Source organism: Triticum urartu, chromosome 5A, assembly GCF_056163025.1.
Source record: "Triticum urartu cultivar PI428250 chromosome 5A, HENAU_Tu73, whole genome shotgun sequence".
Taxonomy (NCBI): Eukaryota; Viridiplantae; Streptophyta; class Magnoliopsida; order Poales; family Poaceae; genus Triticum; species Triticum urartu.
The window spans coordinates 303,761,907-303,833,388 of NC_141877.1; the positions used below are offsets into that span (position 1 = coordinate 303,761,907).

Below are 71,482 nucleotides of genomic sequence, written 5' to 3' on the forward strand. Positions count from 1 at the left end.
TTCAAAGTTTTGGTCAAACGGTCAAAGGGCATTCAAGGGATCACGACGGAAAAAGTAAGGGCGAAACTAAGCAAGCCCGAAAAGTAAGGGCAAAACCCGTGGGTAGGAACCAACTAGGGGTAAAAATGCAATTGTCCCTTACAAGAAAGTGAGTGGGAGCTCTGTAGCATTTCTAATATTATATGTGGATGACATATTGTTGATTGGAAATAATATAGAATTTCTGGATAGCATAAAAGGATACTTGAATAAGAGTTTTTCAATGAAAGACCTCGGTGAAGCTTCTTATATATTGGGCATCAAGATCTATAGAGATAGATCAAGACGCTTAATTGGGCTTTCACAAAGCACATACCTTGATAAAGTTTTGAAGAAATTCAAAATGGATCAAGCTAAGAAAGGGTTCTTGCCTGTGTTACAAGGTGTGAAGTTGAGTAAGACTCAATGCCCGACCACTGTAGAAGATAGAGAGAAAATGAAAAGTGTTCCCTATGCTTCAGCCATAGGCTCTATCATGTATGCAATGCTGTGTACCAGACCTAATGTGTGCCTTGCTATTAGTCTAGCAGGGAGGTACCAAAGTAATCTAGGAGTGGATCACTTGACAGCGGTCAAGAACATCCTAAAGTACCTGAAAAGGACCAAGGATATGTTTCTCATTTATGCAGGTGACAAAGAGCTCATAGTAAATGGTTACGCTGATGCAATCTTTGACACTGATCCGGACGATTCTAAATCGCAAACCGGATACGTGTTTATATTGAACGGTGGAGCTGTCAGTTGGAGCAGTTCTAAACAGAGCGTCGTGGCGGGATCTACATGTGAAGCGGAGTACATTGTTGCTTCGTAATCAGCGAATGAAGGAGTCTAGATGAAGGAGTTCATATCCAATCTAGGTGTCATACCTAGTGCATTGGGTCCAATGAAAATCTTTTGTGACAATACTGGTGCAATTGCCTTGGCAAAGGAATCCAGATTTCACAAGAGAACCAAGCACATTAAGAGACGCTTCAACTCCATCCGGGATCAAGTCCAGGTGGGAGACATAGAGATTTGCAAGATACATACGGATTTGAATGTTGCAGACCCGTTGACTAAGCCTCTTCCACGAGCAAAACATGATCAACACCAAGGCTCCATGGGTGCAAGAATCATTACTGTGTAATCTAGATTGTTCACTCTAGTGCAAGTGGGAGACCGAAGGAAATATGCCCTAGAGGCAATAATAAAGTTATTATTTATTTCCTTATTTCATGATAAATGTTTATTATTCATGCTAGAATTGTATTAACCGGAAACATAATACATGTGTGAATACATAGACACACATAGTGTCACTAGTATGCCTCTACTTGACTAGCTCATTGATCAAAGATGGTTAAGTTTCCTAACCATAGACATGAGTTGTCATTTGATCAATGGGATCACATCATTAGGAGAATGATGTGATTGACTTGACCCATTCTGTTAGCTTAGCACTTGATCGTTTTTGTTTACTGCTATTGCTTTCTTCATGACTTATACATGTTCATATGACTATGAGATTATGCAACTCCCAAATAACGGAGGAACACTTTGTGTGCTACCAAATGTCACAACATAACTGGGTGATTATAAAGGTGCTCTACAGGTGTCTCTGATGGTACTTGTTGAGTTGGCATAGATCAAGATTAGGATTTGTCACTCCGATTGTCGGAGAGGTATCTCTGGGCCCTCTCGGTAATGTACATCACTATAAGCCTTGCAAGCAATGCAACTAATGAGTTAGTTGCGGGATAGTGCATTATGAAACAAGTAAAGAGACTTGCCGGTAATGAGATTTAACTAGGTATTGGGATACCGATGATCGAATCTCGGGCAAGTAACATACCGATGATAAAGAGAACAATGTATAGTGTTATCCGGTTTGACCGGTAAAGATCTTCGTAGAATATGTAGGAACCAATATGAGCATCTAGGTTCCGCTATTGGTTATTGATCGGAGACATGTCTCGGTCATGTCTACATAGTTCTCGAACCCCTAGGGTCCGCACGCTTAAAGTTCTGTGACGATCGGTTTTATGAGTTTATATGTTTTGGTGTACCGAAGGTAGTTCGGAGTCCCGGATATGATCACGGACATGACGAGGAGTCTCGAAGTGGTTGAGACATAAATATTGATATATTGGAAGCCTACATTTGGACATCAGAAGAGTTCCGGGTAAAATCAGGATTTTACCGGAGTACCGGAGGGGTTACCGGAACCCCCCGGGGGCTAATGGGCCTTGTTGGGCCATAAGGGAAAGAGAGAGGGTCCGGCCTAGGGCAGGCAGCGCGCCCCTCCCCTCTGGTCCGAATTGGACTAGGAGCGGGGGGGCCTTTCCTTCTCTTTCTCTCCCTTCCTTTCCCCTCCTAGTTCAGAGTCCCGGATATGATCACAGACATGACGAGGAGTCTCGAAATGGTCGAGACATAGAGATTGATATATTGGAAGCCTACATTTGGACATTGGAAGAGTTCCGGGTAATATCGGGATTTTACCGGAGTACCGGAGGGGTTACCAGAACCCCCCGGGGGCTAATGGGCCTTGTTGGGCCATAAGGGAAAGAGAGAGGGGCCAGCCTAGGGCAGGAAGCGCGCCCCTCCCCTCTGGTCCGAATTGGACTAGGAGAGGGGGGCGGCGCCCCCCTTTCCTTCTCTTTCTCTCCCTTCCTTTCCCCCTCCTAGTAGGAGTAGGAAAGAGGGGAATCCTACTCCTACTAGGAGGAGGATTCCTCCTCCTGGCGCACCAAGAAGGGCCGGCCGGCCTCCCCCTTGCTCCTTTATATACAGGGGCAGGGGCACCTCTAGACACACAAGTTGATCACAAAGATCTCTCCTAGTCGTGTGCGGTGCCCCCCTCCATGATAATCCACCTCGATCATACTGTAGCGGTGCTTAGGCAAAGCCCTGCCACGGTAGCTTCATCAACATCGTCATCACGCCATCATGCTGATGAAAATCTTCCCCGAGCTCTACTGGATCGTGAGTTCGCAGGACGTCACCGAGCTGAACGTGTGCTGAACGCAGAGGTGCCATACATTCGGTACTGAGGATCGGTCGATCATGAAGACGTACGACTACATGGCGTTGTCATAACGCTTTCGCTTAATGGTCTACGAGGGTACGTGGACGACACTCTTCCCTCTCGTTGCTATGCATCACCATGATCCTGCGTGTGAGTAGAATTTTTTTTGAAATTACTACGTTCCCCAACAACTTTGTTGAACACCTTGACATCTTTCCGAATAACCGAACAACGGGTAGCCCAGCCGAAAGCCCAACTCGTAGCCAACCAGCAGCAAGCCCAAGTAACCCGGGAGGAAACCCAGAAGATGACCTCGCAACTTCCGCAAGAGCAAGAGGCGAGTCAGGCAGCCCGGGACGCGGCCACCCTCCTCCAGAAAGACCTCAGCCAACGCCAAGAACAAACATGATAAGCTCCAGGTTCAGAAGAGCACCTTGGCCAAGGACCTAAAGAAGGTCTAAAAGGGTAGGAAGGAGGCCAAGTTGCACGTGCAGAATGCCGAGGAGGGTGAGGGAGTCCTGGACTAAGGGGTCCTCGAGCATCCGGCCTGTTATCCATGGGCCGGACTAATGGGCTGTGAAGACATGAAGGCCGAAGACTGCACCGTGTCCGGATTGGACTCTACTTGACGTGGAAGGCAAGCTTGGCGACCGAAGATTCCTTCTTATGTAACCGACTCCATGTAAACCCTACATCCCCTCGGTGTCTACATAAACCGAAGGGGATAGTCCGGAAAGGACAACACATATACTCATTACCATATTCACATAGGCTAGACTTCTAGGGTTTAGCCATTACGATCCCGTGGTAGATCAACTCTTGTAATACTCATATTCATCAAGATCAATCAAGCAGGAAGTAGGGTATTACCTCCATAGAGAGGGCCCGAACCTGGGTAAACATCGAGTCCCCCGTCTCCTGTTACCATCGATCCTAGACGTACAGTTCGGGACCCCCTACCCGAGATCCGCCGGTTTTGACACCGACATTGGTGCTTTCATTGAGAGTTCCACTGTGCCATCAACAAAAGGTTCGATGGCCCCTTCAATCGTCAATAATGACGCTGTCCATGGGGAACCTTCCTCCCCGGACTGATCTTCGTATTCAGCGGCTTCGTACTGCGGGCCAACTCGCTTGGCCATCTGGAGCAGATCGACACCTACGCCCCTGGCCATCAGGTCAGATTCGGAAGTTTCAAATACGTCATGGATATCTGTGGAGACTTGATCTTCGAGGGATTTGAGCCCGTGGCAATCGCTCCCCCTCATCCCGATGAACGTGACTTAAATCTGTCATCGGATCACACCCAGGAGATGGTTCCTTCGGTGGAAACGACCTTAGAGTCGAAGTAGATCGAGCCATCCGAGGCCGCGAAGTCCGCGGCATTGGAGCCGCACATGGACTCAACACCCTGCAATATTCGCTTTAGTGGAACTTCGGACTCGTCTTCGGCTATAAGTTCCGGACTGTGTACACCCGCGGACACCGAGCTAGATCGGTTATAGATCTTCGAGTTCAGCGCCGCTGACGTTTTCCAGCACTCGCCTTTCGGTGACGTGCTAAAATCTTTAAAGAATTTGTCCTTGGAGAAGGACTCACAGCCGAACTATATTCGGTTCGAGCTAGAGGCAAACGATGAGGAATTTTGCTTCCCACCCGCCACCCACTTCATAGCCATCGTCGATGACTTAACCGACGTGCTTGACTACAGCTCCGAAGACATCGACGATATGGACGGCGATGCCAACAAGGAACAGGGCCAAGACCTGCCATTTACTGGACGCTGTACGGCCACCTCTTCATATGACATGTACATGGTTGATACACTTAAAGGATCTGGCGACGACAAAGAAGAGCCAGACGCGAATAAAACATCTGAGATGCAGTCCCAGCGCCGGCACCCCAAACGCCGCTCTAAGCCTCGACGCTCAAAAGATGGCAACACCGGCACCACTCCGGGCGGCGCCGAAAACAACGAAGACCCTATCGGAGCTACATCTGAACAGGAGGAACAAGACAAAGGGCAAGATAACCCTGATGAACAGGCCACAGAAGATGACCCGGAGGACGATAGTTACCGTCCACCCTCCGAGGAGGAGACAAGCCTCGGCAACAACGATTTCATCGTGCCTGAGGATCCTCTGGAGCAGGAGCACTTCAAGCTACAGCTCATAGCCACTACAAGGAGCCTGAAAATGAAACAACAGCAGCTTCAAGCCGACAAGATCCGCTCGTTGACAGATGGATTGACGTCCTGATAGCTGAAGAATATGGCCTCAAGCGCCCAGCCAAGAGCTACCCAAAATGCAGACTGCTACCTCAGTTCAATGAGGAGGCACCAAATCCCATACCTCCCTCACGCAATGCGGACCGACCACCACCTGGTCGGGATAGAGCGGCGGACCGGCCACCCCGCAGCCGGGATAAAACAAGAACCCAAGCCGAACAGTAGCCCGCCCCACCGCCTCGCAAAAACAGGGACAGACCAGCTCGGGACCATATGTACAACCTTCGGCGGACCCTGGACAGTAGAGCAGGACATACAAGATCGATCTACAGATCGCGAGGACGTGCCTCAAGGCACGACGACGACTACCTATTCGGACGTGACAAACCCAACCACGCCCGGGCCGAATACCATAGGCAGACTCCATCAGAGCTACGCCGCGATGCGGCCCGGTACAAAGGTGCCGCACACCCTCTCTGCTTCACAGATGAAGTACTGGATCACGAATTCCCCGAGGGGTTCAAGCCTGTCAATATCGAATCATACGACGGCACAACCGATCCCGCAGTATGGATCGAGGATTTTATTCTTCAGATACACATGGCCCGAGGAGATGACCTCCATGCCATCAAATACCTCCCATTAAAGCTCAAAGGACCAGCTCGACACTGGCTAAATAGTCTGCCTGAGAATTCCATCGGCAGCTGGGAGGACTTGGAAGAGGCCTTCCTCGACAACTTCCAAGGTACATATGTCCGGCCACCCGACGCCGATGACTTAAGCCACATAGTTCAACAATCTGGAGAATCAACCAGAAAATTCTAGACTAGGTTCCTAACCAAAAAGAACCAGATCGTCGACTGTCCGGACGCTGAAGCCCTAGCGTCCTTTAAGCATATCATCCGGGACGAATGGCTTGCCCGCCACCTCGGCCAGGAAAAGCCGAGATCTATGGCATTCCTCACGGCACTTATGACCCGCTTTTGCATGGGAGAGGATAGTTGGCTGGCTCGCAGTACAAACACAGCCAACGAAAGAGGCCCCTCCGAGGCCAAAAACAGCACCAGCAAGCTCCGGCGCAACAGACACATACGCCGAAGCAATGGAGATAACGCCGATGACACTACAGTTCACGCCGGATTCAGTGGCTCCAAGTCCGGCCAGCGAAAGAAGCCCTATAAAAGGAGCAGCGGAGGACCATCCAGCTTGGACCGCATACTCGATCGTCCTTGCTAGATACATGCACTAGTAGAAAACAGGGCTTTGGTCACGGGGCAATATTCACATTAGTCCCGGTTCAGTCATGAACCGGGACTAATGTGAGCATTGGTCCCGGTTCGTGTGGCTAAGGCATTAGTCCCGGTTCACCTGAGCCTTTTAGTCCCGGTTTGAGACACGAACCGAGACTAAAGGGTGCGATGCCCTTTAGTCCCGGTTTGTGTCTCAAACCGGGACTAAAGATTAGACCTTTAGTCCCGGTTTGAGACACGAACCAGGACTAAAGGGTGCGATGCCCTTTAGTCCCGGTTTGTGTCTCAAACCGGGACTAAAGGTCCCATTTTCAAACTCTACCCCCACACCCTGTGGATTGCCTTTTTTGTTTTGAAAAAAATCAAAAGAAAATGATAAAAACTTCAAAAAATAAAATCCTTCGAGAGGTAGTTATATTACTACATCTACTAGTTAGGAAAATTTAAAAACTTAAATTTGGACATGTTTAAGAAAAAATGTAGGGAAGATGTAAAATGGCTATAACTTTTGCATGCGATGTCAGAAAAAACGTATAACATATCAAAATGTTCAGCATGAAAATCTGCATCCAATTTTGACAGCTTACGGCCTGTTTGCAAATTTTTAGAATCCTCAAATTCTAAAAGGAAAAAAGTTATGCTCAAATTTCATTTTTTTTTGAATTTTTGTTAAATCTGGTCAAACTATGGTCAAACTACTTATTCAAGAAGTATTAGTGTTACTAAATAATTATTCAAGAATATTAGTGTTACTAAATAATTATTTCAGTTTTTTTGAATTTTGGTCAAATCTGGTCAAACTATGGTCAAACTATGGTCAAACAATGGTCAAACTACTTACTCAAGAAATATTAGTGTTACTAAATAATTATTTCAGTTTTTTTGTATTTTGGTCAAATCTGGTCAAACTATGGTCAAACTGTGGTCAAACTATGGTCAAACTACTTATTCAAGAAATATTAGTGTTACTAAATAATTATTGTTTTTTAGAACAATAGTTTCAAACTCAAACAGTGAAATGTGTGACTTCATGCTCAAGCTAAATTCCTCAGGGTTAATAGGATTGACATCTTACTATTGTCAGGAAAACAACAAGTGCAGACTTGGAAACGAGGGAGAATAGAACCGGAAGTTAAGCGTGCTCAGGCTGGAGTAGTGAGAGGATGGGTGACCGTCCGGGAAGTTAGATGATTTGGAATGATGAGGGGTGATTAGAGATTAGAGGTTAAATTGAGTAGTGATGAGGGGTATTAGAGATTAGAGGTTAAAATAATTTAGAAATTTGAAAATAAAAAAATTCAAAAAAAATTCAAAAAAATCATAAAATTTCCTTTAGTACCGGTTGGTGTTACCAACCGGGACTCAAGGTGTACCTCCAGGCAGCGGCCACGTGGAGGGCCTTTAGTCCCGGTTCGTACAAGAACCGGGACTAAAGGGGGAGGCTTTAGTACCGACCCTTTAGTCCCGGTTCCAGAACCGGGACTAAAGGCCCTTATGAACCGGGACTAAAGGCCCCTTTTCTACTAGTGATGGCACCCCAGACAAACCGGCCAACCATACTAACAGAGATTGTCGGGTCTTTAAACAAGCCAGCAAGGTCAACAACAGAAACAAGGAAGGAGAATCACAGAGCGAGGACGATGATGAGGAGCCCCGGCAGCCGAACACTAGGGAGCAAAAGAAATTTCCCCCTCAAGTCAAGATGGTGAACATGATATACGCCACACACATCCCCAAAAGGGAGCACAAGCACGCACTTAGGGACGTCTATGCATTAGAGCCAGTCGCCCCGAAATTCAATATGTGGTTGTCACTTCCGATCACCTTTGACCGCCGAGACCATCCAACCAGCATCCGCCACGACGGTTCAGCCACACTGGACCTCGACCCAATCATCGACGGATTTCACCTGACACGAGTCCTAATGGATGGTGGTAGCAGCCTCAACCTGCTCTATCAGGATATAGTACGTAAAATGAGCATCGACCCCTCACGGGTCAAGCCCATGAAGACTGCCTTTAAAGGAGCCATACCAGGCGTAGAGGCCCGTTGTACGGGCTCAGTAACGCTGGAGGTAGTATTCGGTTCCCCAGATAACTTCCGAAGCGAAGAACTAATCTTCGATATCGTCCCATTTCGCAGCGGCTATCATGCCCTGCTCGGACGAACCGCATTCGCTAGATTCAATGCGGTGCCACATTACGCTTATCTCAAGCTCAAGATGCCCGGTCCACGTGGCATCATTACAGTAAATGGAAACACGGAACGCTCCCTCCGTACAGAGGAGCACACTGCCGCCCTAGCAGCAGAAGTACAGAGCGGCCTTCTAAAGCATCATTATAATCCGGCTACCGAGCCCCTGGACATCATCAAGAGGGTCCGGACCACACTGCAGCAGGACAGCTCAGCTCGTCAAGAGCCGAATTAGCAATTTGACCTCTGTCCCAGCCCCGATGAGGCAATGTCACTAATACCGCGCGCACATAAACTACGCACTCAAAACCCCATGGGAATTGACGGAGGCATAACTCGTTCGCGATCCACTGTGCAGCTCGACCGACCCTGGGATTCGCACGCTTTTACTTTTCCTTTTTACGGGTTTTCTTCTCTTTTGGAGGTCTATAAGGACAACCCGCCGGCAGAACACACCAAGGAGGCAAGGAGCTCTGGCTTACAAGGGAATCCCTAGGTGGTCTCTACTAAACGATTGCCATACTTGCTTTTCATACCCGCACGTAGCTCGCCCTTGGTTGCGGCATGTTAAATAGCCCTACTTGCTTATCGCATTACTTGTACAAAGTACGCCTTGACGTACTAGTTACATCACAATGGTGAATACACGGTAGCGTCAGCTTATTATTTCATTTTTTCCGTTTACTCACCTCGGTATTAATTACTCACTGCACACGTACATCATGGTACATATTACTACGCCAGGGGCTTCATTACACCCAACACTACGGCAATAAAAAGTCCGAACACTTTTATAGTACAGTTCGGCGCCCTGAACTTATAGCATTATATGCATCGGCTCCGAATCATGTCTTTGGTCAATAGTTGGGTTGCCCGGCTCCTGTGCTTGCTACCTTACGTTCCGCTATATCGGCTAGGGTAGTAAAGGGAGAACTATTACGATTGTGTCCCGGTTCTTCCAGACGAGCACCTCAGTAGAGAAAGCCGAAAACTGACTGTCATGATGCGGCGAGAGCCGGTCTGCTGTTCGAGAGGTTCCGAATCGTTAGAGATTCTCTTCCACTTCTTGCGAAGAATCGGTTCCCCCGATTAGGCGTGCATAGCGCCCCTAGTTCGGTCTTCCGAATACCAGGGGCTTCGCCAGCTTTCTTAATTGTCAAACTCCTATGGCTAAGTGAGGGCGGTAAAGGCCGCATAGTCTGATTGCCTTGTTCGTTGCGCTAAACACCTCCTTTAAGGACCAGAATGTGGAGTAAAGAGTGTTTAGATTTATCCCGAACACCCCCGTACTATCTACGTGGGGGCAGAAGCCGACGACTGGTCAACCCTCAGAGTTAATAAACGGTCGCACAGGAGGTAAATTTAAATCATAAGCATTATACTACATAACATCATTATTCCACATTACAGGACAGGATAATACAAATGTTCTCATGGGAATATAACATCCTTCGAACATTGCTCCGCCACAAGGCGGGACCCCTCCAGGACACCATCAAAATAGAGCTCGGGTCGACGATGCTCCTTGCCCTCCGGCGGCCCCTTGGTCATCAGCTTCTTGGCATCCAACTTTGCACAATGCGTCTTGACGCGGGCAAATGCCATACGTGCACCTTCAATACAGACCGACCGCTTCACGGTTTCAAGCCGCGGATAGGCACTTACAAGCCGTTGAACAAGTCTGAAGTAGCTGCTAGGTATAGGCTCGGATGGCCAAAGTCGGACTATCAGGTCCTTCATGGCTAGATCTGCCGACCTATGCAGCTCGACCAACTTCTTCAGCTGGTTGCTGAAGGGCACCGGATGTTCAGGTCCAAGATATTGGGACCAGAATAGCTTCTCCGTAGACATCCCTTCTTCGGCTCTATAATACTCGGCAGCATCTGATATACTGCGCGGCAGATCCGTAAACGCCCCTGGAAAACCCAAATTCGGATAAGTACAAGGTACGTTTCTTTTACATACTTGCTTTGCATGGAGAAAGACTTACCCGCCGCAATGTTCTTGGCCGCCTGAATTTCCTGGAGGGCGTTCTGGGCTTCGGCTCGTGCGTCCTGTGCGTTCTGGCGGGCCTTCTCCAGTTCAGACTCTTGCGCCTTACAATCGCGCTCCAAGGACTCAAATCTCTCAATCACGCCCTGGAGCTGTTACTGCGCCTCGTCAACCTAGGCCTCGTTCTTCTCGCACGCGGTGCGTTCCTTGGCCGCTTTGTCCTCGGCCTCGGCTAACGCCTTCTTGAGGGCGGCCACCTCGGTCGTGGCCCCTAATAAAGTTTATGACACTTTAGTCCGGACGGACTATTCATTTTTTCTTAAAATATACCTGCAGGTTATGGCATACCTTGGCTATCCTCCAGCTGCTTTTTCACGAGGCCGAGTTCCTCCTCGACCCGCTCCAATTTCTGCTTCAGTCGGGAAACCTCCGTAGCATGAGCGGTGGCAGCCTGTAGCGATACCTGCTTATTCACATAGACAACTTATGTTAGACTCCTGTGATATTTCTTCTCGATCCTCTGTTCAGCTTTTTCTTCCCGAACACCAAATAGAGCATCAGGGGCTACTGTCTATACTGTGATATTCTTCCTACAATTGCATTACTTACCTCAAAGCCTGATAGAAGGCTAGTGCAGACTTCGATCAGTCTGTTCTTGATGAACTGAGCCTTCTCTATTACCATGCCCATAAGGGCATGAAAGGATCGAGAAGAGTTGTCTAGAGGGGGGGTGATTAGACACTAAGTGCCAAAAGTTGCACTTTTTAATATTCTTAAGTTTAAGTGGAGTTTAAGCACAAGTTTAACAAACACAATACATATCAAGCAAGCATGCAATGAGTATATGAGCAGCGGAAGGTAAAGCATGCAACTTGCAAGAATGTAGAGAGAAGGGTTTGGAGTATTCAAACGCAATTGGATACACGGATGTTTTTGTCGTGGTTCCGATAGGTGGTGCTATCGTACATCCACGTTGATGAAGACTTCAACCCACGGAGGGTAACGGTTGCGCGAGTCCACGGAGGGCTCCACCCACGAAGGATCCACAAAGAAGCAACCTTGTTTATTCCATCACGGCCGTCGCCCACGAAGGACTTGCCTCACTAGCGGTAGATCTTCACGAAGTAGGCGATCTCCTTGCCCTTACAAACTCCTTGGTTCAACTCCACAATCTTGTTGGAGGCTCCCAAGTGACACCTAGCCAATCTAGGAGACACCACTCTCCAAGAAGTAACAAATGGTGTGTTGATGATGAACTCCTTGCTCTTGTGCTTCAAATGATAGTCTCCCCAACACTCAACTCTCTCTCACAGGATTTGGATTTGGTGGAAAGAAGATTTGAGTGGAAAGCAACTTGGAAAAGGCTAGAGATCAAGATTCATATGGTTGGAATGGAATATCTTGACCTCAACACAAGTGTAGGTGGTTCTCTCTCAGAAAATGTGTATTGGAAGTGTAGGTATGTTCTGATGGCTCTCTTCACGAATGAAGAGTGGGTGGAGGGGTATATATAGCCTCCACACAAAATCTAACCGTTACACACAATTTGCCAAACTCGGTGGGACCGAATGGTTAAACTCGGTCGGACCGATTCAGCAAACCTAGTGACCGTTAGGATTTTCGGTGGGACTGAGATGCAACTCGGTAGGACCGATATGGTTAGGGTTAGGGCATAACTAATCTCGGTGTGACCGATTACACAAACTCGGTGGGACCGATTTTGGTAATAAGCTAACTAGAGAGTTGGTCAGGCAAACTCGGTGAGACTGATTACACAAACTTGGTGGGTCCGATTTTGGTAATAAGCTAACCAGAGGGTTTGCATTGTAATCTCGGTAGTACCGATTGCTCAAACTCGGTGAGACCGATTTTGGTAATGGACATACACAGAGAGATTACAATCCCATCTCGGTGAGACAGAGATCCCTATCGGTGAAACCGATTTGCTAGGGTTTGTGGCAGTGGCTATGACATCTGAAACTCGGTGGCGCCGGATAGATAGAATCGGTGGGGCCGAGTTTGACTTTTGGTTTAGGTCATATGTGGATGTGGGAAGGTAGTTGAGGGTTTTGGAGCATATCACTAAGCACTTTGAGCAAGCAAGCCATTAAGCAACACCTCATCCCCTCTTGATAGTATTGGCTTTTCCTATAGACTCAATGTGATCTTGGATCACTAAAATAGAAAATGTAGAGTCTTATCTTGAAGCTTGAGCCAATCCTTTGTCCTTAGCATCTTGAAGGGGTTCCACATCCTCTAGTCCATGCCACTCCATTGTTGAACTTATCTGAAACATACTAGGTAAAAGTGTTAGTCCAACAAGAGATATGTTGAAATTAATTACCAAAACCACCCAGTGAGCACTTGTGCTTTCAGGGCACGGTTTTCATTCACGATAGAGGCGCCTCGTAGCGCCTCCAGTAGATTGTCCGATGCCTCTGGTTGGGCAGAGGTCACTGGCGGAACAGGCACGTTACCTCCTTGGGGGAATGCCGATCACTGGACCTCGGAGCTGTGTAAATCTCCGGAGTAGTATCCGGCCGAGGCCCGAAGGGAACTCGGGCCCCATCACCAGTCCCTGGGGGAACTTCCTCCCCCATGTGTTCGGCGGCCGAGGAGTCATCCTGGGACGTCACCCCGATGATCTCCGGAATCCCCCCCCCCCCCCCGCCTGGGAAAGTTTTTGGACGCCACCTCGTCATCGCCCTTGGGTGAGACGGGATGAGCAAGTGGCAGAGACATGCTAGCCATCTCCTCCATGGCCAGCGAATCCTCTGTCGAGGATCGCGGGGACCCATCGCGCGCCGAAATGAAATGACAAGGTTTAAAATATGTCAATATTATAAATCAGGAAGGCCAGACGTTTGCAGATCATAGTACTTACGAAGCGGCCCGAGGCTTGGTTCGACGAGGTCGCTCCAGGCTACTATCAACATCCCACGTGGAGTTATCCGCGAGGGAGCCTCTCCCCCTCTTGGGCGCCTCCGCCTCCAAACTCGTGGAGGGCCCCCTTTTCTTCCTTCCTCCCGCAGGAGGGGAGTCACCTCCCTCCTCGTCGCCATCATCGGCGGCTGAGGGGTCTGACTCATCATCACACGAGATGACCAAGGTGCTCCTTCGGCGAAGCCCACTCCTGGTGCCCTTGGCCGTGGTTTTGACCTTCTTCTTCGGCACGTCATAAGGCGTCGGAAATAGCACCTCCGTAAGGAGCGGGTTTCCTTCGTCTTCGGGCAGTAGAGCCGGACTATTAATCCGTCCCGCTAGGTCGACCCAGGCCTGAAAAAGAAATTGATAAGAAGGCTTAGTATCCTTCCTTAAAGTGTGTCCTTAAAGACTATACCTTGATGTCTTACCGAATTGGCCTGCCGCTTAAAGTTGAGCCCGCGATCTTTGGTCGAGGGTGGCAGTGTCTCGCTGCCCTTGAAAAGCACCTTCCAGATATCTTCGTGCGTCGTGCCGAAAAGCCTTAGCAGCGTCTGGTGCTTGGCCGAATCAAACTCCCACAAATAATAGGTCCGGCGCTGACATGGAAGGATCCGGCGTACAAGCATGACCTGGATCACATCAAAGAGCCTGATCTTCCGGGTTATCATATTCTGGAGGCACATTTGGAGCCCCGTGATCTCTTCCAAAGATCCCCAGGTCAGGCCCTTCTCTTGCCAGGAGGTAAGCCGCATCGGGACTCCGGGTCGAAATTCGGGAGCCGCCGCCCAGTTGGCGTCGCGCGGCTCGGTGATGTAGAACCACACCGATTGCCATCCCTTCATCGACTCTACAAAGGAGCCTTCGAGCCAGGTGATATTGGGCATCTTGCCCACCATGGCACCTCCGCACTTGGCCTGTTGGCCGCGCACCACCTTCGGCTTTACATTAAAAGTCTTCAGCCATAGGCCAAAGTGAGGTGGGCTGCGGAGAAGGGCTTCGCACACAAGTATGAATGCAGAGATATTAAGGACGAAGTTGGGGGCGAGGTCATGGAAGTCCAATCCATAGTAAAACATCAGTCCACGAACAAATGGTGGAGAGGGAATCCTAACCCACGGACAAAATGCGCAAGGAACACCACCCTCTCTTGAGGTTTGGGAGTAGGCACGATCTGTCCCTTGGCAGGGAGTCGGTGAACGATCCCCTCGGCCAGGTATCCGGCCTCTCGGAGCTCCTTGATATCTTTCAACTCCACGGAGGAAGTCATCCACTTGCCCCCAGCTCCGGATCCGGACATCTTGGGAGTGCTTTCTCGGATGAGGGAAGGGCTAAAGCTTGGGCACTGGAGCTCAGGGACGGAAGGGCTGAGGAGGAACCGAGGTGTGGGTGAGGAAAGGGAATCCTTATCCCCCTATGAAGGCTATGAATATCAAGCGCCTCCCCACTCGCCTTAAACTCGCCTATTCCCAAGGACCGTGAAAACGGCATGGTTGGGTCACCCACACCCGTATTTATGAAAATCCTGCAATAAGGGGACACGATCTCTGCTTCGACAAGACGTGCCAATGGCAACCGCGTCTTGAAACATGGAGCGGCAGACGAAAAATGGTTCGAAATTATGACCGGACAGACGTGATGTCACGTTGTAAAAAGCTGTCAGCGGATGGAACTCGTGCAAAAATATGTTATCTCTGCGGTTGTGTATGGTGTGTGTGACAGATCCGGATACTATCATCGCATCCGAAGACTACCTTGAAGTTTGGATAGAAGGGAACCCGCCTTGCAATGCCGAAGACAAATCTGCGCGCAGGACTCCTCGTTATTGAGGCCAGGTCCAGGGGCTACTGAGGAAGTCCTAGACTAAGGGGTCCTCGGGCGTCCGGCCTATTATCCATGGGCCGGACTAATGGGCTATGAAGACATGAAGGCCGAAGACTGCACCGTGTCTGGATTGGACTCTACTTGATGTGGAAGGCAAGCTTGGCGACCGAAGATTCCTTCTTATGTAACCGACTCCATGTAAACCCTACATCCCCTCGATGTCTATATAAACCGAAGGGGATAGTCCGGAAAGGACAACACATATACTTATTACCATATTCACATAGGCTAGACTTCTAGGGTTTAGCCATCGTGGTAGATCAACTCTTGTAATACTCATATTCATCAAGATCAATCAAGCAGGAAGTAGGGTATTACCTCCATAGAGAGGGCCCGAACCTGGGTAAACATCATGTCCCCCGTCTCCTGTTACCATCGATCCTAGACGTAAAGTCCGGGACCCCCTACCCGAGATCCGCCGGTTTTGACACCGACAGAGGGATCATAGCCGGCAAGGTTACGTTGAGCTGACCCAACTTTGGTGTAAATCAGAGTTCTTCGATCTCCCCCATAATGCGGTCCACGCCCATTAGTTCTTCCAAGGAGAGCATGATACTGAACACGGGTGAGACTAAGCCTTCCAAGAACAATTTCAGAACATCACCCATCCTATATCCCGGGAGACCAGATGAAGTGGATCAACGAGCTACATGAGCTTGCTCGGCCTGCTACCAAGGCCGTCTGTGCGAAGTTATGGCTTCAAGTAGTTGTCCCTGACAACTTCTTCTACCTTGTCATTCGTCTTCAGGAGTCAGCTCGGCGGACCACGGAGTGGAAATCATCGCAACTTGGAAAGGAGCTCGACAAGCTTGGGCAATAGTGAAGGCCCACTACCCCAACCTCAACCTTGCGACGACCAACCTGAAGGGGCCAGACGGGGACGATGTTCTGCCGGACACCTTCTTTGACGCGGTGATGGAGTTCACCAGGCTCACCGGGCAGGACTGCACCCTGGAATTTTTTAGAGTAACTTACCAGATTCTACTCAGTATGTTGAGGAAGTTATGTAAAAACTTTCAGTCTCAACTATGCTAAGTACTTTGGGTGCCAAAACTAGTTGCCCTTAAAAATACTTATTTTTGTGCTTTCGTCGTGCCTTAAAATTTTCTGCACCCGACTTCATGTATTGTGTCGACTAGCTTTCGACTTTAACCCCCTCGACAACCAATAGGCGAACTAAGGCTGCAACAAAGCAGCGCTTGCATTGCCAATGTAGCCGATATAGCGGAACTAAGGACACGTGGTGAAGCAAGGCAACCCTGCTTGGCCAAAGATACAAGTCAAAAATCATGACAGAAAAAACCAACAAAATGACTAAATAAGAAAATTGACTAGGCGAGTTAGCAGCGCAAATTCAAATAAAGGCTGTAACATCCCTCAAGTCCGGCCTGGATGGACAAAATCAAACAACAAGGCAAACCGGATAGGGCGAATTATCAAGCACGGTCAAATTAAATAAAGGCATAAAAGCATATAAGATACCCTGACTTGGGGGTAAACAAACTTCATTTAATTCACACAACAATGTCTGGATCAAGCTAAACAATAATCTGAACTAAGATAAATGAAAGGAGCTAAGCATAAAAGTGACATGGCAGGGCAATGCTCCAGGGACACGGCTCGAGGAAGCCCTTATCCGCGTGTCGAATCCGATATGCTCCACCAGAGAGCACTTTGTCAATGATGTAAGGACCATCCTGTGGTGGCGACAACTTGTGCTTCCCCTTCTTGTCCTAAAACCAACGTTAAAACGAGATTTTCGACGTTGAATGCCCAACCTCGTATGCCGTGGGCTTAATAGCGGCGAAGCTGCTGGTGGTAGATAGCTGACCTGGCTACGACGATGTCCCAGGCTTCATCTAGGGAGAGGAACTCTTTATCGGAGTCGTGCTTGAATGCGGTAATGGCCTCTGCGTCCTTGCAGTCCACGATCTCGTCCTTCTTTTTGAGGAGTCGGGTCCAATAGTTACGTATTGACTCATTCTTCCCCTGCTTCATGATACACAGGTCGCTGACATCAGCATATTGGACGTAAGTACCTCGGAAATTTGCCCTTAACTCGATTTGAAGGTCCTCGCAACTTCTGATCGATCCAGAGTGTGAAGCAGATCCTTCCATACAACGAAGTCTGCATTTTCTGTGATCAAGTTGTCGAGACCATGCAACACTTTCTTCTCCATTGCCCATTCTCGAGGCATGTCTGATATGACATCCTCTCCTGGTACAAAATCCATGCTACTTTGCCCTCAGACGACGATGATTTTCTGCAGTGATGGGCATCCATGACGTCCGCTACATCTGCTGGCATGCAAAAGGACGTGACTTATATCATTCTGCTAACGACATGGCTATTTGAAGGCATCAAAACAGTTGCATTTTCAACAACACACAACCCTCTATCTCGCTCGCGCAAACCATCAAGGATGAGGCTTTCTCCTGGGCTAAGGCCGGTGCCAAGGGTGTTAACACGTTAATTTCAGAATAATTTTGTACTTTACATGTCTCTAAAAATAAGATGTTTTGACAGTTCAAATTGCTAAAACGTCTTATATTTAGGAATGGAAGGAGTAGTTGTGTTTGGGGTTGAGCAACATTGTCGTCTTTTGTTTATGTGATGTTTCCTACGCCCGGTTTGTGTATGTAGAATGTTGTAACTCTCTACCCCGTTGTTCCTTCTATGATTATATAATGACTAGAGCATGATGCGCGCTTTGCTGCGCCTATTCTTCAGTCGTGGGTTAAGTCCCCTATGTTTATTTCGTGTGTGGTCTATTTCAATTGGTTGGCTCGTTGTGTGTAATTGTCATTTAGTTGTGCTATTTTTCAGGAAAAAAGGATTGCAATATAGAAGTGACAATCATGTTTAAGCATTTTTATAAAAGTATCCAGTGAAAAGGATTGCATATTGCTGAATTATAGTAGTGACAATTGGTTGGCTCGGGACGGGGGCTTGGTGACGGGCGGCGTGGGGCGGGGGCTTGCTGGCGGGCGGCGGTGAGGTGGGGGCTCTGGGCTAGGGCTTTGCGGTGGCAAATCAGGCGGCGGCGGTGGGGTGGGGGCTTGGGGTGGCGGCTTGGTGTCAGGCGACGGTGGGTTGGGGGCTTGGGGCGGGGGCTTCGCGGTGGCGAATCGACAGAGGCGGTGGGGTGGGGGCTCGGGGCGGGGGCTTGGTGGCGGGCGGCGATAGGGTGAGGGCTCGGGGCGGGGGCTTGGCGGTGGCGAATCAGATGTCGGTGCTGGAGAATCGAGCGGCGACGATGGTGGCGAATCGAGCCCGATTCGAGGCGGGCTGTGGCGACGGAGTCACGGAAACGACAGCGGGATTGGTTGGCGGCCGAATCTAGCACGGGACGACGGTGGCGTGGTGAGTGGGTGGGCGGGCGATGGTCGGAGGAAGAAGACGCACAATGGGGAGAAAAGAAATAAACAACAGTTGGCGTGCGACCAACCGTTTTACATCACCTGCAGGTGGAGATGCAAATTTGCATCTCCAGGTGTTGTATTTTACATCATTTGGCCAGGTGATATTTTTTTTTACATCTACATCATTTATTAGAGGTGGCTTTTTGATCTCAAAGATGCAAAAATTAGTTAGTTAGTTTTTCACCGAGAGGGCACCTCTTGCATCCATGGGCATATGCACCCACTTTTCAAAAAAATGCACTTTAAACACATTTTAAGAAGTCAAAAAATTCAAAAGAAAATTTCACGTATACATGTTCGCAAATGTGTGTGCAGCACAAAAATATTTTTTTTGTTTTGTCTCTGTAAAAAAGACAAATTTCAGTGCTTCTAAATAGTGTTTCACGACATAATTTTTTGTCTTTTGTGCACATGCCATAAAAAAAGTTATTTTTCTGGGAAAATTTATGCACACACATAGAACATGGAGACATATCCGTGCAACCATTTTCAGATTTTTTTTTAGCATTTAGAAATATGTTTTCTGAAGTGGGTTCATATGTACCCAGGTTTATTCATGCACTTCCTGTTTTTCACTTACATTTTCTATTGGAGATGCTCTAAAGGCAGAAGGCACGATCTTACTGGTATAATATGCAGGCAAGCAGAGCACTTTTGTTTGCTGAAGCACCCTTTCTGACCGATTTATAAATTGGCTCATAAGTATAAGACAATCTGTTGTTTATTTATTTAAGCATTAATAAAAACATTAACCGTAGCATGCAGTAAATTAAGCGGGGTTTTTTTTGCGAGAGCAGTAAATTGATTGGTTAATTATTGACTGTGCAGCATATAGTGTAGTGGCAAAGGATGTTACAAAAATGGTGCACGTCGTGCTGTTAGTGTCAAGTGAAAAAAAAAGCATAAATGGGCCAAAAAAAGCCCTCCACAACCCCCAAACCACGAGAGGCCAAAAAATCATGGGAGCTTAATAACTATAGTAACTACTCCCATGTTTTTTCACCAGCCACGCAACACGCTTATGAGAAAACTAATCATGTAAACATTTCTCTGGAGTAGGTAGATACGAGCGTATTCATGAGAAATGTTTTTTCACCAGCCACGACCCATTAGTCAAGTAAGAGCAATTTTAATAGGGTGGCTCATTTCGTCCGTGGTCATTTGTTTGGATCGACATGGATAGAAGACGGTGCAACGCGTTGATCTAAACGGATACGCGTTCGTTTTTTGTCCGTGAGCGACCCATTTCCGACACATTTTTAAGCCTGATTTGTATCGGTGTGGACACGCGATGGACGCGCGCGCGCTCGCCTACTCTTGTCCTCGGGCCCGCTGGTCTATGGCACATTGGCCTCCTCTCTCACCTTCCGGCCATCAAGCAACTCTCGCCCCGCCTCCTCCGTCATCGACGTCGCCGTCCATTTTTGCCGACGACTCTTCCAGCTGTCGCCGCCTCCACATCCGCCTAGCAACGCCGCCCCTACCCCTAGTCGCCCGCCGTCGCCGTTTTGTCGCCGGAGAGCAAGCTGGTTCCCGTCGCCGCTTCCCCTACCGCACAACCGCCCGCGACTAAGAAGACGCCCGCTAGCTGGTCTGTGGGCGCCGCGTCTCCCCTTGCCGGCCGTCTCTTTCTTCGACGTCGCAAGCTATTCGACAGTTTGTCAAGGTACGAAAATGGACTCCGCCGACGAGTTCTGTTTCCACAATTTCCTTTGCGACTCCGACGATTCGTCGTCCGACGACGAGGAGGAGATATTGGCTGCCGTGTTGGTCCATCACCACCTCAACAACCAACGGCCGTTATTCCGTGGCTCCATTTCGGGCCACCTTCCGGTTTTGAATCGTAACCGAGAGAGCGGGCATTTCCTTCTCTGGAAGGACTATTTTGATGCAACAAACCCGTTGTTCAAACATCACAAATTCCGCTGCCGGTTTCGTATGAGTAGGCATGTTTTCAACTGTATTAGAAAGGGAGTGGTCGGCTATGATGACTACTTTGAATGTAAAGAGGATGCCATCGGCAAAATTGGTTTCTCCTCTTATCAGAAATGCACTGCCGCCATCCAAATGCTTGCATACGGAGTGCCTGATGATCTCATTGACAAGTACGTCCGTATGAGCGAGTCCACATGCCTAGAATCACTGTATAAGTTCTGCAAGGCTGTGATTGCTGTGTTTGGCCCTGAGTATTTGAGAGAGCCGATAGCTGAAGACATGCGTGATTGAGAAACTCACGTGCAACTGCAAAATGATTTGATTGAGTATATATGGACTCATGTTGGCAACCAATAAATGTATCTTCTTTTATTCGTTTGCAAAACTATGTGGAACATTTTTATTTGTATTTGTCTTGTAAAAGTTTACCATTTATTTGGGCGGTTAAACTATTTTGCTTGTTATTTTATTTCACAATATGTTTGAATGCAAATCAATGTAAAATTGGATGGTCAGCCGGCCATGCCTACACATTTGGGTTGGCATGTTGAGCGTGCTGCCGACCCATATAAACGGACGCCGGACGGACGGCCGACCCAGACGGACAAAAAAAATCGCTATCCGTTTGGATCGGCAGTTGCTCTAACTCTCCAGAGCGTGAACCAGACACGCAACACGCTTTTATCTCTTCTCTTGTCCACACGCTCACTTTATTCTCGGGCGACGCAGCCGAAAAACACTTTTTCTCCACTCTCCTCTGCTCGACAACATCCCGCCCTCCCGCCATGCTCTCCGTCGCCATGAGCACCCGCCCCGTGGTCTCCCGCCGCCCACACCTCCCAGCGCGAGCTGCTAACCCCACCCCATCCTCCTCGCCTACGACAGGTGTGTCTCCGCGCTTACCGCGTGTTCGTGCTTCCACTGGCACCCAATCTGCTGTTTTTATGTATATAATAATCACGTGAGAAAAACATTCGCAGAGACTCGTGGAGCCAGGCCGGGGGCCGTGGTGAGGCGGTCGCTCCTCCGCCCGCGCCCGATCGTGCTGTCATGTGTAGCCGGTACTAACCTGAAGCTTACCTTATGTGTACTTTTTTATCTCTTGCTGGCAACGTTTTCGATGCCATGGCTCTGAGAACACTGCTGTTTCTGCGTTCAGTGGGAAGTCTGGTTGCTGCTGGGGCTGCGAATGCTGCCGACCTCGGGGATTCTCTGGTGAGACAACATGGAGGGCCTTCAAATCTGTTTTGTTCTTATCGTTCCTGGATGCTTCCTCCTTGTTCTATAGAAGCTGTTAGTTTTAGGCATTAGCTAAAATCGAACTTTGACTGTCAATATCTACAAAGATATTTGGATTAACCCCGCGGAAAAAAAGAGAAAGATATTTGGATTGGTAGTGTAACACGTAGCCAATTTCATAAGCCGTAATCAGCACACCATGCATCAAAATCAATCAGTACGCTATTGCAAAGTGCTTCCAAACTATCTAGGCTATATCTGTGTTTCCTGTTTCTTGCTTGTTGCATCCCTTGGCAAACCTAAAAGGTAAAATCCTTCTTTACGTGGAGCGATCCCCCCAAACCATTTCTTGTTGTTCAGCTAGGATCATCGGGACTTCTCTTGGCTGACTTAGGCATCGGAGATTGGTTTGGAGGTTTATTGTTTTCAGCTGGGCAGCAAGCTAATGAGGCTGTTCTGGATCAGTTGTCTGCTCTCAGTTTCACCAGGTCAGCTTTCTTTCTCTGCAGTTAATTTGCTGTAGACACAGCATCCTTTAATTTTCTGCTTCCTATCCATACCTCTTTTCTTTCTGACCTTTTCCTCTATTCTCCAGCTTGGCAGTAATTTTTGGTGCTGGACTTGTAACTAGTTTGTCTCCCTGTACACTCAGTGTTCTGCCATTGACTCTAGGATATATAGGCAAGTATAGTGGCTATTCTGAAATGATCTCTTTGACCCAGAATTGGTTAGCACTAATGACATTGATATATCACATCTTTTAAAATCTTCCAGGTGCCTTTGGCTCTGGAAAAGATCGAGCTGAGGTAATTTAAGATAACTAAGCATATTCAGGTTTTGCGTGCCATAAAAGAACCAAAAGAAATTGGTAATGGTTATCTGTCAGAATATGTATGTGCAACATCGTTATCTGTCAGAATATGTATGTGCAACATCTAATCTGTACTAAGACGCTTACATGATAAGTTTGGCTCATTGATAGTCTGTATCATACCTGATACAAATTGAGTTGTTTTTGTTCTATCTAGTAGGTTGTTGGAAATTCAGTTGCTTTCTCATTAGGACTGGCAACAACCTTAGCCATCCTTGGTGTTGCTGCTTCTTTTGCTGGAAAGGCTTATGGGCAAGTAGGACAAGGACTCCCAGTGGCTGCTTCTGGGTTAGGAATCGTCATGGGACTGAACCTACTTGAGGTAAATCACAAACCAAAAGGAAAATTCATAAACTGGGGCATGTTAATCAATTTATCTTTCTACCATGCAGTCTTAAAGCCAAATCGATTAGGAGTTGATTTCATTGTGGTTTCTTTTTTCCTTAAATAATTGTAAAAACATAATCACAGTGGTAATTCCTTTCGTTGAAATTTAAGTTTCTGCTATTGCTTCTGTAATAATATTAGGTATAAGCACACTACCCTAATCCATTTTCTTTTCTGATTATGTTGTATCCGACAGGTAGTTGAGCTTCAACTTCCCTCATTTTTCAGCGATTATGATCCTCGAGCTGCTGCAGCTAACTTGCCTTCCAGTGATGTTTCTTGACACTATTTTTTATTTCTTCCCTATATACGTCATTATATTTCTTTTAATCAGTCAGTAATATCTTGCTTTTTCCTAACTGTATTTGGTTGTCAGGTGTACAAGCATATCTTGCTGGCCTTACATTTGCATTAGCAGCATCACCTTGCAGTACACCTGTTCTTGCTACCCTTCTGGGATATGTTGCCACTTCAAGAGTATGCATATACTCCCTCCGTTCCGAATTACTTGTCGCGGGTATGGATGTATCTAGATGTATTTTAGTTCTAGATACATCCATTTCTGCGACGAGTAATTTGGAACGGAGGGAGCAACAGGATATATAAGTTGCCTCAGTACTTTATTACGTAGCTTAAAGCTCAAATGCAGAATTATTTTAATTTTTGTGATAGACTTTAATAGTTTAATTAGTAAAGTTAGTAATTCGCCATGTGATTCACATTTGTTTAAACTCTTCGCTTTCCAATCTGTGTTACCGTACTTTAATATGCTTGGTTAATCTTTTGACATAGTAGTGAACATGTAGTATCGGCTTCCTCCAGCTTATTCCTTCTCTTAAATGATGATGAAGTCTGGTAACTACAACTTCAACGTTCTCCTGTCAGGATCCAATTGTTGGGGGAAGTTTGTTGTTGACATATACAACTGGCTATGTTGCACCTCTTCTCATTGCAGCCTCTTTTGCTGGAGCATTGCAGGTATATATATAGAAATTATTAAGTACAGATAAGATAGTACCAGCAAAAACTAACTTCTAGTTGCTCTTGGACTTCATGAACATCATCATTCTAATAGATCAACCACACATGTTTTTTCTACTTTTGAGTTATGATGGCTGATTAGTTAATTGCCTTCTACAGAGTTTGCTGTCATTCAGAAGATATTCCACATGGATAAACCCCATCAGGTATCTACTTCTTAGTTTTTAGTTCTTACTGTGTCTTGTTTTTCTTTTCTGTTGAGTAAATATTTAACTCTACATGAACTCGCATCATGTACTTTTTGGTCAAGATTCTAAAATCAACTCTCATATTGGTGAACTTAATTTTGTGCATCAAATTGTCAACTTTAACCATATGTGTCCAATTCCTTGTACAAATACAGCGGATATACTTCACAATGCTAAATTACTAACTAAATCCATTCCTGGACTAGCTATGTAATTAAATACTTATGTACACTGTATATTGATTGCCAATTACCAACACATGATAACTGACATATGTAAGAAATAGCTACCCCTTTTTCTTTGGAGGTGAACATTTAAAGCATTTACATTAACTATCTATGTATCCTGTATATTGATTGCCCAGTAACAACACACGATAATTACCCTATGTAAGAAATCGCTAGTCCTTTTTCTTTGGAGGCGAACATTTAATCTACCTTTATTTTACAGATATCAAGCATATTTTGTTTTATACAATTTCACTATCTCAGCTCAGGACTTACAGTTACACTTTTTGTCTTTCTTTTTGGGAAAAGATAATACATCAAACCTACCCTTTTATTCTCCTCTAGAATACTGCTTTTTCCAAAGTACTGTTCTAAACTTATACCAAAAATGGCGCCATTCCTATTCCTCACAGAGGTTCTAACCAAGATCCTATTGTCGAGGAAAATATCCTCAGAAAAATACCAAGAATTCCTTTTAAATTGTATTTTCTATTTGTAGAAATGCATTGCACTAACATTTGCTTGGCAGTGGTGCATTTCTATTGGGTGGAGGTGTTTATACCCTACTGGACAAGCTGTTCCCTGCGACATCAATGGTGATGTGAACTGTAGAGTTGTAGGCCATTGCTGAACAAGAGCCGCTAGACAAGGATCACCATTGTTGCACATGCCAACATGTCTTGCGATGTAAAGTAGCTAAACATAAATGGCAAGGAAGTAGCATCAGTTATTTCTAGCTTTTATAGGAATGCAAATCTGTTTACGGTAACTTAAACATCTTGATCTCAGCAGTCCACAGAAAAGTTTGAGGTTTGACCCCATTCCCTTCAGGGACCCAAAAGAAAACAACAACACGATAAGTAAATATCTACATGCCCATCTACTATGTATGAACTTGATACTACTCCCTCCGTAAACTAATATAAGAGTGTTTAGATCACTAAAATAGTGATCTAAACGCTCTTATATTAGTTTACAGAGGGAGTATATGATTTGTGCAGTTACCTCAGCAGGTTTTGTTACAGGGGACATCAGCACAGAATCATTCTGTTTTTTACAACCTGCAATAATCAAATCACAGAGAAACATAATACTCCAACTTGAATGGGCTCCAACTTAAACCAGCCTGCTCCAAATATGTGACTAGGTGCTTCCCTGTTTACAGCTCCATAATTCATGCAGGACTTAACATGAACTGAGTAGGAATTTTCTGTACTCTTCATGGAGATTTTGTTCTCAGGCATAACTTCCATCGTTTTTTTACGCGTCAACGGCGGGCTTACGCCTGCCTGAACTTTATTACCAACCGAATAGCCCAGAACATAGTTCAGAGTTACATTGAGGGAGAGGGGGGATTACAGAGGAAGAGTACAATAGTTTGATGAAGCTATAACTTCCATCGCCAATTTCCATATGATCAGCATTCTATCAGCCGGGGATTCATTTCCATATGATCAGCATTCTATCATCCCGGAATTCCTGTTTTCAAATGCCATACTTGTTATTAACATAAAAATATACTTGATTTCACTATTTGTTTGCTATTATTTAAGATAGTAAATCACTTGTTCATTGTGAAGTTTGTTACTCCTCGAGATGCCCGTCGGAGCAAGAGCTTCCTTGCATCAATAGCTATTCCCTCTGGCTGCATTTCAAAGAATTGGGATAATTTCAGAAAGGTTGAGGAAATTTTAGTTTCTTGGTTCTTTCTCTGGTTTCTAACTTCACATCACCTCTTCTGGAAACCAAACCCCTGGCTTTGTGCTGCCTTCTAGAACTGCTAGAGCAAATGCGGCCGCTGCATAGCCCACGGATCTGAATGTCCAATCTAAACTGCTTAGCTTCAATGTAACGATACTGGCAAAACAATGTTGGGCACAAGCAGGGGCTATACTTCAACTTTATTAAATGCATCGTGTTTGTGTTATCCGTATTAAAATTGTTATCCGGAGTATTTTATATGTTAGAACTTGTAGATTTAAAACATAGATTGGGAAACTAATTTAGTAGGTCTATGTCTACCAAGATGGCTTGTGCCGGAAAATTGTGCTTACACGGATAGATTGTTGTGAGCAAATAATCCAGTGGTGGTGTGCCCATTTGAACTTTCGAGATCAATCTGCTCAAACAAAACCAAATTGATTAAGTGGTATTCAACAGTTCTAATACACTGCCCTGGGCATTGACACAACAAACTTAATACATAACAAGTGTGCAAGTACTCACTCTTATGGCGACACGCTCTCCTACAATCCCATCAATGACTCGAATGAAAGGGTCAACGCACTCAGCAAACTTTAGAGTGACATTTTTATCTCTCAAAAGGTCCAGCATATAGATGTGAGAGAACGTCGTACCCTGCCTAGGGCGACGGTTGCGTGTTATATAGAGCGGGGCGCGACTCCCTTATAGCGTACAGAGAAAATTACATTGTTAGGATCCTTAACTTGGAGCCCAAGGGATAGACTAGAGAGATGGAGATAGTTACAAGAGATAAGATGAAATCACAACTAACTACCCTAGTCTAGGCTCGGTGGAGACGTCCTGGTTGAACCGGACCTTGCACGCCATATCTGTCGCTTAACACCCTCTTAATCACAACTGTATAAGGTTGAGATTACGCTTGAATTCTTCAAAATTCCTTGTGGGCAACGCTTTTGTAAAGCCATCTGCAACTTGGTCTCGTGAATGAACAAATCTGATTTCTAATTGTCTGTTTGCAACTCTTTCTCTGACAAAGTGGAAATCTATCTCAATATGCTTTGTTCTTGCATGGAAAACTGGGTTAGCAGATAGATAGGTAGCACCCAAGTTGTCACACCACAAACATGGAACTTTGGTATGCTTCACACCAAGTTCTCTTAACATAGACTGAACCCAGATAATTTCTGATGTAGCATTTGCTAATGCTTTATACTCTGCTTCAGTGCTTGACCTAGATACAGTAGCCTGTTTTTTAGCACACCATGATATCAAGTTTGGTCCAAAGAACACCGCAAAACCCCCCGTGGATCGTCTATCATCCACACATCCTGCCCAATCAGAATCAGAAAATGCACTGACAAGATTTGATGATGACTTGCTGAAAAAGAGATCAAGCTTCATAGTATGTTTAACATATCTCACAATGCGCTTTGCAGCAGTCCAGTGAACTGTGGTGGGTGCATGAAAAAACTGGCATACTTTGTTGACAGCAAAAGATAAATCAGGTCTAGTCAAGGTTAAATACTGAAGAGCCCCAACTAAACTTCTGTATCTAGTACTATCTTCTTTGTAAACCAACCCTTCTTACCAGGTCAAGTGATAATTTTTCAGTACTTGAGAGGGGGGTCAACGATGGTTTGCATCCTTGTAAACCAACCCTTCTTACCAGGTCAGCAGCATATTTTTCTTGAGATAGGTGGAGGCCATCTTCATGTTTCTTTACCTCAATACCTAGAAAGTAATGCAGGTCTCTCAAATCCTTGAGAGCAAACTCAGCATTTAAGTCTTTTAACAGCCCTGTCACTATTTCATTTGATGAACTTGTAACAATGATATCATCCACATAAATCAACACAAATATTGATGTATTTGACTTATTGTAAATAAATAGAGATGTATCAGACTTGGAAGGAGTAAAACCAAGTGCTTGCAATTTCTGACTCAGACGTGAGTACCATGCTCTGGGAGCCTGCTTTAGTCCATATAGAGCTTTATCAAGCTTGCACACATAGGAAGGCTTACTCTTGTTCTCAAACTCAGGAGGCTGTTTCATGTATACTTCCTCTTCCAGAACGCCACGAAGAAACGCATTCTTGACATCCAGTTGTCTAAGACTCCATCCCCTGGATACAGCAATAGACAGTACAAGACGAATAGTTGCGGCTTTAACAACAGGACTAAATGTGTCCTCATAGTCAATACCATACCGTTGTTTGAAGCCTTTTGCAACCAACCTGGCCTTGTAGCGATTTATAGTTCCATCAGATTTTCTCTTTATTCTGTAAACCCACATGCAATCAATTAGATTTTTACCTCGCCGTGGGGGAACTAAATGCCAAGTTCTGTTTTTATGAAGTGCCATGTATTCTTCTTCCATGGCCTTTTTCCACTTTTCATCACCAAGTGCTTCATCAAGAGTGTCTGGCTCACCTGTAGAACAAGCTAGACCAAATTTGGTTATTTGCTTATAATTAAGAGGTTTAATTACCCCTTTTTGCAGCCTTGTACGTGAAGGAACAGGAGGAGCTGCATTGTTGCCCTCCACAGAGGATCCAGCCTTTGGTCGAGGCGCTCCCGAGGCGGATACTCCTGGCGCGGTTTCTGGAGCAGCAGGATCTTCTGCGGCACCATCGGTCGGTGTGGTCATGTCAAGCGGAGCAGAAGATCCCGAGCCATGCATGCGATCTACGTCGGACCCATCATGACACAATGATTGCGCGGGCCCGGCAGAATCCACGCCGGATCGCGCGTTCGCGGCAGGATCGGCACCGGATCCTGTGCCTGCACCAGCTTCCGCGCCTGAAGGCCCACCTGGCTGGCGGCACACGTAGTGGCGGGGTCCGCCTGCTGGCCAGCGAGGCGGAGGCTGGCATGTGTCGCCAGCTGATTGGTGCGGAGCGGATGGCGCGCCTGGCGCAGTGGGAGGTGCCCGCATGGCAGTTGCGGGCTGGCTGCTGCCGCGCCCGACAGTTGGGGCGAAACCCGACGCGCTGACGCCCTGCTGCAGCACAGATCCTGTGGGGGATTCACTGGCGCGCTGCTGGGGCACCGATCCCGAGGCGGATATGTCCCCCGTTCGGTGGCACATGAAATATCGCTCGTTTGGAGCGTATTGTGCACTGTTTTGAGGATTTCCTTCGCCATTTTCTTCAACGTTTGCATCTGCATCAGTACAGGACTCAAGAGCAAGGTTATGAGGATTAGTCAATAGTGGATCATCACAATCATTTTCCCCTTGATGAGCGCCGGTGAGACTAGATGGTAGAAGAAGTATTTTTTGACGTAGAAGAGCTCCGGCATTGGGGTGAAGATTTGCGAAGGGAAATTTTGTTTCATCAAACACTACATCTCGGGAGATATAGACACGACCCGTGGGAATGTCAAGGAACTTGACGCCCTTGTGTTGAGCACTATAACCAATAAAAGCACACTGTTTGGATCTAAGCATGAGTTTGCGATCATTGTAAGGGCGAAGATTTGGCCAACAGGCGCATCCAAACACATGAAGTGACGTGTAGTCTGGTTTGGTGTGAAGAAGCCTTTCCATGGGAGTTTCATTGTTAATCACACGACTAGGTAGCATGTTTATAATGTGGACAGCAGTGAGGAATGCCTCATCCCAAAATTTAAGGGGCATGGAGGCGCCGGCTAGAAGAGAAAAACCAACATCTACAATATGTCGATGCTTGCGCTCGGCTGACCCATTCTGTTGATGGGCATGAGGACATGAAACATGATGGGATATGCCAAGTTTCTGAAAAAATGAGTTTAGCTTCTCATATTCCCCTCCCCAATCAGATTGGAGAGAAAGAATTTTACTGTCAAATTTTCTTTCTACAAGAGCTTGGAAATTGAGAAAAACTTGGCAAACATCCGAACGTTTCTTAAGGAGATAGATCCACGTGAACTTGCTATAGTCGTCAATGAAACTCACATAATATGTATGTCTACCAACAGAAGAGGGAGCGGGCCCCCAGACATCAGAAAAAATGAGCTGTAAAGGTTTGGTAGAAATACTTGTAGAAATTGGATAAGGCAATTGGTGGCTCTTGGCCCTTTGACACGAATCACAAATTGTTTCAACATCACGATCCCCAACATATGGGAGTTTATTTTTCCTAAGCAAACGCTCAACTAAAGAGAAACTTGCATGACCTAATCGATCGTGCCACCGTGTTGAAGACACTTTGGTGGCACTAAGAACTTGTTTATTGGATCTTCTAATCTCCGGAATCAATGGGTAAAGCCCACGAACGCATCTACCTCGATACAGCACCCTCCTCGTTGCCTGATCCTTGACCAAAAAGAAGAAGGGGTGAAATTCAAGAAAGACATGATTATCAATGGCAATGCGGTGGACAGAAAGAAGATTTTTGTTGGCACTAGGGACATGCAAGATGCATTTGAGATGAATTTTTCTATGAGGGGTTTTAATAATTGAGTGACCAATATGACCAATCTTCATACCTTCTCCACTAGCAGTGTGGATGTGATCTTGGCCACGGTACTTTTCCCGCATGGTCACCTTCTCCAGCTCACCGGTGATGTGGTTTGTGGCACCGTTGTCGACGTACCAATTTGTGTCGACGCCGTAGGAAGCTTCAGCAGCCCCGGCCACCTTTTCATCTTGAGATGATTCTTCATCTTCATCAAACCGGTACCAACAATCTTTTGCAGAGTGGCCCAGCTTACCGCAGATTTGGCAGCGGATAGCATCAGGCCGAGACTTGTTGGTGGAGCCATTAGATCGGCGGCCGCCCTTGGTGTTGGAGTAGGAGGGTCGGCCACCGCTGCGTGCGTTGTTGTTGCTGCTGATGTTGCCCCCGCCAGGGCCCCTGCTCTTCCCGCGAGGAGGGCCACGAGGACAAGAGGCAACGCCACACCCGCGGGTGGCGACATTTGCCGAAGACTTGAAGCCGCCACCGGTCCCAGCCCCTTGGAAGAGGGCCACTCGTTGATCGAAGTTGCTCATCTGAGCGAACAGTTCGTCAAGAGTGACCGGGATGACACGAGCATCAAGGGCAGAGACCAGTGGCTGATATTCCATGTCCAGGGCGTTGATGATGTAGGAGATGAGCTCGTCGTCATCCAGGGGTTTGCTGGCTGCCGCGAGCTCGTCGGCGAGAGATCGCATGTGTGCGAAGAAGGTGGCCACGGATTGTGTGCCCTTCTGCGCGTTGGTGAGCGCCGCCCGGATGTTGTTGACGCGGGACAGCGAGGTCGACGAGAACATCTTCGCCAGCGCCGACCACAGCTCGTGTGCATGGACGATCGACGTGACCTACACGAGCACTTCCTTCGAGAGGTTATTCAGGAGATATCCCAATACCTGTTGATCCTCCCGAATCCACACGTGGTGGAGCGGATTTGGGATGGACTCCTCCTTGCCATCCTTGTCCTTGGTGACGACGACTTTGGCCGGCTCGGGTATGCTTCCATCAACATACCCGAAGAAACCAGCACCTCGGAGCTGCGGCGTGATCTGGGTGCGCTAGATGATGTAGTTGGTGCGGGTGAGGCGCTCGGTGATCTGGCCGGAGAGGGTTGAGTTGGAGGAGCCGGAGGAGGCCATGGTAGGAGGTTTGTGGCAATGGAGGAACTAGATGAGATGGAAGAGGTAGGCTCTGATTACCATGTGAGAGAACGCCGTACCCTGCCTAGGGCGACGGTTGCGTGTTATATAGAGCGGGGCGCGACTCCCGTATAGCGTACAGAGAAGATTATATTGTTAGGATCCTTAACTTGGAGCCCAAGGGATAGACTAGAGAGATAGAGATAGTTACAAGAGATAAGATGAAATCACAACTAACTACCCTAGTCTAGGCTCGGTGGAGACGTCCTGGTTGAACCGGACCTTGCACGCCATATCTGTCGCTTAACAATAGACAGTTGTTTTTCTAGCTTAAGATTATACTCCAAACTTACTTGGTGCCAAATAATTTCCTAGTTTCAAATTAAGCTCGATGCTGGTCCTTATAACACCTCCATCTACATGATTCTTTTCAAGAAGTCAAAACATTTATTACTATCAATTTCATTTAATAAGATGAAGTTGCCAAATTTCGATCTCCATTTTCCTGAAGGAAGCTTTTTCTTGGTACTCATACCTTGTAACCTTTGGTTGGTACAAGTATCAGTAACACAATTTTAAGATGCGGGTTTATCAGTACCCTTCTTATTTTGTGTTAAACTTTGACCTTAGATTTGATTAGTAGCAAAATATAAGTTATATGCCATAAAAATATATGGGTAGATTCGTATTTGACTGAAGTTTTCAATGATATTTTTTTGGTTACATATAAATTATATCTTGTCAGTTAAATCTATTGTCAAACTTTGACCCAAAGTGCGAGGGAGACTAATAAACCAGGTCGGAGGTAGTAGTTAATTTGAGAAATAACACATACAAAAGGCAAGAAGTTTGCGAACGTTTCCGTTCCCCAATTCCAGATGAAAGGATCTGAACCAAATCGAGCACGAACAGTTGGCAGACCTAAATTTTTGTGTGTGCTCTTCACCTCCGGTAAGTTCCTGCATTTGTTCAAGTAATATCACAGTGGATTTCTTTTTCTCAATTATGGGAGGGGAAACCATGATAATGGCTTGTTGCAGAGGAACATATAATTTGTTTTCCCATGGTATAGTAGAGGTACCACACACCGCATTTTTAATGAAATAAACTTGCATTGATCAAATTTCATAGGGATAAATTATTATAATCTGTGTTCGATGAAATGGAAACAATATATTCAAGGACTTACATCAAGTAAACATATTTCTTCCCAATCCCTTTTCCAAAATCAATGTTGCGAGCTCCACTGTAGGGTTTTAGTTTGATTTCGCTCCCTGGGTTTGTTCATAAAAAGATCAGGCAAGGCGAGGTTCATTTCTATATATTCACTGAATATTATAAAAAAAAGGACAGCAAGTCCAAATGCAAGGGAACCTTTATCATAGGCAATTACATCCTCCCCAAGAAGTAACAAGCTTGTGCCCAACGTAGTTGGACCTGCACCACCTGTACCTGCAATGTAATAGAAGAATCTGTAGGAGGATTTAGTAAGATAGGCTTGACCAAGGCTGCACATTAGGTTTGAAACAAAAGTGAGTTTTCACATCATTGGCGGTTCCCAAGTTTGTCAAACGTATCTTCCTGACCTGAGTGTTTCTGGTTCACCACCACTCTCGCCTTTTGCAGTACGTACAAGCTCAGCTGCCATCACTATCATACAAAACGATCGAGTTACAAACTAAGAATACAATTTTCAAAAGAAAATTCAAAGGGTTCAAACTAGGGATGCAACACGGCGTCGCATAGGCCGGCACAGGTGAATCGTAGTAAGTACAAATTGAACTAACCCATCACAACTCAGCCTCTGAGAGTGCGTCGGTCCGGTGTGGGACCTAGTCTCGGTGTGTGGCTGGGCTGGGGCATCCGGCTTTAGATGTTAGGGTTTGGTGGTATTAGGCCTGAATATTCGGCACACCTTCATCAATGGGATAGGAGTAGCAATAGGTGTTGCCTAGTTGGTGGCTTCAGGTTGACTGATGTATTTATTTGTATGACCTATGTGAATAATTAATAAGATGGCCGCATGCATCCTCTAGATGCAGAGGCCGGGGGTCTATCCTCCTTTTTCCAAAAAAAAACTCATTTATAACTAAATCACCTAAGTTTGCATACCAGGCGGATCGGGCGCTGCCCTGCACCCTTAGTTGAAAGTTGAAACATAGGCTCTACTAATCGAGCGTCAATATTTCCATTCTGATTGCATCTGCAGTTGCAGAGCTTTCTCAGGCATTTATATTTAAATCTTGTGAACTGAATATGTACTCATCAGGGGTTATTCACAAATTGAATACTCAATTTCCTCATCAATCTGTTACATTACCTAGATTAATCCGAGCATTACTATTAGTTGTTCATAACTGAAGCTTTATCATAGATGTGGTGGTGTGTCTGGTGTATGATTTGTAAAAAAGGATGAAATATGAACTACTGTATGTAGTTGAGGTTCTTATAATATGCACCGAGAATTAGTTTACGTAGCAAGCATTTTTTTTTTTGATACAAATCGATGGAGAAATTATGTGTGAATGCAAGAAATAAGACCATTGCTCACTCCAGGAGATATCCCTGCAGTTATGAGAGCTGGGACGCCGGAAGCTCTTGCTTGTTCATGGAAAGATTTTGCCCTCCATGAATAGTCCACTCCATCGCAGATATCAGTGTACCTTGTCTGGTCGGCAGAAGTTGAGCATGCAAATTAACTTAGGGCTTCTCAGATTTATATACAGAAATACTGCAAGCGTCGAAAAAATAGAACTAGTTTTGAAAAGTTGAAATAATTGAATACCACTTATATATTTACGTACAGTTCAGCATCAAATATTTCATGGCCCCACCCACCTTGGTAAATATTGCTGCCTGCAGGACTGTGCATTTGTCATCCCTCTGGAATGGTCCAGCCGCATGAACCACCAAATCCACACCTGTGAAACAAAATAAATGAAGTGTCTATTTTTGTGAGGGAAAATAAATGGAAGTATCTACGGAGTAGCTATTATTAGACTAAAAATATTTTGTTCATCCATCAAATTATTCCCATGGTTGGATTCATATCGCATGTCTATGAATGTTCGGAACACCTTGGGAGTTAGCGTAATATTATTGAAGAGGACCAAAGTCGCCCGCTAGAGCCAGAACAAGCCAACGACAACTAATTTAGGATCACATCATCCCCCTGAAGAAGAATGCTACAATGGGTAATGGAAAACCATCCTAAATCCGATCAGACAGAATTGAGGACGCCTTACCTCATCACCTTCTCGACAAGGCCAAAGTTGGTCATGCATTGCCTAACAGAGAAGAACCAAGGAGACCAACAAAACACAGCAATCCACTTCGCGCAACAATGCAGTCCATTTCGCGTAACAACGCATCCCAAAACTACCTAGACGAGACGTAGACAAAACTGGGCCCAAGATCCAGCCCTGGATTCTTTGTTCATGTTCCAGGCACATCCTTGTGTAGCTTTGCGCCTCAAGAAAATTGTGGTTGTGTCGCAAAACCTCATGAAAGAAAATTGATCCTCCCTCATTCCCCCGTGTATAGGGATGGCAGTTTTGCCCATGGGCATGGGTACCCGCGGGTATCCTACCCGAAAACAATGGGTATGGGCAAGACTTGAAGAGATTTTTTACCCACGGGTAATGGGTTTCCATACCCGCAAAATATATGGGTAGGGCATGGGTAAGAAATTGTGCCCATGGGTAACCCAATGGATACCGAGAAAAAAATAATAAATGAAAATAACTCCTATAACATGTGGGTTTAACATCCAACTCATATGGTCCAACCCTAAATCTCCTATTCCTTAAACAAGTCATAGCTCATAGGCTCATAATCACCCGCTCGCCACTCCTCATACGTTCTACGTGACTCCTCAAAAAGATGAAATATCGACTCTTTACTACTAGACTCTTGTCGAACACTCGATTCAGCGATCCCCAATTCCCACCACCGCCTTTCACTACGTCGGCCTTCCACCAACCGCTACTCATACTCCCATGATGCCTCCAAGAGGCCACCCACTGGAGGAAGCCACATACGTGCTATACTACTCTACCACGATCACTTGAATTTTGAACTCATTTCTCTACCTCTTAAGAATTTGAATGCTATATATTGTACCCAATGGATATTCATTGGGTATAGGATACCCGATGGGTATGGGCATGGGTGTCATTTTATACCCATGGGTATTGAAGTGGGTGGGTATAAAAAGTTTCTATGGGTATGGATTTGAGTAGAAGGAAGTTATACCCGCCCATACCCTACCATTGTCATCCCTACCCGTGTAGGAAGGCAAACCAACCATGATGGCTTTGCGAGCAAGCAAGGCTGCAAAGATGGCCTTTTGTAGAGGATCTCTGCCTACTCTACTTTCCTATCTAGGACTTCAATATACAAAATATATACTATTACGAAGAATAGATTGCTGTTGACAAAGAATTTTCTTAGTATTTAGTTAGGTATTTGCATTCAAAATAAGAAAGGAATATATTAAGAACTTGTAAAATAAGCATTAGGGACCATGCAAAAAAGATTAGGGATTAATTTGGATTGCACTATATCTATCAAAGAGTATACAATAATGATGGATTTGGTAAATCAAATCCATCAAAGCTCCACATGCCCTCCGCTGACACTAATAAGCATTGTTGGACTGATGAGGACTACGAGAAGCTATTTTATGTTGTCGATGAGGCCATCCCATTGCCACATCCGATCAGACACCTAGACTGAATCCTAGCCTGAGCTAGAGCTACACACACACACACCACACAACCAACCCAAAACCAGGGTCCCCCCCCCCCACCTTTCCGGCATCGAAAGGCAGCCAAAGGTGAACGGCATAGTAGCATCCCTTGCATAAAAACCCTAGCTGCCTTACTTTCATGAAAGGTGGAAGATGAGAAAAAACACTATTTTATGCATAATTATGTGTCCTTTCCAAGTTATGTAGCTAGCCGCAATCAAGTTACGACAAAGGAAATTTGTTGATTGTTAAGAGACATTCCCATTATGATTTTGCTGCTGAATTAAGACTTTCAGGACCAATTATCCATGTCTACCTTTTCTCTAAGTTTTTTCCTATAAAATATTTCATATGTGACAGTAATGAAGCCGCATGCGTGCAAGTCAAACGAAATCGGGGGGGGGGGCGTATAGGACATGTGGTGAACAATTAAAATAGTTTTAGGATCGAACTAGAGATAAAGAAACATACAAGGGACATGAAAGAGAAATAAAATAGACATAGACTAAGGAAGACAATATAAAACACATACATAGGCTATGAGGATGTAGAATGGCTGAATGGGACAGTGTCAATCTTTTCAATAGTGAAGATAACAGATTTAAACCCCACAAAGGAGAGACAGGTAGCAAGGACGGGAAAACATTGTTTTCTTCTTCCACTCTTCATAACTTTAGAAAAATAACATTACCGAGGTACCGAGAAATGATACTCCCTCCCTCCCAAATTTCTTGTCTTAGATTTGTCTAAATATTGATGTTTCAAGTCACGTTTTAGTATTAGATACATCCATGACGAATCTAAGACAAGAATTTTGGGACGGAGGGAGTATTAACTTAGGGAGAGTATATTACATAGAGAAAAGATATTTTTGTAAAAATGCCTAAGGTCATATATAAAGTATCATAGATCCTTCCAAGCACATCCTTATAGAAAAATAACATTACGTTAAAATCCTTGGGGGTGTTGAAGTCCTCTTTCTCCTGCATCCATTAGCGGCGTGCCGTGAGGGTAGCTCGATGCCGGGCATACGCCTTAGCAGAGCAAACTAGTTTAAGCCTAAGAGCTTGTAAAAGAAGCAGCTGAGAAGTCGTCGATGCAGACATGAGACATTGGTGGCTGCGATATGCAAAGAAAATCACCGCCTTGGACAAGAAAACACAGAAAAGGGCCTGTAGAAACTCCAATGAACTCGAAAGTCGGTTGAATCCAACCGGATCCACCGGAAACCCAAAACGACCAGATCCCGAAATACCCGTAGGAGACACAGTTGCACAATCTCTCCGCCGCCAACGATAAGCACACCAACATAATGGGAAAAGAGTGGGGAGGACATTATTCCTACACTTGTTCACTGTCAACGAGACAAATCACCCATGCCTCTGCATGCCAGATTTGGATCTGGCGCCGAGCTCATCGCTGCCTAAGACCATGCACCAATACCCTCGTTTTTGGTGGCCTAGCCAGGCGGGGCGGCCGTTGAAGATCATCGCACTGGAACACCAGCGCCGTCGTCGAGCATCGTCTGTCGAAGACTGCACCTCTACTATTCATCTCCGTTGTGGAGCCACAACATCTCACAGACTCGTCCACCCCCCCCCCCCCCCCCCCATGATCAACAACCTTTCCACCTATCATCAGCGCCGCACCTGGCACCAACGAGAGGGGAAGAATACAAGGTGGCGGCTAGGTTTCAGCCCCTGCCTTGACCCTCTCTCACAAAGTGCTTTCTTACATAGAAAAAAGTTGTTCACCGACTGCTTGCAACTGCAGTTGCACGCCGCATACCGTGTGCAACAGTATGTTTATCAGCTGCGCACAACTTAAGTTGCACGCACGTACCTATGTAAAAATGCATGTTGGCCATCCATGTGCAACTGCTCTTGCATGTCCACATACCCATGCACAACTGCATGTCCACTGGCTGTGGGCATCTATATTTACAATTTTTAAATACATTAAAATGATTGAGAAACAAAAAAGAGGAAAAAGGTAAAAAGAAGAAAATAGTAATAAAGATGCTAATGTCACCTTGATGACTTAGTTAATTCTCATTTAGATGGGAGCTAGCCGCATCCTTTTCTATAATGATTCATTTGCAATCTTTTTGGAGGAAATTTCCATCCATTTGAATTCAAACTTGCTATGTTTATTTGTTTCTCTAAGGCGTGTCAGCCATGTATTACACCGTTTAATACCAATGACATCTCAACGGTAGCCCGTCAATGATGTAAGTTTTTTTTTTGAGGATCGACGAAAGTTTTCTGTAGTACTTCTAGGCTATGTTTTAACTTTAGACCGACCATAGTAAGAGTAACTTTATGAGTAACATAAGCTCCAACTCGCAAAATTGTCTATGTGACATTGAGTTAATGAGGAGAGAGACAAATTTAGTAATTTAGCTAGTTACCGCAATATCACATATCCCAATACATATGAGTCTATAACATGATAAATGAAGTTCTGCATGACGCCACACTTAGGCTCTGTTTGGTTCATAAGTCCTAGGACTTTTTCTAGTCCCAACTAAAAAGTCCCTAGTCCCTAAAAAGTCTCTGCCTGTTTGTTTTCAGGGACTAAAAAGTCTCTAGTCCCTCCCTAGAGGTTATTAAATGACATGTAAAAGACCATGTTACCCCTAGTATACAGAAAATAACAACCAAACAACACCATGGGGTGACGAGGTAATGGATGCAGGGAGGGGCATTGTTGGAAAAGTCTCAAAAAGTCTCAAAAAAGACTCCTTGAGAGTCTTCTTCATTTAGTCTCAAAAAGCAACTTTTAGTCCCTAGCAATCCCTCTTGTTTGATTAAAAAGTCTCTAGGAGGGACTTTTTTTAGTCTCTACACCAAAAAGTCCCCGGAAACAAACACCCCCTTATATTACTATCCATTATGAAGTTAGTAACATAGCCTAGTATAATGTGTGTTACTCGAAATTGTGCAGAAGCACTTGGCGACCATGCTCACTGGAATCATGCCATCAAATCGTCTTGGGATCCTCACCCACTATAATAGCCCCATTATATTCATGTCTTTATCATGTATAGTAGTATTTATCTTTCCCCTGTTCAATTAGCTGACGTGAAGCATGTTCAATTAGCTGATGTGAAGTACACACGTTTTGTTCCCACACAGCAAAGTTTCTATCTGGTACACTGTTCCAACACCGCCGACAGAAGTTTCATTTATGTCATTTAATATTGCTGGTGCACTTTCAACGTGAACAGAAAAATATGCTCCCTTTTTACCACTTACTACCTCTGTTTTGGTTTATTGGTTTCTTTTGTAATTTGTGTTAAATTTTGATCAAAGATTTAACTGATAAATATTAGTGCATGTCAACAAAAATTATATAGTCAGATTCGTATTTCAACATAGTTTTTAATGGTATAATTTTTAGTGACACGTATAAACATTTTATTAGTTAAATATATAGTCAAAATTTGACACAGATTACGATGAGAACCAATAAACCTGAACGGAGGTAGTACATTTCAAAATTTTGAGTCTAGACATATAATGTAATATAAATAATTTGATAATAAGGTGCTTGGATTCTCGATACGTGCAGAGATTTTCTTGCCCAACCCATTCGACTATGGTTGAGATGGTTAGGTGGACAGTGGTATCCCCAATCCACCAGGGTTCAAATCCTGGTGCTCGCATTATTCCTGAATTTATTTCAGGATTTCCGGCGATGCGCTTTCAGTGGGAGGAGACGTTTCCGTCGACGACTAGGCGCCTACGGTGACTTCGTAAATCTCAAGATGATATGCCGGCCCAATCTCTCGGAGGTGCTCATAGGGGTAGGGTGTGCGTGTGTGCGTTCATAGGGATGAGTGTATGCGCGTGTATATGAGCGCTTGTGTCTGTACTGATGCTAAAAAAAAAAGACACATCAATCGTAAATGCACTGCGTCTAGGCCACGACAGAAGCATGCATGGTTACGCGTTCTACCGGCCATGAGTGATCTGGTTCCAATTAGATCCGCAGAAAGCGCCAAAGTGCTAGTAATAATCTGAACACAAAAGTAAAAGAAAACTTCCTGGAATAAGGACCATAGATGAGAAAGTTACCATTTGTTTTATTTTTTCCATTCTATTGAACACACCGGTAGCTAATTCGAGCGACAAACTGACAAGTCATGAGATAAATCTCGCTTCATTTAGAAACTCAATCCACGTTCATCTTCCTCTTCTTGCACGCGATGCTATTATGAGTAAAATGATTTACGAGGAATTAGTTGATAATCCATTTCTGAGCCCAAACTTATTTGCATCCACGCTGGAAAAAAATCAAAACAAATACTAAAAAATTTCAAAAAAAAGCTTCAATTTTTTGCATGGTAGATAATTTAATGAGTGAGGACCGCTCCAATTTTCAATCATTTGGACATTTGAGCAGCTCTCGGCAAAAAAGACAAATTCGGGGTCCGAAAAAAGTCTACTTTCATGCACTGTTCTGACCCAATTTGTCTTTTTTGCTGAGAGTTACTCAGATGTCCAGTTATTTGAAAATTGGAGCAGACCTCACTCAATAAATTTTCTACCATGCAATTATTATTTTTGGTTTTTTTAAATTTGTTTTGATTTTTTCTGACCAGGTGCAGATGAGCCTGGGCACCGGAACGGCTCGGAACTATAGCCAAAAAATGACTATTTTGTTTTTGTGCACGTAATCTATTTTGTGCACATAATATAACCTCTTATTATTTTTTTGACACTAGACAATGGGAGGAAGAGGAATAATGGCGGGGCGAAGAGAATCAAAGGATCGAGCTTTGCGTTGGATCTGACAATGACAATAGAGAGTACAGTTTGTGTAATTAACATGACGATAAAGTATCGGTGGCTCAATAGTCTTCAATAGTCTTCACAGTCCAATAAATGTCCAAGGTGTTGTACTTACAGTACGGCTTCTGGTTCTAATTTATTGTCTCCAAACAGGTAACATTGTGTCACTCTAGTGTATTCAATAACAACAGTTCATTTCGTCCAATTACACATTGACCCCTAGATAGCAGCACAACGGCTAAGATTCCAATGGGCGTCGTCACCGAGTGCTCCAAATTCGCGTCTTTATATTATTCTTGAAGTTATTCTTCATTATGGCTAGTCTTAATAATAGCGCATACATGTAACCTCTGCAACTGTCTTTAACTTTTCAGCTTCCTTTTCCATGCATGCAAGATTAAATACATCCTTTAGTTGTGTTTTTAGACACGTGATAGCCTCGGTTTATTTCTAAATATAACGCCGGCTTATCATAATCCGTCTTGGTCGCGTGTATCTCCGAAGACATCCTTTGCATCAAGATGGTAGTCCACGAACCAACCTATGGTTGGATAGTTAGCAGGATAATGATATTGATGCTCGTATTTTTCTGAATTTATTTTAGGTTTTTTGGTAATGTGCGTTCATTGAAAGGAGATGTTTCCGTTGACTATGAAGGCAATCGTCAGTCTTAAAATGATGTGCCGGCTCAGTTTCTCGAAGATGCTCATAGAGATAGGTGTACGTGGATGCAATGAGTATATGCTCATATATGTGAGCGACTTTGATTGAACCGTGTTAAAAAAATAGAAGAAATAATGCCCTCTTAAAAAAACTAGAGGAAATACTCACCCTCCAACACGGCTTTCAGCCTGCTTGTATTGCGAATATCAACGTGGATGAACTCAGATCGTTCTCCGAGCTTAGATACCAGCGACATACCTTTCTCCCTGGCAGAAAAAAGAAAGCATCCAAAATCAAATTGATTGTGCCTTTTGATTATCAAAAAAGGCTTTTCAGCGAGACCAGATTTACAATAAAGTCCATCTTGATAATAAGCCAGACTGTTGTGCGCGAAGTGCTACGGCTATAGACGATCAACTCATAATCAATCCTGTTCTGCAGACGGCTACAAAGAGTAAAAGAAATCTCCCTAGCATCGTTTCCAGCCAACCTACGAATCTTTTCTATACGGGCATGATGTGATGATCTATCCATCTCGCGTGCTGTAATCATCGACACTGCCTCCGCGCTATCCAACTCAAACAAAATAGATAGGTTAGATCGGTGCAAGGCCAGCTCCTCTGCATGCTGCTAGCTCCGCCTCTAAAGCATTGTCGCATGTACGTAGCTCCCTACATGCGTTGTAGATGATCTCGCCTCTGTTATCACGCAGGATCATACCTCCTCCCGCCGCACCTATGGCCGCTATGTAACTTCCATCCATGTTCAACTTAACCCAGCCCGGCTGGGGCGGTACCCAGTGTGTGCGCACCTTGGGCACCGTATTTTCTGGAGCGCGTGATGGTGAAGGCAGAATCACCATCTTCCCTTTCTCCGTGTTAAAAAAAGTCGTCCCTCTACCAGCTCTCGTAGCAATGGCGCTCAGCTCGATTCGATCGGTTAACTAGCTAGTGATCACAAGTAAAGATCATATATGACTTTTTGATAGGCTAAACTAGCCTACCAAAACACTATATTTTACTTTTTCTCTCATAATTTAAGAGCATTTTTTACATTACTATAATGTAAAAAATACTTTTATATTATATAAGACGGAGAGAGTAGAATGGAGGTCGTAATGACGATCAATGATGTACTTCGGTCAGCTCAATCGACCATGGGCAAAACCATGCACGCACAGCTAGCACACGAGAGGCTCACAGGAGAAGCAGGTACCTAGCCTAGCCATGAGGCACTGAGGCACGTACCGGTTCCTTCCGCCGATGAGGATGTTGAGGTCGGGCCGGAGCTGGGAGAGCGCGGTGGCCATTGAGCCGCCGACACGGCCAGTCCCGCCGAGCACGAGCACGCGGGGCCCCGAGGACGCGGAGGCGGCAGGCCGCATGCATGCTCTCACCATCTCCATCTTGGAATTGGCCGTGCCGGAACCGGAAGGAGAGCTGGGGGACCAACAACAGCCTATAGTAGAGCCTTGATACAGGAGATCCGCCCGCATGCCGCTTGATACTGGAGCTCCTTGGTCAACTTCTGGCTTAATTACTACTCCGATCGAACAAGCCCGTTGACCCTGGAGATCCGCGTGTCCTCCTTTTCTATAGCTTGAGGCAGCACGAGGTGGTAAAATTGACAAATTTAACCTATGAATAAAATCAAATCACAGAATGAACTCCGTAAAACTATTTCACGCGGCTGATCTTTTTTATGACGCCCAACACGAAGGCGCCACACTACACTGTGCAACGTCTCACAGATAGACGCTACACGTCTGGCGAGCGTCGCACTCGTGTGATTCGAAAATTACTAAATCAGTATGCAGCGCCTGAGTTTCTAGGCGTTGCATTAGTGGTTGCTTCATTTTGTAGTGCAATCACTAGTGCAGCGCCTGAGAGCTAGGCGCCACACTATACAGTGCAGCGCTTAGCTCTTAGGCTCTGCACAATAACTTAGCAATTTTTAAGCAGTCTGGGGTGCAACGCTGGCCAGACGTGTAGCGCCTATCTGTGAAGCGTTGCACAGTGTAGTGTGGCGCCTTCGTGTCGGGCGTCACACAAAAAGGTCAGCCGCGTGAAATAGTTTCACGGGCAGTTCATGTTGAGTTTCGTAGTAATTTCAAAAATTTTCTACGCACACGCAAGATCATGGTGATGCATAGCAACGAGAGGGGGAGAGTGTGATCTACGTACCCTTGTAGATCGACAACGGAAGCGTTAACTTGATTGATGTAGTCGTACGTCTTCACGGCCCGACCGATCAAGCACCGAAACTACGGCACCTCCGAGTTCTAGCACACGTTCAGCTCGACGACGATCCCCGGACTCCGATCCAGCAAAGTGTTGGGGGAGAGTTCCGTCAGCACGACGGCGTGGTGACGATCTTGATGTTCTACTGTCGCAGGGCTTCGCCTAAGCACCGCTACAATATTATCGAGGACTATGATGGAAGGGGGCACCGCACACGGCTAAGAATATGATCACGTGGATCAACTTGTGTCTCTAGGGGTGCCCCTTGCCTCCGTATATAAAGGCTCAAAGGGGGGGGGGGGCGGCCGGCCAAGAGGAGGCGCGCCAGGAGGAGTCCTACTCCCTCCGGGAGTAGGACTCCCCCCCCCCTTTTCTAGTTGGAATAGGATTCGCGGAGGGGGAAAAGAGGAGAGAGAGAGGAGGAAGGGGGGCCGGCCCCCTCTCCTTGTCCTATTCGGACCAAGGGGGGAGGGGCGCGCGGCCCATCTCTGGCCACCTCTCCTCTCTTCCACTAAGGCCCACTAAGGCCCATATACCTCCCGGGGGTTTCCGGTAACCTCTAGGTACTCCCGTAAAATCCCGATTTCACCCGGAACACTTCCGATATCCAAACATAGGCTTCCAATATATCAATCTTTATGTCTCGGCCATTTCGAGACTCCTCGTCATGTCCGTGTTCACATTCAGGACTCCGAACAAACTTCGGTACATCAAAATGCATAAACTCATAATATAACTGTCATCGTAACCTTAAGCGTGCGGACCCTACGGGTTCGAGAACAATGTAGACATGACCGAGACACGTCTCCGGTCAATAACCAATAGCGGAACCTGGATGCTCATATTGGCTCCTACATATTCTACGAAGATCTTTTATCGGTCAGACCGCATAACAACATACGTTGTTCCCTTTGTCATCGGTATGTTACTTGCCCGAGATTCGATCGTCGGTATCCAATACCTAGTTCAATCTCGTTACCGGCAAGTCTCTTTACTCGTTTCGTAATACATCATCCTGCAACGAACTCATTAGTTGCAATGCTTGCAAGGCTTCAGTGATGTGCATTACCGAGAGGGCCCAGAGATACCTCTCCGACAATCGGAGTGACAAATCCTAATCTCGAAATACGCCAACCCAACATGTACCTTTGGAGACACCTGTAGAGCTCCTTTATAATCACCCAATTATGTTGTGACGTTTGGTAGCACACAAAGTGTTCCTCCAGCAAACGGGAGTTGCATAATCTCATAGTCATAGGAACATGTATAAGTCATGAAGAAAGCAATAGCAACATACTAAACGATCGGGTGCTAAGCTAATGGAATGGGTCATGTCAATCAGATCATTCAACTAATGATGTGATCCCGTTAATCAAATGACAACTCTTTGTCCATGGTTAGGAAACATAACCATCTTTGATTAACGAGCTAGTCAAGTAGAGGCATACTAGTGACACTCTGTTTGTCTATGTATTCACACATGTATTATGTTTCCGATTAATACAATTCTAGCATGAATAATAAACTTTTATCATGATATAAGAAAATAAATAATAACGTTATTATTGCCTCTAGGGCATATTTCCTTCAGTCTCCCACTTGCACTAGAGTCAATAATCTAGATTATACTGTAATGATTCTAACACCCATGGAGCCTTGGTGCTGATCATGTTTTGCTCGTGGAAGAGGCTTAGCCAACAGGTCTGCTACATTCAGATCCGTATGTATCTTGCAAATCTCTATGTCTCCCACCTGGACTAGATCCCGGATGGAATTGAAGCGTCTTTTGATGTGCTTGGTTCTTTTGTGAAATCTGGATTCCTTCGCCAAGGCAATCGCACCAGTATTGTCACAAAAGATTTTCATTGGACCCGATGCACTAGGTATGACACCTAGATCGGATATGAATTCCTTCATCCAGACTCCTTCGTTTGCTGCTTCCGAAGCAGCTATGTACTCCACTTCACATGTAGATCCCGCCACGACGCTTTGTTTAGAACTGCACCAACTGACAGCTCCACCGTTTAATGTAAACACGTATCCGGTTTGCGATTTAAAATCGTCCGGATCAGTGTCAAAGCTTGCATCCACGTAACCGTTTACGATGAGCTCTTTGTCACCTCCATATACAAGAAACATATCCTTAGTCCTTTTAAGGTACTTCAGGATGTTCTTGACCGCTGTCCAGTGATCCACTCCTGGATTACTTTGGTACCTCCCTGCTAGACTTATAGCAAGGCACACATCATGTCTGGTACACAGCATTGCATACATGATAGAGCCTATGGCTGAAGCATAGGGAACATCTTTCATTTTCTCTCTATCTTCTGCAGTGGTCGGGCATTGAGTCTGACTCAACTTCACACCTTGTAACACAGGCAAGAACCCTTTCTTTGCTTGATCCATTTTGAACTTCTTCAAAACTTTGTCAAGGTATGTGCTTTGTGAAAGTCCAATTAAGCGTCTTGATCTATCTCTATAGATCTTAATGCCTAATATGTAAGAAGCTTCACCGTGGTCTTTCATTAAAAAACTCTTATTCAAGTATCCCTTTATGTTATCCAGAAATTCTATATCATTTCCAATCAGTAATATGTCATCCACATATAATATCAGAAATGCTACAGAGCTTTCACTCACTTTCTTGTAAATACAGGCTTCTCCGAAAGTCTGCATAAAACCAAATGCTTTGATCACACTATCAAAGCGTTTATTCCAACTCCGAGAGGCTTGCACCAGTCCATAAATGGATCGCTGGAGCTTGCACACTTTGTTAGCTCCCTTTGGATCGACAAAACCCTCTGGTTGCATCATATACAACTCTTCTTCCAGAAATCCATTCAGGAATGCAGTATTGACATCCATCTGCCAAATTTCATAATCATAAAATGCGGCAATTGCTAACATGATTCGGACAGACTTAAGCATCGCTATGGGTGAGAAGGTCTCATCATAGTCAATCCCTTGAACTTGCCGAAACCCTTTTGCGACAAGTCGAGCTTTGTAGACAGTAATATTACCGTCGGCGTCAGTCTTCTTCTTGTAGATCCATTTATTCTCAATTGCTTGCCGATCATTGGGCAAGTCAACCAAAGTGCACACTTTGTTCTCATACATGGATCCCATCTCAGATTTCATGGCTTCAAGCCATTTTGCGGAATCTGGGCTCACCATCGCTTCTTCATAGTTCATAGGTTCATCATGATCTAGTAGCATGACTTCCAGAACAGGATTACCGTACCACTCTGGCGCGGATCTCACTCTGGTTGATCTACGAGGTTCAGTAGTATCTTGTTCTGAAGTTTCATGATCATTATCATTAGCTTCCTCACTAATTGGTGTAGGTGTCACAGAAACAGTTTTCTGTGATGCACTACTTTCCAATAAGGGAGCAGGTACAGTTACCTCGTCAAGTTCTACTTTCCTCCCACTCACTTCTTTCGAGAGAAACTCCTTCTCCAGAAAGTTTCCGAACTTAGCAACAAAAGTCTTGCCTTCGGATCTGTGATAGAAGGTGTATCCAATAGTCTCCTTTGGATATCCTATGAAGACACATTTCTCCGATTTGGTTCGAGCTTATCAGGTTGAAGCTTTTTCACATAAGCATCGCAGCCCCAAACTTTCAGAAACGATAACTTTGGTTTCTTGCCAAACCATAGTTCATAAGGCGTCGTCTCAACGGATTTTGATGGTGCCCTATTTAACGTGAATGCGGCCGTCTCCAAAGCATAACCCCAAAACGATAGAGGTAAATCAGTAAGAGACATCATAGATCGCACCATATCTAGTAAAGTACGATTACGACGTTCGGACACACCATTACGCTGTGGTGTTCCGGGTGGCGTGAGTTGCGAAACTATTCCGCATTGTTTCAAATGTACACCAAACTCGTAACTCAAATATTCTCCTCCACGATCAGATCGTAGAAACTTTATTTTCTTGTTACGATGATTTTTCAACTTCACTCTGAAATTCTTTGAACTTTTCAAACGTTTCAGACTTATGTTTCATTAAGTAGATATACCCATATCTGCTTAAGTCATCTGTGAAGCTGAGAAAATAACGATATCCACCACGAGCCTCAATATTCATCGGACCACATACATCTGTATGTATGATTTCCAACAAATCTGTTGCTCTCTCCATAGTACCAGAGAACGGCGTTTTAGTCATCTTGCCCATGAGGCACGGTTCGCAAGTACCAAGTGATTCATAATCAAGTGGTTCCAAAAGTCCATCAGTATGGAGTTTCTTCATGCGCTTTACACCGATATGACCTAAACGCCAGTGCCACAAATAAGTTGCACTATCATTATCAACTCTGCATCTTTTGGCTTCAACATTATGAATATGTGTGTCACTACTATCGAGATTCAATAAGAATAGACCATTCTTCAAGGGTGCATGACCATAAAAGATATTACTCATATAAATAGAACAACCATTATTCTCTGATTTAAATGAATAACCGTCTCGCATCAAACAAGATCCAGATATAATGTCCATGCTTAACGCTGGCACCAAATAACAATTATTTAGGTCTAATATTAATCCCGAAGGTAGATGTAGAGGTAGCGTGCCGACCGCGATCATATCGACTTTGGAACCGTTTCCCACGCGCATCGTCACCTCGTCCTCAGCCAATCTTCGCTTAATCCGTAGTCCCTGTTTCGAGTTGCAAATATTAGCAACAGAACCAGTATCAAATACCCAGGTGCTACTGCGAGCATTAGTAAGGTACACATCAATAACATGTATATCACATATATCTTTGTTCATCTTGCCATCCTTCTTATCCGCCAAATACTTGGGGCAGTTTCGCTTCCAGTGACCAGTCTGCTTGCAGTAGAAGCACTCAGTTTCAGGCTTAGGTCTAGACTTGGGTTTCTTCTCTTGAGCAGCAAATTGCTTGCTGTTCTTCTTGAAGTTCCCCTTCTTCTTCCCTTTGCCCTTTTTCTTGAAACTAGTGGTCTTGTTGACCATCAACACTTGATGCTCCTTCTTGATTTCTACCTCCGCAGCTTTCAGCATTGCGAAGAGCTCGGGAATAGTCTTATTCATCCCTTGCATATTATAGTTCATCACGAAGCTCTTGTAGCTTGGTGGAAGTGATTGGAGAATTCTGTCAATGACGCTATCATCCGGAAGATTAACTCCCAGTTGAATCAAGTGATTACAATACCCAGACATCTTGAGTATATGCTCACTGACAGAACTATTCTCCTCCATCTTGCAGCTATAGAACTTATTGGAGACTTCATATCTCTCAATCCGGGCATTTGCTTGAAATATTAACTTCAACTCCTGGAACATCTCATATGCCCCATGACGTTTAAAACGTCGTTGAAGTCCCGGTTCTAAGCCGTAAAGCATGGCACATTGAACTATCGAGTAGTCATTAGCTTTGCTCTGCCAGACGTTCATAACATCTGGTGTTGCTCCAGCAGCAGGCCTGGCACCCAGCGGTGCTTCCAGGACGTAATTCTTCTGTGCAGCAATGAGGATAATCCTCAAGTTACGGACCCAGTCCGTGTAATTGCTACCATCATCTTTCAACTTTGCTTTCTCAAGGAACGCATTAAAATTCAACGGAACAACAGCACGGGCCATCTATCTACAATCAAACATACATAAGCAAGATACTATCAGGTACTAAGTTCATGATAAATTTAGGTTCAATTAATCATATCACTTAAAGAACTCCCACTTAGATAGACATCCCTCTAATCCTCTAAGTGATTACGTGATCCAAGTCAACTAAACCATGTCCGATCATCACATGAGATGGAGTAGTTTTCGTTGGTGAACATCACTATGTTGATCATATCTACTATATGATTCACGCTCGACCTTTCGGTCTCCGTGTTCCGAGGCCATATCTGTATATGCTTGGCTCGTCAAGTATAACCTGAGTATTCCGCGTGTGCAACTGTTTTGCACCCGTTATATTTGAACGTAGAGCCTATCACACCCGATCATCACGTGGTGTCTCAGCACGAAGAACTTTCGCAATGGTGCATACTCAGGGAGAACACTTCTTGATAATTAGTGAGAGATCATCTTATAATGCTACCATCAATCAAAGCAAGATAAGATGCATAAAAGATAAACATCACATGCAATCAATATAAGTGATATGATATGGCCATCATCATCTTGTGCTTGTGATCTCCATCTCCGAAGCATCGTCGTGATCACCATCGTCACCGGCGCGACACCTTAATCTCCATCGTAGCATCGTTGTCGTCTCGCCAATCTCATGCTTCCACGACTATCGCTACCGCTTAGTGATAAAGTAAAGCATTACAGCGCGAGCATTGCATACAATAAAGCGACAACCATATGGCTCCTGCCAGTTGCCGATAACTCGGTTACAAAACATGATCATCTCATACAATAAAATTTAGCATCATGTCTTGACCATATCACATCACAACATGCCCTGCAAAAACAAGTTAGACGTCCTCTACTTTGTTGTTGCAAGTTTTACGTGGCTGCTACGGGCTTAAGCAAGAACCAATCTTACCTACGCATCAAAACCACAACGATAGTTTGTCAAGCTGGTGCTATTTTAACCTTCGCAAGGACCGGGCATAGCCACACTCGGTTCAACTAAAGTTGGAGAAACTGTCACCTGCTAGCCACCTTTGTGCAAAGCACGTCGGGAGAACCGGTCTCGCGTAAGCGTACGCGTAATGTCGGTCCGGGCCGCTTCGTCCAACAATACCGCCGAACCAAAGTATGACATGCTGGTAAGCAGTATGACTTATATCGTCCACAACTCACTTGTGTTCTACTCGTGCATATAACATCAACACATAAAACCTAGGCTCTGATACCACTGTTGGGTTTCGTAGTAATTTCAAAATTTTCCTACGCACACGCAAGATCATGGTGATGCATAGCAACGAGAGGGGGAGAGTGTGATCTACGTACCCTTGTAGATCGACAACGGAAGCGTTAACTTGGTTGATGTAGTCGTACGTCTTCACGGCCCGACCGATCAAGCACCGAAACTACGACACCTTCGAGTTCTAGCACACGTTCAGCTCGAGGACGATCCCCGGACTTCGATCCAGCAAAGTGTCGGGGAAGCTTTCCGTCAGCACGACGGCGTGGTGACGATCTTGATGTTCTACTGTCGCAGGGCTTCGCCTAAGCACCGCTACAATATTATCGAGGACTATGGTGGAAGGGGGCACCGCACACGGCTAAGAATATGATCACGTGGATCAACTTGTGTCTCTAGGGGTGCCCCTTGCCTCCGTATATAAAGGCTCAAAGGGGGGGTCGGCCGGCCAAGAGGAGGCGCGCCAGGAGGAGTCCTACTCCCTCCGGGAGTAGGACTCCCTCCTCTTTCCTAGTTGGAATAGGATTCGCGGAGGGGGAAAAGAGGAGAGAGAGAGGAGGAAGGGGGGCTGGCCACCTCTCCTCTTTTCCACTAAGGTCCACTAAGCCCATATACCTCCCGGGGGTTTCCGGTAACCTCCCGGTACTCCCGTAAAATCCCGATTTCATCCGGAACACTTCCGATATCCAAACATAGGCTTCCAATATATCAATCTTTATGTCTCGACCATTTCGAGACTCCTCTTCATGTCCGTGATCACATCCGGGACTCCGAACAAACTTCGGTACATCAAAATGCATAAACTCATAATATAACTGTCATCGTAACCTTAAGCGTGCGGACCCTACGGGTTCGAGAACAATGTAGACATGACCGAGACACGTCTCCGGTCAATAACCAATAGAGGAACCTAGATGCTCATATTGGCTCCTACATATTCTACAAAGATCTTTTATCGGTCAGACCGCATAACAACATACGTTGTTCCCTTTGTCATCGGTATGTTACTTGCCCGAGATTCGATCGTCGGTATCCAATACCTAGTTCAATCTCGTTACCGGCAAGTCTCTTTACTCGTTCCGTAATACATCATCCCGCAACTAACTCATTAGTTGCAATGCTTGCAAGGCTTCGGTGATGTGCATTACCGAGAGGGCCCAGAGATACCTCTCCGACAATCGGAGTGACAAATCCTAATCTCGAAATACGCCAACCCAACATGTACCTTTGGAGACACCTGTAGAGCTCCTTTATAATCACCCAGTTACGTTGTGACGTTTGGTAGCACACAAAGTGTTCCTCCAGCAAACGGGAGTTGCATAATCTCATAGTCATAGGAACATGTATAAGTCATGAAGAAAGCAATAGCAACATACTAAACGATCGGGTGCTAAGCTAATGGAATGGGTCATGTCAATCAGATCATTCAACTAATGATGTGATCCCGTTAATCAAATGACAACTCTTTATCCATGGTTAGGAAACATAACCATCTTTGATTAACGAGCTAGTCAAGTAGAGGCATACTAGTGACACTCTGTTTGTCTATGTATTCACACATGTATTATGTTTTCGGTTAATACAATTCTAGCATGAATAATAAACTTTTATCATGATATAAGGAAATAAATAATAACTTTATTATTGCCTCTAGGGCATATTTCCTTCAGTTCATTCTATGATTTGATTTTGTTCAGAGGTCAAATTTGTCAAATTTGCCGCACGAGGATGGCAAGGGGCTGGTCTTCTGAGTCAGCCTCAAAGGGTGCTTGAATTCAAGGGACTTATTTTAGTCTGACTAAAATTAGTCTCTTTAAGAGGCTAAAGTTCCAAGCACCCCTGACTAAAGAGAGGGTAAAACTAGTCTTGAGACTAAATTTTTTTTAGTCAAGGGTACCCCTACTAAAATGTGGATTAGTCCTCTCTCTTCTCATTTAACTCCTCTCCTTTAACACATGCTAGTTTTGGATTGGATGGTTTGAAGGATAATAAATGCTCATTAACTTGATTTTAGTCTCTTTAGTATTTGGATCCAAGCATGGAAGAGGCTAGCAAGTTTTAGTCCCACTACTTTTAGTCATGGGACTAAAACGTATCCAAGCATCCTCTCACTCTTTTTCTTTCTTTCTTAGATCATCTCCAACAACCGCGCAACGCGCCGCGCGCTAAAAGTCATGATACAATGCCGGGTTAGCCTTTTCTTTGCGCGCGGCGGTGCGCTGGCTCCAGCTGCCGCCGCAAATTAAAGCGCGCCCACGCCGCTCCAGCAGGCGCGCTATATTTCAATTTTTTCTACTATGATTCAATACATATTTGGTTTCGTAGATAATACTCCTACTACTACTCGTCCGACTCGGACTCTGTCTCAGTGATGTCCTCCTCTGACGTCAGAGCGTAGGCGTCAAGGAACCGCTCGCCGCCGGAGTTCTAGGAGGACGCATCTCCTAGTGCTTGGTTGTATTTAGCGACCGCCTTCCGTGTTTGCTTGTCCTCGCGATAGTCGGCTCGCTCTTCCTCCTCTTCGCCCTCTTCGCCCTCCTCTGGGCGAAGAACTGTTCCTCGTTGGTGTCTTTCGGGAAGCGATGACTCCACATCGCCATGGCTTGCTCGTCCATCTCGGCCCGCCTGAGACGATGCTCCCGCCTTCGGTGCTTGCGACGATCCTCGTCGGTGAGAAGCCGCGGGAAAGGGGCCAACTCCTGTGCGTGCTCCCGCGTTGCCACGTCGGTGAAGTTCATGTCCTGACGGGACCACAGGAGGTGCCACGCCACAGTGTCGTACGCGCGGGCGCCCTCCTGGGCGGTGTCGAAGGTTCCGAGACGGAGCCGCATGCCGCCGCCCGACCGAATCTCGGCGAAGTAGGTACCGGACGGACGCACGCGGACGCCGCAGTAGTCCGTACCTCCCCGACGGCGAGGCGGCATGGTGGCGTGGTGGTGGTGTGTCGGCGACAGAGCGCGGCAGTGGGTGATGGAGAGATGGAGAGAGCGGCAGAGGGCGATGGAGATATGGAGAAAGCGGCAGAGGGCGCTGCAATTTATAGGCACCCCGGACGCAGCGCGCCAAATGTAGCGCACGAGCGGCCGCCTCCCCCCCGCTCGCATCGTTTCCCACGCGCCCTAGTTTCCCGCCACCGCTGGAGCGCGGGAAAACGTCTGCGCGCGCTAAAAAGACAATTTACTGCGTGCGCGTGTCTTTTGGCGCGACCGTTGGAGATGCTCTTATAAAGACATCGAAAGGCAGAGTGCTAAGAGCATCTCTAGCAGACCCCTTAAAATCGCAAACTACAAAACTGGGATATGGGCAAGCTTTTAAATCAAGGCCGATATGATCGATATAAAGACCGATATATCACTTTTTGGGCTCTACCGATATAGACATAACATATCATTTTGTAAATATCATTTATAAACATATCACCCGATATGGACCAAAATATCAACCGATATGGCCGATATCTAGCCCGGTATGTCCATCGATATAGCACGCTACGTAGATAACAATAGTTATTTATTAAATAACAGTGAAACAAGATTATGCACTTACAACTCCAATATATATTATCAAAGTCATGCACAATGTTTCGTAGAAATGCATACATATCATATTGTTTTTAATCATAGACTAAGAATTTTGTGAATCTTTCCTTAATAGTTTCTTAATCAACAAGTTAATATACTAGGAATCTGAAAGTGTTATGTTGAAGCATTGACATCATACATTTTGTTCTACTAAAAAATACATGTTTTGAACAAGAATAATGAAAAAAAATAGACATGTTTTCTCCATTATATCTATATATCGTCTGATATATCACCCGATATCTGACATCCGATATGTCGAAGACAAACCGATACGAACCCGATATCTGATATTTTGAAGCTTGGATACGGGTTGGAGAAAATGCATTTTAAGGATTCATTTTAGCTACGGCCGAACAGATATTGTAAGACAAACTGTAAAACTGGAATAAAGAGCTCCTTCCTCTAGTCCAGCCGCTGCCGCCCCTTCCCCTAGCCGGCCGCGCCGGCCACGCCTGTCGCATCCAACCCCGTCGGCCACGCCCCATCGCCCGCAAGCCATGCCGCGTCGCCCGTCGGTCGCGCCTCGTCGCCCGTCGGCCGCACCCCGCTGCTACCTCTTGAACACTGCATTGGTTTTCCCTTGAAGAGGAAAGGGTGGTCCAGTAAAGCAGCGTAAGTATTTCCCTCAGTTTTTTAGAACCAAGGTATCAATCCAGTAGGAGACCACGCGTGAGTAACCTCGTACCTACACACACAAATAAGAACCTCGCAACCAACGCGATAAAGGGGTTGTCAATCCCTTCACGACCACTTGCAAAAGTGAGGTCTGATAAAGATGATAATAATAAGATAAATATTTTTGATATTTTTATGATATAGATTGAAAGTAAAGATTGCAAAATAAAATATATTGGAAACTTGTATGATGGAAAATAGACCCGGGGGCCATAGGTTTCACTAGTGGCTTCTCTCAAGATAGCATAAGTATTACGGTGGGTGAACAAATTATTGTCGAGCAATTGATAGAAAAGCGAATAATTATGAGAATATCTAGGTATGATCATGTATATAGGCATCACGTCCGTGACAAGTAGACCGAAACGATTCTGCATCTACTACTATTACTGAAGGAAATATGCCCTAGAGGCAATAATAAAGTTATTATTTATTTCCTTATATCATGATAAATGTTTATTATTCATGCTAGAATTGTATTAACCGAAAACATAATAAATGTGTGAATACATAGACAAACAGTATGTCACTAGTATGCCTCTACTTGACTAGCTCATTGATTAGAGATGGTTAAGTTTTCTAACCATAGACAAAGAGTTGTCATTTGATTAATGAGATCACATCATTAGGAGAATGATGTGATTGACTTGACCCATTCCGTTAGCTTAGCACACGATAATTTAGTATTCTGCTATTGCTTTCTTCATGACTTATACATGTTCCTATGACTATGAGATTATGCAACTCCCGTTTACCGGAGGAACACTTTGTGTGCTACCAAACGTCACAACGTAACTAGGTGATTATAAAGGTGCTCTATAGGTGTCTCCGAAGGTACTTGTTGGGTTGGCATATTTCGATATTAGGATTTGTCACTCCAATTGTGGGAGAGGTATCTCTGGGCCCTCTCGGTAATGCACATCACTTAAGCCTTGCAAGCATTGCAACTAAAGAGTTGGTTGCGGGATGATGTATTACAGTACGAGTAAAGAGACTTGCTGGTAACGAGATTGAACTAGGTATTGAGATACCGACGATCGAATCTCGGGCAAGTAACATACCAATGACAAAGGGAACAACGTATGTTGTTATGCGGTTTGACCGATAAAGATCTTCATAGAATATGTGGGAGCCAATATGAACATCCAGGTTCCGCTATTGGTTATTGACCGGAGACGTGTCTCGGTCATGTCTACATAGTTCTCGAACCCGTAGCGTCCGCACGCTTAACGTTTCGATGACAGTTATATTATGAGTTTATATGTTTTGATGGACCGAAGGTTGTTCAGAGTCCCAGATGTGATCACGGACATGACGAGGAGTCTCGAAATGGTCGAGACATGAAGATTGATATATTGGAAGCCTATGTTTGGATATCGGAAGTGTTCTGGGTGAAATCGAGATTTTACCGGAGTACCGGGAGGTTACCGGACCCCCCTGGGAGGTAAATGGGCCTTAGTGGGCCTTTACGGAGAAGAGGAGAGGCGGCCAGGGCCGGGCCGCGTGCCCCTCCCCCTAGTCTGAATAGGACAAGGAGAGGGGGCGGCGCATGTCGTGGTTCTAGGTCTGACAGTAGAATGGGGGTAGGAATGTAGAGGCAAGATCCTAGCTGTGGAGGAGTTGTACACGCGAGTTTTATGAGTTCAGGCCCTTCTCGGAGGAAGTAACAGCCCTACGTCTCGGAGCCCGGAGGCGGTCGACTGGATTATATGTGTGTGAGTTATAGGGGGTGCGAACCCTTGTCCCTGAGGAGGGGGTGGCTTATATAGAGTTCGCCAGACCCCTCCCGCCCTCAGTTACAAAGGGTTTAAGGTACATAAAGGTAGAGACGTTACTGGTAACGCCTGTAATAAAAGTACATAAATGACCATTAAAGCTATGACTTAAATCCCGACCGTTGCAGGGTGAGTGGCTCTTAGTCTTCTGGTAGTCGAGTGGTTGTTCGTATGGTCGAGTGTCTTCAAGACTGTCGAGTGAAACATGGCTTTATGGTCGAGTGGACGATGATTTTTCTTCGACTGCTTCTGGTTCTTTAAGAGATGTCGTTGGGGAGGGTATCTTGATCAGATCCATGACCCTACCCTAGGTACATAGCTTCATCATTAGCCCCCGAATGGATCAGGGTTTGAGTGAGGAAGGAGTTGAGAACACTTCCGACTCATTCTTCGCGTTACGAGTATATCTCACTCTGGATCAATGAACTGAGGGGATAACATCAACTTCTTTTTCAGTCGCCTTGGTCCATTCTTAGTTTTTGTCGAGTGAACTTTCATGGTAGAGCTCCGAATGACGACGTGGAGGATGTTTTCGTCTGACAAGTTGCTCTGCTCCCCGCGGATTTCGCGGGACTCGAATTTTGGGAAGCGCGCCAAACGGGCGAGGCCGTGGTAATCGGGATGGATTAGGCAGGTCGCCTCAATCCCCGCGCCACCTTTTTCGCCACATATCGCGCGCACGACTGTTGCAGGATTTGTTTAGATCGCCTGGGCCTACAAGTCAGTCACTCGGGAATGACCTTATAAAGACACCGGACCAGGCCTTTGAAAAGTGCGCCCTCATTCTCTTTCTTCTTCCTCAGACTTCTTCGTCGCGCCCGCTTCCGCTCTCGGCGTCGCAACCTCGCTTGGACTCGATCCGCCGTCATGGGAAAAGAGAAGACGGTGGCGCTGGAGCGCGCGAAGAAGGCGAAGGGTAAGAGGACCAGCCGGGGCGGATCCTCGTCAAGATCCGGCCTGCCGCCGGGCTGGATCCAGGGCAACTAGATCCGCTCGATGATCAGCCAGGACAACCTCGATGACCTGGTGGAGGGGGGACTGATCCCCCACAAATCGGCGCGGCTCCCAGGGAATGAGACCGAGCCGCAGCCGCGGGAGGGTGAGTGCGTTCTCCTCGCTACTCACGTCGACCGCGGGTTTTCTTTGCCTCCTCATCCTTTCTTCCGTGGCTTTTTGAAATTCTTCGGGGCTCAACTCCACCACTTCACTCCAAACACCATAGTTTATCTGGCTGCCTTTGTGTCAATGTGCGAAAATTTCTTGGGTTGTCGACCGCACTGGGGTCTCTTCAAACACATATTCACCTGCCGCTCCCAGTCGGTCAAGAAGGCCAACCCGAGTGATGAGAGGACGCATGTGATCCAGATGTGCGGGGGCCTTGGGATCCATATGAGGAACAAGAGTGCCTTCCCAGCGATGATCCTTCCCGACTCGGTCCGGGGCTGGCAGTCGACTTGGTTTTACTGTAAGGACCAGCCGACCCCGGGTCAGTCGACTAGACTTCCCCCCTTTTCCATGGCTCGAGTGGAGAAGCCCTCCTTCTTGAGGGTGATCCCAGAAGAGAAGGCGCAGGTCAAGGCGTTGGTCGAGCGGGTCGTCCAACTTGTCCGTGACGGGGTGACTAGGATGGACCTGGTGGAGGTCTTTCTCAGTCGACGCATCCAACCGCTTCAGGCCTGTGACCATCCGATGTGGATGTACTTGGGACTCGAGGACTCCACTCGGATCCACCCGGAGGACGTCAGCGAAGACACGGTGGAGAAGTGGCTGAGGGGAATCACCGGCAACAAAGACAATCCCCGGGGGTCTAGGAGGGTGATTCCATTCGACCACTCAAGCCAGCCGGAACAGGTATGATTCTGCTTTGCCAAGTATCTTCTCGATTCACTGTGTGACACCTTGTTGATGTCCGACCGTATTTCTTTTGCTCATTGTCCTTTCAGGCTCTCATTTATATGTACTCGATGCCCAATGGAGTACAGGAGCAAGACGTCGAGGAAGGAGCGAGCGGGGGCGAGAGTGGCGAGTGGCACTTGGATGCAGAGGAGGACGAGCAGAGCGACCACTCGAGTGATGATGAAGAGGTCGACTCGCCTCCTTGCAGAGAGAGGAGATCCAAGCACGCTCACGACCCGGCGAGCACCCCGGTCCTGGCGACCGCGCCGACTGGGCAATCTTCGAAGCGCCCCCGGACGTCTTCCCCATCGCTGATTGAGAAGGCTCCGAAGCAGCTCAAGGTTGTGCCGCCTCCTGCGCCAAAAGCATCGAAGGCCACCTCCTCCAAACCACCGAAGGCTTTGCCCAGAATCAAAGTGACCATCCCCACCATCTCTAGGTAATCATCTGACCTGTTCTTTTCATCGACTCGAGCAACAGAACGTAACCGACTGAGTGCGGACATTTGCAGTGCTACTACATCAGGAACCTCTTCCTACCAGTACCGAGACGAGGAGATGGAAGACGCGGTTACCTCCAACCCAGGTAAAAACTCTTATGATCTTGTTCTTGATTACTCGGTCGATTGAATTCTAGCGGTTCACTTGGGGTCGACTGAACTTCTCTGCAGCTCCACCCAACGTCATCAATCTCCCAGACGACGATGAAGATGTGGCTCCTAGGCCCAGAAAGAACAAAAAGGTAGCGGCTGGTAAGGCGTCTCAGCGGGGACCAATGACAACACCAACCGTCCGTCAATCTAAAGATGCGGGCGGGGCCTCTATAACCTTCGTTGTACCCTTGTCGAGTGAGCGCCCTGCACCGTCGACTGTACCGGTGTCTCCTTCAGTCGTCCAATCCCACGCCCCGGAGCTCCAAGCTGCTGTACCTGGGTCGTCTTCCCTCTTCTTCGCCTGCTACCCTGTTCCAGAAAACCAGTTGGATGCGACTGCGGAAGCCATCCGTTAGGCTAACGTGATGATGGAGCGGATGAAGACGGTGCGCGAGAATAGCCAGGCTGCTTACGACGCCAGCGCTGCTCTCCGGGCCAATGTCCAGGTAAGTAAACTTTCGACTAACCTTGTTCTATCAGGATATGCTACCCGAAATGTTTTCTTCCATACAATCTCCTGTTGTTTGCTTCGAATCTGTACACCCACTGGGTGTTTTGTTGTCTTTGGTATTTTTGCTCTTCCACTCGGTCTGGGCGAGTAGGATCTGAACCGGTGGGGGCACGCTAAGTGCACCCACTGGGTGTAGTCCCCAAGACCGCAGTCGACTGCTGGCAGTCGACTGGGGTCTGAGTTATTTTTCCTTTCTTTTCTTCCACTCGACCCAGGCGGACCGGTCGAATGAGATCCGAACCAGTGGGGGCACGTCAAGTGCACCCACTGGGTGTAATCCCCGAGACCACGGTCGACTGCTGGCAGTCGACTAGGTCTGATTAGTTTTTTTACTTGACCCGGGCGGACCGGTCGAGTTGGGTCTGACTCAGCGGGAGCACGCCAAGTGCACCCGCTGGGTGTAGTCCCTGAGACCGCAGTCGACTGCGTGCAGTCGGCTGGGGTCTAAGTGAACTCTTTAAGTTTTATTCACTCTAAAGTCAATAACCTTTGATCTTGTCGATTGACACGTCTTCTGCCTCCTGTAGAAATCTTGTACTCTCATTTCCAAGTTTGCTGAACTTGAGGAGAAGCAGTGGCAACTCAACCTCGACTTGGAGCTATCCCAACAGAATCTGAAGAAAGCTCAAGATGAAGCTGCTGGTATGGAAGGTAACTGCCTGTCGACTGTTCATGTTGATCGTCTTTTAAAATATTTCTTCGATCTTTTGTTTGATCCGATTGCTTCTTTTGCAGAGAAAATGAAGTTGACTTTGGAGAAAAAGGACTCGGACCTCGCAGTTGCGCAGAAGGAAGCCCAGGATAAGGCTGCCCTTGCAGAGCAGAAGCTGGCTTCAGTCAGAGCGTTGGAAGGGGAGGTGAACAAGCCGAAGTCCTGTCTCAATGAGTCTAACCGAGAAGTGAGTCGTCTGAAGAAGGATAAAATTGTCCTGAATGAAAAGCTAGAGTCTGCGGTCCACAAGAGGAATGACACGGAAGCTTATCTGAGAACTCTTGCCAAGAAGCTCTATCTTATGCTGGAAGGTACTTCTTTTAAACCGACTGTGTTGATGCTTGCAAACGAATCCTGTCCAGTCGACTCACTAATTTTTTGACTGCAGAATTCTGTCAAGACTTTGACGAGGAAACCGGAAGGGTCGAGACGGGTTTGGACCCTATCGCTTCTCCAGTTTGGGACGAAACTGCCATGAACGTGCTCCGACTGGAGTCTCGCGTCGCCAGCGTCACGAGTTACCTCGCGCGTCTGAAGGTGGCAGTCTCACGAGTCGACTCATTGCTCTGGCCAAGGGCGACGCTTCAAAATGACCTGGAATCTCTGATGGCTCGACTCGACGAAATCCCCGATCGAGTGCAAGAATGGAAGAAGTCCTCCGCCCGGTATGGTGCTGACGTGGCGCTGTCCTTGGTACGAGTCCACTGCAAGGAAGCCCGTGAAGACAAGCTGGCGGCGATCAAGGTCGCCAACACCAAAAGGCATGACTTCCAGTCCTTTATGGAGACTTTCATCGCTGCTGCCACTCGGATTGCGGATGGGATCGACTTGGACGAATTTGTCGAACCTGCCAGCCCTCCTCCTGCCGAGTGAACAAACTGATGAGATTTGAATCCATCTTAAATTTGCCCCGAAATGCTGAGTGATTGCTGTAACCGTTAAACTCCTTCGGGCTTGATGCTCGGATACTTTTGATTTGCTGCTTGGAACTTTAGGATTTATCCGAATTGCTTTTGAGTATACTTGCGATTTCTTTTGAGATCTGCTCCGTTGTATGTGTGGCGTAGCTCGAAGGAGAAGGTTGCAGTCGGCCTGCGCCTCGTCGTCCTTGCAGACAAGGATGAAGCGTATGTTGTATTTGTGGCGTAGCTCGGAGAAGAGGGTCGCGGTCGACCTGCACCTCATCGTCCTTGCGGACAAGGATGGAGCGTACGTTGTATTTGTGGCGTAGCTCGGAGAAGAGTGTCGTGGTCGACCTGCACCACGTCGCCCTTGCGGACAAGGAATTTATAAACTTAGGCCAGTGCTGGACTGCAGCTAAGCCACCGAGTGGGAGGATTACTCACCACTCGGTAGGATTTTACAGACTTAGGCGAGTACTTGACTGCAGCTAAGCCCCCGAGTGAGAGGATTGCTCTCCACTCGGCAGGATTTTATAAACTTAGGCGAGTACTGGACTGCAGCTAAGCCCCTGAGTGAGAGGATTGCTCACCACTCGGTAGGATTTTACAAACTTAGGCGAGTACTGGACTGCAGCTAAGCCCCCGAGTGAGAGGATTGCTCACCACTCGGTAGGATTTTACAAACTTAGGCGAGTACTAGACTGCAGCTAAGCCCCCGAGTGAGAGGATTGCTCTCCACTCGGTAGGATTTTATAAACTTAGGCGAGTACTGGACTGCAGCTAAGCCCCCGAGTGGGAGGATTGCTCTCCAATCGGTAGGATTTTACAAACTTAGGCGACTACTGGACTGCAGATAAGCCCCCGAGTGGGAGGATTGCTCTCCACTCGGTAGGATTTTATAAACTTAGGCGAGTACTGGACTACAGCTAAGCCCCCCGAGTGGGAGGATTGCTCACCACTTGGTAGGATTTTATAAACTTAGGCGAGTATTGGACTGCAGCTAAGCCCCCGAGTGGGAGGATTGCTCTCCACTCGGTAGGATTTTATAAACTTAGGCGAGTACTGGACTACAGCTAAGCCCCCCGAGTGGGAGGATTGCTCACCACTCGGTAGGATTTTACAAACTTAGGCGAGTACTGGACTACAGCTAAGCCCCTGAGTGGGAGGATTGCTCACCACTCGGTAGGATTTTACAAACTTAGGTGAGTACTGGACTGCAGCTAAGCCCCCCGAGTGGGAGGATTGCTCACCACTCAGTAGGATTTTACAAACTTAGGCGAGTACTGGACTGCAGCTAAGCCCCCGAGTGGGAGGATTGCTCTCCAGTTGGTAGGATTTTATAAACTTAGGCGAGTACTGGACTACAGCTAAGCCCCCCGAGTGGGAGGATTGCTCACCACTCGGTAGGATTTTACAAACTTAGGCGAGTACTGGACTGCAGCTAAGCCCCCGAGTGGGAGGATTGCTCTCCACTCGGTAGGATTTTATAAACTTAGGCGAGTACTGGACTGCAGCTAAGCCCCCGAGTGGGAGGATTGCTCACCACTCGGTAGGATTTTACAAACTTAGGCGAGTACTGGACTGCAGCTAAGCCCCCCGAGTGGGAGGATTGCTCACCACTCGGTAGTATTTTACAAACTTAGGCGAGTACTGGACTGCAGCTAAGCCCCCAAGTGGGAAGGTTGCTCACCACTTGGTAGGATTTTCTTTCGAGCTTAGGCGAAACAGATTCGCGGCTAAGCCTCCCGAGTGAGAGGCTTGCTCATCACTCGGTAGGATTTTCTTTCGAACTTAGGCGAAACGGATTCGCGGCTAAGCCCACCCACTGGGGGATTTCGGAGGTAAATAAAAACAACAACAATCGTGCGAGAAGACTGAAAAGCTCTTGTCTTTGACGAACAAATTACAAAGGTACTTCTTATTACATTTTATTCGAACGAGTGCTTAAGTATAAAAGGGGCGAAGCAGCTCCGCGTTCCAAGCCCGTGGCTCGTCCTTCTGATGCTCAACGTTGTAAAGATGGTATGCTCCATTGTGGAGAACTTTGGTGATGATGAAGGGGCCTTCCCAAGCCGGGGCGAGCTTGTGTGGTTTCTGTTGATCCACTCGAAGAACCAGGTCTCCCTCTTGAAAGGTTCGACCCCTCATGTTTCTGGCGTCGAATCGACGCAAGTCTTGCTGATAAATGGTCGACCGGATCAAGGCCATCTCTCTTTCCTCCTCTAAGAGATCGACTGAATCTTGCCGGGCCTGCTCTGCTTCCTCTTCGGAGAAGAGCTCAACTCGGGGTGCGTTGTGGAGCAGGTCACTTGGCAGAACAGCTTCGGCTCCATAGACCAAAAAGAAGGGAGTTCGTCCAGTCGACCGATTGGGAGTTGTCCTCAAACCCCAAAGAACTGACGGAAGTTCATCGACCCAAGCGCCTGCTGCGTGTTTGAGATCATGCATCAGTTGGGGTTTCAGTCCTTTGAGAATTAGGCCATTCGCTCTTTCTGCTTGTCCGTTCGACTACGGGTGAGCGACTGAAGCATAGTCGACTCATGTGCCTTGAGAAGCGCAGAAAGCTCTAAACTCATCAGAATCGAAGTTCGACCCGTTGTCAGTGATGATGCTGTGTGGAACTCCATATCTGAATGTCAATTCTCTGATAAAACTGACAGCAGTGCTGGCTTCAAGATTCTTGATAGGTTTAGCTTCGATCCATTTGGTAAACTTGTCGACTTCTACGAGCACATGAGTGAAGCCGCTCCTACCAGTCCTCAGTGGTCCAACCATATCCAATCCCCAAACAGCAAAGGGCCAGACGAGAGGAATGGTCTTCAGGGCTGACGCTGGCTTGTGAGACATGTCAGAGTAAAACTGGCAGCCTTCACATCTGTTGACTATATCTTTCTCCATTTCATTTGCTCGTGGCCAATAGAATCCGGCTCGGTATGCTTTAGCCACGATGGCCCGAGAGGACGCATGGTGACCACAGGTCCCCGAGTGGATGTCGTTGAGGATCATTCGACCTTCTTCTTGCGTTATGCATCTCTGACCGACTCCAGTCACGCTTTCCCTGAACAGTTCTCCTCTTATCATAGTAAAGGCCTTGGATTGACGGACGATTTGTCGAGCCTCTTCTTCGTCCTCTGGAAGTTCCTTCCTAAGGATGTACGCAATGTACGACACTGTCCAGTCGGGAGTAATGACCAGAACCTCCATGATTAGGTCGACCATGGCTGGGACCTCGACTTCAGTTAGATCTATGGCGCTCTTGGGCTGCGGGGGCTCTTCAGTAAAAGGATCTTCCTGAACTGTCGGTGTGTGAATATGTCCCAAAAAAACATTGCTGGGAATGGCTTCTCTCTTGGAACCTATCTTTGCCAAGTCATCGGCTGCTTGATTTTTTAGACGTGGTATGTGATGGAGCTCTAACCCCTCAAACTTCTTTTCCAACTTTCTCACCGCATTGCAGTAACCAGTCATAGCTGGGCTTCTAACGTCCCATTCTTTCATCACTTGATTGACCACCAAATCTGAGTCGCCGTAAACCATGAGGCGACGGACGCCGAGTGAAATGGCCATACGTAACCCATATAGGAGTGCTTCATATTCTGCTTCGTTATTGGAGGAATCGAAGTGAATCTGGAGGACGTATCTGAGCTTGTATCCTCGGGGGGAAACCAGTACCACCCCAGCACCAGAACCATTCAGCATTTTGGATCCATCAAAGAACATGGTCCAGTGCTCCGAGTGAACTTGAGTCGGCAGTTGTTGTTCGATCCACTCGGCGAGGAAATCTGCCACTGCTTGGGACTTGATAGCTTTCTTTACCTCAAACTTGATATCTAAGGCAAGGAGTTCAATCGCCCATTTTGCCACTCGACCTGTTGCGTCTCTATTGTGCAGAATCTCCGACAATGGAGCGTCACTGACGACTGTAACAGAGTGATCAGAGAAATAGTGTGCAACCTTCTTCGTGGTCATGTAAATCCCATAAACAAGCTTCTGATAGTGTGGATATCTCTACTTTGACGGAGTCAGGACTTCAGAAATATAATAAACCGGGTGCTGAACTTTATAAGCTTTTCCCTCTTCTTCCCGCTCGACCGTAAGTACTGTACTGATGACTTGTCCAGTGGATGCTATATAAAGCAGTAAAGGCTCTTTGCTGATTGGGGCAGCAAGCACCGGCTGGGTGGAAAGCAGGGCTTTTAGCTCTGCAAATGTTGCATCAGCTTCAGGAGTCCACTCGAACTTATCTGATTTCTTCATCAGTCGGTAAAGAGGCAGTGCCTTTTCACCAAGGCGAGAAATGAATCGACTTAGGGCGGCCAAACAACCAGTAAGCTTCTAGAAATCATGCACATGCATAGGGCGTTTCATCCGGAGTATAGCACCCACTTTCTCTGGGTTAGCATCGATCCCTCGTTCGAAAACGAGATAACCGAGTAATTTTCCGCTTGGAACTCCAAACGTGCACTTTGATGGATTAAGCTTGATATCATATCTTCTAAGGTTGGCAAAGGTTTCAGCAAGGTCAGCCAGTAGGTCGGAACCGTTACGTGACTTGACCACAATTTCATCCATGTATGCTTCCACATTCCGACTGATCTGAGTGAGCAGGCACTTCTGTATCATCCGCATGAATGTGGCTCCAGCGTTCTTCAAGCCGAATGGCATAGTGACATAACAGAAGCACCCAAATGGGGTGATGAAAGCTGTTTTTATCTCGTCGGGTCCGTACAAACGGATCTGGTGGTACCCGGAGTGGGCGTCCAAAAAGGACAAACACTCGCACCCCGCAGTCGAGTCGGCTATCTGGTCGATGCGAGGGAGAGGAAAGTGATCTTTCGGGCAGGCCCGATTGATATGTTTGAAGTCGATGCACATGCGAAGTGAGTCGTCCTTCTTTGGGACCATGACAACATTGGCTAACCACTCGGAGTGGTAAATCTCACAGATAAACTCAGCTGCCAAAAGCCAAGCCACCTCTTCACCGATTGCCTTCCTCTTCTGTATGGCGGACCGTCGAAAATGTTCTTTGACTGGTTTCACTTTTGGGTCGACTCGCAAATGATGCTTAGCCAGTCCCCTGGGAACACCTGGCATGTCCGAAGGTTTCCATGCAAAGATGTCCCATTTCTCACGGAGGAACTGGGTGAGCGCTTTTTCCTATTTGGAGTCGAGTGTTGTTGAAATTTGAGTCGGAGCAGCATTGGGATCTGTCGGGTGAATGCGAATCGACTTTGTTTCGCCAGACGACTGGAATGCTGAATCCGTGGCAGGCTTCTTGGCTCGCAACAAATCACTCGGATCTGCACATTTTTGGTATTCTTGCAATTCTACTACGGCCATCTGTGCATCGGCGATCTTTGAGCCCTTCTCGAAGCACTCTTCCTCCTTCTTCCGACTACCAGTGATAGTGATCACCCCTTTGGGACCAGACATCTTCAATTTGAGGTACACGTAACACGGTCGAGCCATAAAACGTGCATAAGCTGGCCTGCCCAGAATAGCATGATAGGCACTCTGGAAATCCACAGCTTCAAATGTCAACTTTTCTTTGTGGTAATTCTTGGAATCACCAAAAACCACGTCGAGAGCAATCTGGCCGAGTGATGCAGCCTTTTTGCCAGGAATGACCCCATGGAAACTCATATTACTTTCACTGAGGACATCGGAATGCCCATTCCTTTCAACGTCTCTGCATATTCAGGCCACTGCCACCATCCATCAGAACCTTAGTCAGTCGGGTGCCTTCGACTACTGGGTTGACCACCAATGCTTGCCTCCCAGGGGTGGCTATGTGCGCTGGGTGATCGGACTGGTCGAATGTAATGGCAGTCTGGGACCACTTCAAATAACTGGGTGTCACCGGGGCGACCATATTCACTTCTCTGTTGATGACTTTCAATCGACTTTTACTCTCAACGCCAGCGAAAATCATCAGAGTGGAATTCATGTGGGGATAACCATCATCCTCATCCTCAACCTTGTCAGCTTCTTTCTCCTTTTCCTTGGGTTTTTTCTCTCGGAATTGTTGGATTAGGAGTCAACACTGCCGAGTGGTATGCTTCGGGTAAATGAAATTACCCTCTTCATATTTTTTGGTGTGGATGTGGCATGGCAAATCCAACACATCATTTCCATCTTGATCTTTTACTTTCTTGGGGTTCCACGGCCCTTTGGGCTTCCCCTTGAACTTTCCTTTAGTCACGGCTAAGGCTTCACCAGGAGCGGCTGGCTCGGCTTTGCGCTTCTTTTTCTGACTGGAGTTTCCTCCTCCGGTTTCATGGGCGACTGTTTTGTGCTTGCCACTTCGGAGTCGGTCTTCTTCTTCACCGTTGGCATACTTGGTGGCAATTTCCATCATCCGAGTCAGAGTCATATCTCCTATCCGACCAAATTTCAGATTCAACTCCCGATACTTGACGCCTTCTTTAAAGGCACAAATTGCCTGATGATCAGACACATTCTCCACCGTGTGGTGCAATGTGATCCATCTCTGGATATAATCCCTCAAAGTCTCATTCGGTTTCTGAACGCAACACTGTAATTCGGTCAACCTTGCCGGCCGTTTGCAAGTACCTTCGAATGTTCTGACAAATACTCGGGCAAGATCTTCCCAAGTATAAATACTACTAGGTGCTAACTGATTCAGCCATGCTCTAGTCAAGCCCTCCAACATCAGAGGAAGGTGTTTCATGGCCACTTCATCATTGCCGCCACCAATCTGGATAGCCACTCGGTAGTCTTCAAGCCAAGTGTCCGGCTTGGACTCACCAGTGAACTTACCGACTCCAGTCGCCAACCTAAAGTTGGGGGGAATCACTGCAGCCCTGATGGCTCTGCTGAAGCACTCCGGGCCTGAGACATGCACCCTGCTGTTGGTTGGTAGATCTCTGTCATGACCTTCTCGGTGAGCCCTGTTTTTGTCGACCAAGCCCTGAACGAGAATAGATCTCGCATCAAAGCCTGGTTCTCTGGGGTCGACTGGAATCCCTCGCCCCATACTGTGAGGTCGCCTGTCATCAGGTTGCCGAGGCACGTACGACCCACTCCTTGGGGGAGGCGTAGGCACTCGAGGACGATCATCGCGATCGACTCGGTGATCATACTGCTCACGGTTTCTGTACTGATCTCGTCGATCTCCACGTCCCTCATGCCTCGGAGGCGATCTTGGGCTGTGAGCCAACTGAACTGTGTCTGCAACCACGGATCTTCTATGGATCTTATTCCGCGACTGAGATACTACTGTATTCTGCTCTCCCGCCTCACGGAGCAAGGCCCAGATCTGCACTAGACCTCGACCAGCTTCCAATTGGGAAGGTTGGATCGACTCCGCTATCCAGGCTGCAGCTGCGAGATTCTAGATCGGAGTTCGGTATACCTGAGTCGGAGGCGGAAAAAGTTGACGTCGACTGGATTCAGGAGCACGCTGTCGAGCACGCTTGTCGAGTGCGCGCTGGAGATTCTCCAGTCGAGTGCGCTCAGCCAAGTTGGCCAGGCGCGCCTCCTCCAAGGCCTGGGCCTCGGGGGTTTCTCCAACGATAGGAGTGTGAAGCGCATCCATGTTCCGGCGACGAAGTTCTTCTCTCCGCTGCGAAGAGAGGGGTTTGGGGCGGTACTCTTCATAAACACGCGATGGATCGCCGCCCCCATCGCCTCCGTCTTCATGAGTGAAGCCAGGAGGACTGCGTGGTCCATTGACCATCAAAACTTCCGCCGCTGGGTCACTGCTGTCGCACTCGGATGCAGTCTCTATGGAGCCAGCCGACAGATCGAACATGCCGTAGAGGGTTTCGTCGGGCTCGATTGCCGCGACTTGAGGGGTGGCCGACTGGCGAGCCACCGCATGCTTCACCCACCGCTGAAGCCTTGATTGACCGGAACGTTTGCTCCGACGGGCCGCATGGAGGGGAAAAGCTACATGAGCCGACTGATACTGGGTCGACGGCTACCGCAGGAGGACGCCACGGATGCACGCGTGAAAGTGCGTTGCTTCGCAGGTGGGGAGCGCGTCGACGTCGAGTGGAGCCTCCTGAAGCCAAGCGGAGTCATTGGCGACAAACACGAGCGCGCCAAGACGGATCTCGCGACCCTCAGCCAAAGATCCGCCTGAAACCATGATGAAGGGGATCGGAAAAATTGCAACCTCTCCAACAAGTCGCTAAGACACCTGCCCCACGGTGGGCGCCAACTGTCGTGGTTCTAGGTCTGATAGTAGAATGGGGGGTAGGAATGTAGAGGCAAGATCCTAGCTGTGGAGGAGTTGTACACGCGAGTTTTATGAGTTTAGGCCCTTCTCGGAGGAAGTAACAGCCCTATGTCTCGGAGCCCGGAGGCGGTCGACTGGATTATACGCGTGTGAGTTACAGGGGGTGCGAACCCTTATCCCTGAGGAGGGGGTGGCTTATATAGAGTTCGCCAGACCCCTCCCGCCCTCAGTTACAAAGGGTTTAAGGTACATAAAGGTAGAGACGTTACTGGTAACACCTGTAATAAAAGTACATAAATGACCATTAAAGCTATGACTTAAATCCCGACCGTTGCAAAGTGAGTGGCTCTTAGTCTTCTGGTAGTTGAGTGGTTGTTCGTATGGTCGAGTGTCTTCAATACTGTCGAGTGGAACATGGCTTTATGGTCGAGTGGACAATGATTTTTCTTCAACTGCTTCTGGTTCTTTAAGAGATGTCCTTGGGGAGGGTATCTTGATCAGATCCATGACCCTATCCTAGGTACATAGCTTCATCAGCGCCCCACCTTTCCTTCTCTCCCTCCTCTTTCCCCCTCCCGAATCTTATTCCAACTAGGAAGGGGGGAGTCCTACTAGCGCCGGTAAGTAGGACTCCTCCTGGCGCGCCCTCTCCCTGGCCGGCCGCACCCCACTTGCTCCTCCTGGCGCGCCCTCTCCCTGGCCGGTAGGAGTAGGACTCCTCCTAGCGTGCCCTCTCCCTGGCCGGCCGCACCCCCCCTTGATCCTTTATATATGGGGGCAGGGGGGCACCCCATAGACACAACAATTGATCATTTGATCTTTTAGCCGTGTGCGGTGCCCCCCTCCACCATAGTCCACCTCGATAATACTGTAGCAGTGCTTAGGCGAAGCCCTGCGTCGGTAGAACATCATCATCGTCACCACACCGTCGTGCTGACGAAACTCTCCCTCAACACTCGGCTGGATCGGAGTTCGAGGGACGTTATCGGGCTGAACGTGTGCTGAACTCGGAGGTGTCGTACGTTCGGTACTTGATCGGTCGGATTGTGAAGACGTACGACTACATCAACCGCGTTGTGCTAACGCTTCCGCTTTCGGTCTACGAGGGTACATGGACAACACTCTCCCCACTTGTTGCTATGCATCACCATGATCTTGCGTGTGCGTAGGAA

At 46.7% G+C, this 71,482-nt stretch overlaps 4 protein-coding genes and 2 pseudogenes across 8 annotated transcripts; 2 read left to right on the forward strand and 4 right to left on the reverse strand.

The window, feature by feature from the left end:
* Positions 1-20,611: 20,611 nt before the first annotated feature.
* On the forward strand, positions 20,612-21,163 carry LOC147971145 (uncharacterized). The gene has a single exon (XM_087523841.1). The coding sequence runs from the start codon at positions 20,612-20,614 to the stop codon at positions 21,161-21,163; it is 552 nt and encodes a 183-aa protein (XP_087379967.1).
* Positions 21,164-21,485: 322 nt separating this feature from the next.
* On the forward strand, positions 21,486-29,290 carry CCDA (cytochrome c biogenesis protein family). Of its 5 annotated transcripts, none has more exons than XM_087525926.1 (12): positions 21,486-21,757; positions 21,853-21,933; positions 22,032-22,087; positions 22,472-22,599; positions 22,707-22,792; positions 22,886-22,917; positions 23,143-23,304; positions 23,566-23,638; positions 23,746-23,886; positions 24,255-24,347; positions 24,510-24,556; positions 29,030-29,056. In XM_087525926.1, exons 1-12 carry the CDS (start codon positions 21,658-21,660, stop codon positions 29,039-29,041), a joined length of 1,011 nt encoding a protein of 336 aa, XP_087382052.1. In that variant the 5' UTR covers positions 21,486-21,657; the 3' UTR covers positions 29,042-29,056. The 5 variants fall into 5 exon arrangements, with proteins under 5 accessions (XP_087382052.1, XP_087382050.1, XP_087382051.1 ...); XM_087525924.1 differs by lacking the exon at positions 29,030-29,056 and adding an exon at positions 25,355-25,639; XM_087525925.1 differs by lacking the exon at positions 29,030-29,056 and adding an exon at positions 25,355-25,639 and having other exon boundaries at positions 23,746-23,846.
* LOC147971147 (uncharacterized) lies at positions 25,830-43,858 on the reverse strand. Its single transcript, XM_087525929.1, has 13 exons — positions 43,558-43,858; positions 42,479-42,576; positions 34,940-35,022; positions 34,643-34,769; positions 33,688-33,751; positions 33,476-33,573; positions 33,291-33,375; positions 32,941-33,060; positions 27,052-27,157; positions 26,880-26,944; positions 26,559-26,640; positions 26,391-26,470; positions 25,830-26,304 (listed from the first exon to the last, which is right to left on the reverse strand). The coding sequence occupies exons 1-13, from the start codon at positions 43,803-43,805 to the stop codon at positions 26,280-26,282; spliced, it is 1,281 nt and encodes a 426-aa protein (XP_087382055.1). The 5' UTR covers positions 43,806-43,858; the 3' UTR covers positions 25,830-26,279.
* On the reverse strand, positions 30,960-32,861 carry LOC147971148 (uncharacterized; annotated as a pseudogene).
* Positions 31,486-31,624, reverse strand: LOC125533315 (small nucleolar RNA Z247; annotated as a pseudogene).
* A 9,986-nt stretch (positions 43,859-53,844) lies between the features above and the next one.
* LOC147971149 (uncharacterized) lies at positions 53,845-54,324 on the reverse strand. The gene has a single exon (XM_087523842.1). It carries the CDS (start codon positions 54,322-54,324, stop codon positions 53,845-53,847), a length of 480 nt encoding a protein of 159 aa, XP_087379968.1.
* Positions 54,325-71,482: the final 17,158 nt, after the last annotated feature.

Excerpts from the sequence above, each read along its gene's own strand:
- LOC147971145 (XM_087523841.1), top strand. The coding sequence starts at position 20,612 with ATGGACTCCGCCGACGAGTTCTGTTTCCACAATTTCCTTTGCGACTCC.
- CCDA (XM_087525928.1), top strand. The coding sequence starts at position 21,658 with ATGCTCTCCGTCGCCATGAGCACCCGCCCCGTGGTCTCCCGCCGCCCA. Across the intron at positions 21,934-22,031 it reads CGTGCTGTCATGTGTAGCCG|TGGGAAGTCTGGTTGCTGCT; the intron begins GTACTAACCTGA and ends TTCTGCGTTCAG. Across the intron at positions 22,088-22,471 it reads CCGACCTCGGGGATTCTCTG|CTAGGATCATCGGGACTTCT; the intron begins GTGAGACAACAT and ends CTTGTTGTTCAG.
- LOC147971147 (XM_087525929.1), bottom strand. The coding sequence starts at position 43,805 with ATGCGGGCGGATCTCCTGTATCAAGGCTCTACTATAGGCTGTTGTTGG. Across the intron at positions 42,577-43,557 it reads CTCATCGGCGGAAGGAACCG|GGAGAAAGGTATGTCGCTGG; the intron begins GTACGTGCCTCA and ends TTTTTCTGCCAG. Across the intron at positions 33,752-34,642 it reads ATCTCCTGGAGTGAGCAATG|TGATGGCAGCTGAGCTTGTA; the intron begins GTCTTATTTCTT and ends TTTGTATGATAG.
- LOC147971149 (XM_087523842.1), bottom strand. The coding sequence starts at position 54,324 with ATGCCGCCTCGCCGTCGGGGAGGTACGGACTACTGCGGCGTCCGCGTG.